General features: G+C 39.2%; 1 protein-coding gene across 3 annotated transcripts; it reads left to right on the top strand.

Annotated features, from left to right (window-relative positions):
* Positions 1 to 26,771: 26,771 nt before the first annotated feature.
* Positions 26,772 to 32,873, top strand: LOC109052675 (sterile alpha motif domain-containing protein 3-like). 3 transcript variants are annotated; one of them, XM_042733921.1, is made up of 7 exons: positions 26,772 to 27,038; positions 27,775 to 27,814; positions 29,209 to 29,318; positions 30,813 to 31,771; positions 32,112 to 32,271; positions 32,407 to 32,499; positions 32,851 to 32,873. In XM_042733921.1, the coding sequence occupies exons 4-5, from the start codon at positions 30,827 to 30,829 to the stop codon at positions 32,253 to 32,255; spliced, it is 1,089 nt and encodes a 362-aa protein (XP_042589855.1). In that variant the 5' UTR covers positions 26,772 to 27,038; positions 27,775 to 27,814; positions 29,209 to 29,318; positions 30,813 to 30,826; the 3' UTR covers positions 32,256 to 32,271; positions 32,407 to 32,499; positions 32,851 to 32,873. The 3 variants fall into 3 exon arrangements, with proteins under 3 accessions (XP_042589855.1, XP_042589854.1, XP_042589853.1); XM_042733920.1 differs by having other exon boundaries at positions 29,209 to 29,332; XM_042733919.1 differs by lacking the exon at positions 29,209 to 29,318.
* The last annotated feature ends 39,216 nt before the right edge of the window (positions 32,874 to 72,089 follow it).

The raw sequence follows: 72,089 nt of genomic DNA, 5'->3' as shown, positions 1-72,089 counted from the left end.
ATCCATTACATGAGTTGGGCTGCAGATGGCTAGCTGCGCTCAGTAAATAATTCTTGTTAATTAAACAGAGAGCATCAATCTTGGCCGAGGCTTTGTGAGCTGCAAGAAAGACATATTCCATTAGCGGAACTGGATATAACCAGAGCAAAGCTTATTCTCGATCTTGTTCATCAGTCTGTACATTTCCTACCAGACTGACAGAAGAATGTAAATCATACAGTGGGGGAAATAGCATTGTTCTAAATTCATTTCAGTTTTGAGTTGATTTTCCAATATCACAGTAAGATGATGTAAATGACTATAAGTTTAAAGTTTACAATTATAATAGCACAGGGCTGTTTATACTTTAGATAATTTGTGCCACCACATTTTAAATGAAGAGTAACAATGCTGAAAATTACATGCCAAAGCAGTTTTTGAAGTAGGGTGAGACAGTCTGAATGCAGTGAGGGGTTTAGTCTTCTCGGGACCAGTTAGAGGACGTTTTCAGATGAAGAGTGACCTATAACAAGGCGGTGAGCTGATTTACAGTGGAATTATGGGTGGCCAATGACGTCATTATGTCCATTATGGCATAAAATGTTTGCAGGAGCATGAGCTAAAAACGGTATAAAAAAAACAAAACAAACAAACAAAAAAAAAAAAAAAAAAAAAAACCGTAAAGTTTAAGAAGACTGTGTAATAAAACAAAAAAAAAATACAATAAAATAAAAATACAATAAAATGTCTTCACATTTGATAATATTATGAGAGAAAACCGCAAGTTATCACATCCAACTGATCCAAAACCATAAAATTAGTCCATATGGATTTCATTTTTGGGTAAACTATCCCTTCAAGAATCATATAAACCTTATAATGATTTATTTTTATTTATTTATTATTTTTATTTTTTTATTCAATGAACTGCAAGCTCAAAACTCAGGCTTTTCATCCCCTGGTTTGTTCCTCCAAAACACTAGCTTAACTGACTATGTCAGAGGACATTTGTAAGTCTGTTTAGGCAGTAAATGGGGTAAATAAATATTGCAAAATACTATTTTGTAAATATTTCAGTAAGTTTAGTCTCCAGCATGCTTCCAATCTCTTATGCCAAAAATAGTGTGCACAATAGTTTTTTTGATGCACTGCAATTGAAAGCCACTGCAGAGATGGAGGGGGAATGCTTTTACAGGTTACGAGTGCTAATTAATGGCTCCATAGTTATAAAATTACCAGAATGCACTGCCTTGAAAATGCACTAGTGTGCTTTGGCCTTTAGGCTCTAAATTAAAACAAAAACTCTTAAATATAACAGAAATTTAGCTGTAGATGTAAATGTGCCTTGAGAATTAATAGTTACATAGTTATAAAATTACCAGAGTGCACTGCCTTGAAAATGTACCAGTGTGCTTTGGTCTTTAGACTCTTAATTGTATAAAAAAAAATATATAATAATATTTTAAATATAAAATAAATTTAGCTGTAAATGTGCCTTGAGAAGAGTTCTCTTTTCCACGGCTTTCCGGAAGTCTCCAGTCAGACAGTAAGACGTTTTTACTAGGGCTGGGATGATAAATCGATGCATCGCGATTCGTGGATCGATTCTGAGATTTTCGGAATGCATCGTGATTCTCTTTCAAATCAGTTCTGAGATTAGTTTTTAACAGCAGATCATGCTCTAGGCTAGTTTTTACCCGCACACTCAAATGCTAACTAAGAAGAGTGGTTGTGCCTTTGGCTGAGTAATGTAAGTGTTTAAATGTACTTGCACATCGGTTTTTATACTTTTATGATGCAAGATTAATGTAAACACAGCCCACTGTGAACATCCTTGTAATTCGCTTCAACCTTTTCGAACTTGAATGATTATTTTAAGTTCAAGTGGTGCTTGTGTAATGAACTAAAAGCAAACACATTACAGCTATTTCTAAAGCACACAGTGCCATCTGCTGTTAAAAACTATGCTCAGAATCGATTCAAGAGAGAATCGTGATGCCTTCGGAAAATATCAGAATCAATGCAGAATCATTTCTTGATTTGCGATGCATCGATTTATTGTCCCAGCCCAAGTTTTTACCATCCGTAAATTAGAGGCATAGTCGCTGTGAGATAAAGTCTAGAAACTGGAGTCTCTCTTTGATATGAAACAATGAGGTCAGGTTAGACGCGTCAGCATGTGTCTAAAAACAAAGTATGGCACATCTGAAACAGATGTCGTAAATCTTAAAGAAACACATGAGCACATTTAGGAGAAAATTGCATTTCTTTTATTCAAGTGGATTTCTACCTCACTACGTTGCTCTCATTTGTTGCCTACTGTTGTCACTCTATTGGGGGTTTCCGCATCGTCTGCCAGTAAATATCCTTTCCATTGTGATTCCATTGTGTTATTCAGAACAATTCAATAGTAATTCATTCAGACTGATTCACAAGTCTGGCTCAACTCGCAGCTGATTTTGATACAAGCACAATTTCAGTATATAATTTATACACTATTGTTCAAAGTTTGGAGTTGGTAAGATTTTAACAATTACTGTAAAAATAGCAATTTTGTTAAATTTGTCTTAATAACTTACTTCTATTTAAATATATTTCAAAGTGTAATGTATTCCTGTGATGGCAAATCTTCAGCAGTCTTCAGTATCACATGATCCTTCAGAAATCTTCTAACATGCTGATTTGCTTGTCAAGAAACATTTTATATTATGTTCAAAGCTGCTGCTTAATATTTCTTTTTTTAATTTTTTCTTTCTTTTTTTAAATTATGAAGTATTTGTGAATCAGTCAATCAATCAATCAGTCATACTGGCACCAAACTGTATATTTTAATTGATATGTTTCAGAATTTAATGAATAAGTATACTCTTAATCCACATTTCTTCATCAGCCATCTTGCATTTTCTTTTTATAATCACAATGCATTCCATGGAGGATTCATGCGATGCTGGTTTTGAATTTCGTCAGTATAAGTATATAAGGAGACAGTAAAATTAGATGCCTAGCTGTAGAAAGAGACTTTACAGCACACTCCTATGAAGCATTAAAATGTTGCCTCTGTAGGTATATCTCAGTAGGTTTTGAAACAAAGCATATGTGTGTTCATTTGTGATTCTTCAGTAGTTTCAGTCATTGACCTTGCTGATGTATCTTTACTGCAAGACACTCTAAGAAGACATGAGTGCAGCGGAGATAAATCAGAGAAGAACCCTTACTCTTGAACTGCATACTGAATAATGCAATCTAAAGAATCACCTTACTATACATACATTTACAAAGCCTACACAGTGCATCAAGGATGAATGGGATTAAATGACAGGAGGTTAAATATATCACTCTCATTGTCTTTTACATGTCAGTGAACAATAAACCTTTGTTAAACAAACAGCAAATCTGAAGTCTGATTTTGCATCTATTTTTTTTTCTTTGCTCTTGGATTTATTCCAAAAGTAGAGTTTGATAGTTGTAATGTTGGTGCTTAAGATACACAACATCTCAAAGAGGGTTTTAGCACACTAAAGCACACTGATTAGCACACTAAGGCATGCTAAAATCCTCAAAAAGAAGATGCATCTCTTAATTCATCCACTTTGAAGTGGATAAATTAGTACCGCTGAAGATAAAATTCTAGACAAACTAGTCAACTTCAAAAACAGCACCAAACTCTGAGCTGAAAAGTGTAGGGGCATCCAAAATATCGTTGATTAAAACTATATTATCCACTTCAGACCTGTTAGAGAAACACTTGAACTATCTCCTTCAGCAAGCTTTTGACATAACTTCATAGCAAGCGCATGATAATGCTATGGGCCTCTAGTTTTTAACCTCCTTTAGATGGGCTTTCTTTAGACGGCCCTTCTGCAGCTCACCTCTGGCCAAACTATCATTCAGAACTGCCAGAAAGCTCTCCCCCAGACTCTCCCGAAAGACCTCATAGAAATCAATGGAAAGCCCATCAATTCCTGGTGCCCTGCCATTTCTCTAGCTTTGTTGTATTGCGAGTGGCTCTTTTGAAGACAAAGAGCTTCAACAGGCTCTTCAAGCACCTGGGTTAGCCCATTATAAACTTGTTGTGTCAATAATGAGACCTCAATATACTCACAAGCATATAGTTCCTCACTGAAACTAACAATTCATACAAGAGAACCTGAACCAGACCTCAATCTCCTGTAGTTTCCACTCAAAACCTGAATTGCTGCAATATTAGTCTCTAAACCTCTGACAAGTTTCGGTGACAAAGAAAAAACATGTATTATAAAACTGTTGCTATTGCAGTTTATCTAAACCCCACTGCTGCTGCGCCAAATATATTCTTTTGAAACAACTTGGGCATGTCTGGATAACTCTAGAGTCTCATTCCTCAAGCATTTAGAAAGTTTTTATTGACTACTAAAACAAACTACTGTTTAACAATGTTCTTTTCTGTACACTTACTCAACGTTATCTCTGATCCAGAACTTATAAATTATTATGCTAAATCTTATGAATACTCTTGACACTTTGATACCTCATTTCTCTAAACCATCCTTGACAACTAGTTTAAAACTGGCTTACATCAAAAATCTCTCTCCTAACATTTACTATAGCATTTTGTGACTATTACATACATGACACAGGAAATATGACAAGCCACTATACGATACGAAAAACAACAGCTTAGCATTTACTTGGTGACATTCGCATACGCACGCAAAAAAGAGACGGTGTTTAATAAGCATTTTGAAAACGAGACTGAATAAGCTGTTATTTGTTTATATATTTATTCAAATTTTTTACAAATTCTTTTTAGGATGTTTTCTGTCTCTACAGGGGTGAGAAAACAGGTGTTGTCTACTTGTTACTGTTTAATATCACCTGGGGAGGAGAGAGGAGATGTCTCATCTCCCACAAGAACACACTTGCATGTGTATGAACGCGTGTGCGGGCATCAATCTAATAGCCTGCTGAGACAAATACACTTTTCTAAATATAAAGCCATGCTATCATAGCAACATTAGTGACAGAGAGGGGGAACCTGCTGTGTGCTTCATTTAATGGCTCAGAGAACCAGCTCTTAATTAGCTTTGTGCAACTGATAGAAATAGACCGGTCAGAGCGGGAAAGCGTTATACTTGATGATAGTAATACTTGTCTGAATACCAAAATAACTCGAGCTTAGGTTTTGATGGCATGTGATGAAACGTCTTGTCTTGCTTCTTCAAATCCACGGCTGAACAAAAGCCTTTACGAGGAATAAAGTTCTGAGACATATTTGCAACATTCCTTTCTTGAAAAATTGAACAAGACATCTGTGAGTGTTCTATTAATATTCTGGCCAATTGTACCTGCCAACTAAAGCATATCGAATAATCAAACAGAAATGGGCCCTTATCGCACCTGTGGCATTGTGGGTAATGAAACAGTGCAAGCCAACTGTGCATGCATGTTTATGAGCATGCATGTCTCACCAGATGTTGTCTCAATTATCGCATCCATATAGAGAACTAAGCTAATTGAGCAAAGAAGAAATGAAAAACAGACAAAGATACAAAGTGTAAGAGTCTTATGACTAATTGCTTCTGACGAGAAGATAGTTTAATATCACCAAAAAGTAATAACTTGCTTAATTTGCATCTAAATTAGGGGGTAATTGTTGGCGAGATTCCATTTTCAAACACACGTACATGAACGGTGTCATCCTCCACACACACGCATTGATAAAGCACATACTCACACGAGGTTAGGCTGTACATCTACAATGTAACAGGAAAGTGTACTGAATAATGTGAAACGGGAATTATTTTATTTTCACCCCACGTGCTTTCATGTAATTACCTTAAAGAGATTAATTAATACCATCCAAGTCACTCACACATGTAATCTTGATCAAAACACAATCATTGTAATCTACTACAACCATCAAGGGACTATCCAAACAAATTGCCAGAGGAAGCATGTTTGAGAGAATATATCTGATGGATATAATTCGATTCAAATAATTACACTGCGCACTAACTAGATTTGCATTGCGAATCAAATACAAATGAAAAAAATTTTAATGTACTGGTCTTATTTTATCATCAACACTTTATTTTACGGACCAATTCTCACTATTAACTAGTTGCTTTTTAGCATGCATGTTACGAGCATATTGGCTGTTTATTAGTAGTTATAATCCACATATTAATGTCTTACTGTGCATGGCCATATTTTAGATCCCTAAATCCTACCCCATACCTAAACTGAACAACTACCTTACTAACTATTAATAAGCAGCAAATTAGAAGTTTATTGAGGGAAAACTCTTAGTTAATAGTGAATGTGTGTTTCCTATTCTAAAGTGTTACCATTTAATATTGTGACTATTTATACTAGTACATTCTTCATTAAAGGTGAAGTGTGTCATTTCTGTACTATCAAATGAAACTGCAATCTGTTTGTCTGTGCAACCTGACTAGCCAATTATTCATCAAGTTTGGTGTGTAACTGTCTGTTTGACCAACCATTGGATGGGAGGAACATCTGAAACTTGTATTCATACAATTGTATTTTTTATTTAGCTAGGATGCATTAAATTGATCAAGATACAGTAAATACATGTATAATATATATATATATATATATATATATATATATATATATATATATATATATATATATATATATATATATATATATATATATATTTAAATTAATGCCATAACACTCCATTGATAAAAAAAAAAATAAAAAAAAATAAGGGTAAATAAGGAATGGAATAATTTACAAATCTCATAAACTTATATTTTGTTCACAATAGAATATAGATAACATATCAAATGTTGAAAGTGAGACATTTTGAAATGTCATGCCAAATATTGGCTAATTTTGGATTTCATGAGAGCTACACATTCCAAAAAAGTTGAGACAGGTAGCAATAAGAGGCCGGAAAAGTTACCCAAAGATTCAGAGAATCTGGAACAATCTCTGTGCGAAAGGGTCAAGGCCGGAAAACCATACTGGACGCCCGTGATCTTCGGGCCCTTAAACAGCACTGCATCACATACAGGAATGCTACTGTAATGGAAATCACAACATGGGCTCAGGAATACTTCCAGAAAACATTGTCGGTGAACACAATACACCATACCGTTCGCCGTTGCCAGCTAAAACTCTATAGGTCAAAAAAGAAGCCATATCTAAATATGATCCAGAAGCACAGGTGTTTTCTCTGGGCCAAGGCTCAATTAAAAATGGACTGTGGCAAAGTGGAAAACTGTTCTGTGGTCGGACGAATAAAAATTTGAAGTTCCTTTTGGAAAACTGGGACGCCATGTCATCCGGACTAAAGAGGACGAGGACAACCCAAGTTGTTATCAGCGCTCAGTTCAGAAGCCTGCATCTCTGATGGTAAGGGTTGCATGAGTGCGTGTGGCATGGGCAGCTTACACATCCTGGAAAGGCACCATCAATACTGAAAGGTATATCCAAGTTCTAGAACAACATATGCTCCCATCCAGACGTCGTCTCTTTCAGGGAAGACCTTGCATTTTCCAAAATGACAATGCCAGACCACATACTGCATCAATTTCAACATCATGACTGCATAGAAGAAAGATCCGGGTACTGAAATGGCCAGCCTGCAGTCCAGATCTTTCACCCATAGAAAACATTTGGCGCATCATAAAGAGGAAGATACGACAAAGAAGACCTAAGACAGTTGAGCAACTAGAAGCCTGTATTAGACAAAAGTGGGACAACATTCCTATTCCTAAACTTGAGCAACTTTTCTCCTCAGTCCCCAGACGTTTGCAGACTGTTATAAAAAGAAGAGGGGATGCCACACAGTGGTAAACATGGCCTTGTCCCAACTTTTTTGAGATGTGTTGATGCCATGAAATTTACAATCAACTTATTTTTCCCTTAAAATGATACATTTTCTCAGTTTAAACATTTGATATGTCATCTATGTTGTATTCTGAATAAAATATTGAAATCTGAAACTTTCACATCATTGCATTCTATTTTTATTCAGAATTTGTACAGTGTCAAAATTTTTTTGGAATCGGGTTTGTATTAAGCAGAACAACCATTTTCAGTGTTGATAATAAGAAAAGCTTCTTGAGCAGCAAATCTGAAGGATTTCTGAAGGATCATGTGACACCGAAGACTAAAAATTTATCTTTGCATCACATGAATGTATTACATTTTAAAATATATTCAAATAGAAGACACTTATTTTAAATTATAATGATATTGCATAATATTGCTGTTTTTACTATATTTGTAATCAAACAGTTGCAGGATTGGTGAGGATAGAAGACGTCTGTCAAAATATATTTTAAACAGTCTTACCAACACCACACTTTCATCTTTCATCTTATTCTTTTTGAAGAAAAAAAATATATATGGAGTTAAAAAAAGTAATGTAAAACAATTCCTTAATTGATGGTAATATTAATAAAGAAAAGCAATACATATCTAACTGTGGTGTATTGTTGTACAGAAGCAGCAGGGCTTTGGTCCAGGTGAGTCCATTAGGAAGTCAACAAGCTTGTTACTGCCACCTGACTGCCAACAGCAACATTAGCCTACATATGGTCCCGTCAGTAGCTCCACACTATCACCTCTTACAAAAACAACACCATCACAACTAAAAAATAAAAAATAAAATCACAATAAATGCAAAAATGATATCCTCTGACGAGCAGCACGACGGGGCTCATGGGTTTGTTTAAGGGGGACAAGAACAGAGGATGCTGTGTCAGTTCCCCAGTGGAACGAGAGATCAGCGACAGCAGCAGATGGTGTGATTGTATGGGAGGTGGAGGATATTTTCCACTTGTCTTCTTTTCCGAAGAAGCAGTCTGGGATGTGAGCCAAGTTTAGGCAAAATGCGCCCTGCCGCCAAGGTTAGGGGTGTCAGTGTACGTTTGACGTGTTACACATCCAGCGCTAGTTAACAAAGTTTTAAATCAATGAACTGACAGATGTCAGTCACAAATATTTTAAAGCCACAGTGTTTTCTGGCCAGAAATGACCCTTGTCCTCAAAATGTAGAAAATCCAAAAGAAAAGTTAGCTAACCTTTCAATTATCATCTCACAAAAATGATCTGTCCATAGTCTAGGTGTTTTGCTGTTTTTTTTTTTTTTTTTTTTAAGAAATTATTACTTCTATTCAGCAAGAATGCTGATTTATGTTACAAAAGATTTTATTTTTATATTTAAAAAAATGTTTCATATGACTGAATATATACATATATTAGGGCTGTCAATAGATTAAAATATTTAGTTGTGATTAACTCGTGATTAATCGCAATTTAATCGAACATTTTTATCTGTTCTAAATGTACCTTTAATACTTTAATAAGTTTTTAATACTCTAATCAACATGGGCATGGACAAAAATGGATGCTTTATGCAAATGCATGTTTATTATTAGTGAAACCATACTCAACATAGAGCATGAAGACTAGACATGTTTCAAAAGTCATTGATGCTTTTCAAAGAACTTGTTCATGTCTATTAGACAAATTAAAAAAAAAGAACAATACTGTAGAAATACCAGGTTCCCATTATTTCTCTTTATTTGCACTGCAATTTACTTACACAAGCCTGTCTACATTATTTGCAGGACAGGGCAGCTCAGTTCTTCTGAACTTGCAAAATGTACATTTATTATTTATTACAACATTTGTTTGCCACTCTGTGCCCACATACTGTTGCGGTAGTCACATTTTGATGCAGCTTAATTCTCAATAAAACTGTCATTGATATATTTTACTGTTTCTGTTGTCAGACAACAGAATGAATAAGAAATAGTGACTGAAACATGACCCATTAAGACTTCATAAGCAGCTTTGCCTTCCAATAAATTAATCTGCATAAAAATCCTGATAATCGAGCCGTCGTCTGATGAAATCATATACACATAAGATAAAGACAATAGCTGTGCTGTGATTTCGGCTATACTTACATGTAAAATTAGAGAAGCAACATATCTGTTTTAACAGAAAGCGCGCTACTTCTCTCAGCTGCTCGTTTAACAATACAGACACACACAGAGAGAAAGAGGTGTGTGCGCACGCTGGGAAAGCAAGACTTTGCGCTCGGGGGCAGTACCAAGTCTCTGAAACTAAATAGGCCTAAGGTATGGGCAAACCCTAAAAATGTTAAACAATGCTAGGCGCGTTTTTTTTTTTTTTTTTTTTTTTTTGAAGAAGAAGAAAAAAATAAAAAATCGCTAAAGTTGGCAACACTGTGCATCTCAATTTCTCCAACTACGGGCTAGGCCACGGGTCAAACAGAAAATGAGTGCAGTGCTGCATTAATTGCGCGTTAATATAATTAGTGCTGTTAAAATGAACTTCTGTTAATTTTGACAGCCCTTTTATATATGTATATATATATATATATATATATATATATATATATATATATATATATATATATATATATATATATATATATATATATATATATATATATATATATATATATAGGAGGGTATTCGCATAGTCCTCTTCCCAGAATCCCTCAGGGCTTGCCAGGTTCCTGACTCAGCCAATGTCAGCGGCAAGCCTGCAACAAAACAGTCCCAACTTGCCAGTAGCAGCTGGACTGGGTTCGCATATAGCAACATCGTGACAACATTTTAGCCTATCCTGACAATGTTACCCCACCACAGCAAGGCTGGTTGTCATTGCAGTCGTCTACTGTCTCCTGGCAGCTGGATCCTGCTGGTCTAAAAATGTGAAATGTGATAGACAGCTGCTGTGTATGATTTCACTCTGCTAAACCTGCTTCAACAGATCGTCAAATCATATTTACTCCGTTTTCGAGACAACAAGTCAGCAGTGCAGCAGTCGCTATTGATTCTTTATACAATGGGTTATCGAAAGCTGATGAAAAAACCGGAAAAAAACACAGCAATATTAGAGATGCACCCATCGACCAGGACTGGAATCAGACGTTTTTTCACATGATCGGCCCGGACCAGTGACCAGCTGGCAGTGCTGCCAGATTGGATTGAAGATCTCCAGCACAACTACAGCGTAAAACCCACCGATTAAAAAAAAAAAAAACAGCCCAAAATGTGGAGTAATATATGTATACTGATATATATATATATATATATCTAAATATATATATATATATATATATGTGCATCTCAATAAATTAGAATGTTGTGGAAAAGCCTTCAAAATGGTCTCTCAGTTTGGTCAACTAGGCTACACAATCATGGGGATTACTGCTGACCTGACAGCTGTCCAGAAGACAATCATTGACACCCTTCACAAGGAGGGTAAGCCACAAACATTCATTGCCAAAGAAGCTGGCTGTTCACAGAGTGCTGTATCCAAGCATGTTAACAGAAAGTTGAGTGGGAGGATTGTCAAGCAAAATTGATTCAATAATTTGAGTTGAACTTCACAAGGAATGGACTGAGGCTGGGGTCAAGGCATCAAGAGCCACCACACACAGACGTGTCAAGGAATTTGGCTACAGTTGTCGTATTCCTCTTGTTAAGCCACTCCTAAACCACAGACAACGTCAGATGCGTCTTACCTGGGCTAAGGAGAAGAAGAACTGGACTGTTGCCCAATGGTCCAAAGACCTCTTTTCAGATGAGAGCAAGTTTTGTGTTTCATTTGGAAACCAAAGTCCAAGAGTCTGGAGGAAGGGTGGAGAAAGCTCATAGCCCAAGTTGCTTGTAGTCCAGTGTTGATGATTTGGGGTGCAATGTCATCTGCTGGTGTCGGTCCATTGTGTTTTTTGAAAACCAAAGTCATTGCACACGTTTACCAAGAAATGTTGGCACACTTCATGATTCCTTCTGCTGACCAGCTTTTTGAAGATGCTGATTTCATTTTCCAGCAGGATTTGGCACCTGCCCACACTGCCAAAAGCACCAAAAGTTGGTTAAATGACCATGGTATGCTTGGTATGCTTGACTGGCCAGCAAACTCACCACACCTGAACCAAATAGAGAATCTATGTCTATCTAATTGTCAAGAGGAAAATGAGAAACAAGAGACCAAAAAAAAAATGCAGATGAGCTGAAGGCCACTGTCAAAGAAACCTGGGCTTCCATACAACCTCAGCAGTGCCACAAACTGATCACCTCCATGCCATTCCGAATTGAGGCAGTAATTAAAGCAAAAGGAGCCCCTACCAAGTATTGAGTACATGTACAGTAAATGAACATACTTTCCAGAAGGCCAACAAATCACTTAAAATGTTTTTTTTTTTTTTTTTTTTTTTTTTTTTTATGGGGGGGGGGGTCTTATGAAGTATTCTAATTTGTTGAGATTTGGTGTTTTTTTGTTAAATGTGAGCCAGAATCATCACAATTAAAAGAACCAAAGACTTAAACTGCTTCAGTCTGTGTGCATTGCATTTATTTAATACACAAGTTTCACAATTTGAGTTGAATTACTGAAATTAACTTTTCCATCACATTGTAATTTATTGAGATGGACCTATATATATATATATATAGGGCCTTATTTTTATTTTTATTTTATTATTTTTTTTGGGGGGGGGGTCCCCCTTTAGATGGCTGTTATGGGGGGAGTTAGGGTATTTTTTTAGACATATTTTTTAACTATTATCATCCAACCTAAATGTTTAGTCACCCAGTGTACTTGTATTTTTCAATTTATAATGTTGTTGATTCATATTTATATTGTGAGGAACATACTTAAAAAGAACTTTGATTTCAAACTCTGAATTGAATTAATTTTAACTAAAAAAGACAAGTAAACAGTCATTAATAAAATAATAAAAAATTTACAACAAGCAGCAAAAAAAAACAAAATAAAAAGAAACAAACAACTAAAATGAACTGTTCTTTAAGTTTTTCAGGTAGGTATAACAGTAATATTCAGGTACAGAAATACCACAGAAACTCAATAATCTATTAAATTTCAAAATGACACTGGTTAGTCTTAAATGTATAAATAAACATTAGTGACAGACAGCAGCAGGTTTATTTATGTTCCTGTCTCTTTAAGACCTAATGCACAGATCTAACTGTTACACATAAGTTTTGTTTCTCAACTGTTTACATTCACTTAATAGCCTATAACCGACAATGTTTAGTACGTATGTTTACTTAAATACATAATTTAGTATGTATTTGGCCATTTACGCGCAATAAGGCGCAACACAACTTAATTATTTAGTCACGCACTCAAAGATGCGGCACTTTGGGTGTGAGTTCTCAGAAAGCAGCCTCACAGTTTAAAATTATAAGACTCAAAAGCATGTGCAAATGATACATTTCTTCATCTGTCCCGAGCAATTTCCAATATCCCGTGCTACAAGTGTGCTGAAAAAACCGCCAGTTGTATTAAAAAGCAGCCCAAATTTTATCAACCCACCCAATGCGTTTTTTCCGGTCTGATTTTACCAAAAGAAACCCAATTGGGTGGGAATCTGCCCAATCTGGCAACACTGCCAGCCAGTCAGTCTGCCGAATACAAGCCAGTCTGTTTTGACATCACACTTATGGTGACTGATATTGTATTTAAAAAAAAAATATCAGTAAAAAAAAAAAATAATAAAAAAACGAATAAATTACAAAATATTATAATATATTATTTAGGTACGCAACATTGCATGACCAAAATGTTTCAACATTATACAACAGTAGTTCAATAGACGAGAAGTTAAAATTAATTGATGTAGCCTACATTTTAGACGCAATATTGACTGTTTTTGCTCAATTTTGCTATTAAAAAAAATTCCAATCAAATCCACAGGAACTGTTTTGTGTCTCCGAGCAACACAGCAGTTTCATTACTGAATGAATCTACGTTTTTGAACAAATTAAGAGTCAATGATTCAGTAAACCATTCATAAAAACAGTAGTCTGAAATAGAAATCTCTGTTTTTAGAAAATATAAATTTTGCAGTGTAAATGCATTCATGGCACCTCAGCTTCATCAAATAGTCTGTGTAAATACATCTAATTCCTCTTCAGATGCAGCTTCTGTGTTTCCTGCAGTGAAAAGATGGAGTTTGTTTTTACTGATTTCATTTGAATGGTAACAGCTCTACAGTTTCTTATTATTCTAATTATTAGAATTAATTGAAACAATGTACGAATTTGATGTGAAAGATGACACATTTAATAAGGTTAGTGAAAAAATTTAAATTTAAGAAACAGTGGGAAATGACATCTGTTTTGTTAAATAGTACAGTAACTCCTTTTCAGTTCATTATTTCTACCTCTTTTCTAGTCACAAAGCACTTTATTTCGAGAGTTGTTTAAATGAGAGAACATCTGTAACTTTGTCCAGATTGGGGGAATTGTAATGTTTAATAATTCATTTATTTATTTATTTTTATTTTTATTCTTAAAAAATATAGATTTTTTGTTTGTATATGCTGTCAATTAGAGTTTTTAGAAAGCAAATCGGAATCTGCAAAATTTGGCATCGGCAGGTCACAAAAAAAAAAAAAATCTGAAATCTGAATCGGCCAAGAAAATTGCAATCGGTGCATCTTTAAGAAGTATTATATTATGTCAATGTCAGTGGGTATGGGTGAAAATATTCAGATGTAACCCCTTTGTAATCGTTAACAATTTCATAAGTAACTGTAATTTAATTACACATTTTTCTCAGTAACTGTAACTGATAACAGTTACATTTATTTTGTAATTAAATTACGTAATTCCGTTACATGAAACTAGTTATTCCCCAACACTGCATCTACAACATATATGCTAACTGTTGAAGTTAACTAGGCAGACTATGACTCCTTGTTACTCTACGCTAAAATTAAACATTATTTATTACGAGTTGTTTTGGATGCATACTGACACCCAGCATTGTAAATGCAGCTTAATGCAAAAGCAACAGTGTTTAGTTACTAATATCACTCAAAAAATGTGCTGCTCATACTATTCATGTTGATGGAAGTATCCATAATAGGTCTGTTATGAAGAAAGTGAGTCATGTGATCTCAACATGTCAGCCACCACGTGAAGACCAGCTCTGTGTAAAATTAAAAATCTCATGAAAGTATACCTAACTTCAAACATAATTCTCAAAAGTGTTATTCATTTATTAAGGGATAAAGCTTTTTTAATAAGGGAAAAATTACCGAGTGCACCTCGTAGACCTGAAACATGACATTACAATCTAGACAGATGTAAAGTACCCAGAATGCTTGAAATTCTCCACTAGTCTGGTCGTCGAAGCAGTTAAGCTTCGCTTCTTGCCTGGTCATGACTGACAGCACCAATAACACAGAAAGTCAAGGCTCTGCCACAGACCATTACGCCAAGGTTAGCCATCCCTCGGTCTTGTATCTTAGCCATCATTCATCACGTTTTCCCTTCAAATGGAAAAATCATTTGAATTTTGCCTCAGAAAGTTCATTTTTTCCATCTTTTCTGTTGCGATGTAATGAGACATAACACATTTCTTTGGTTCCACTTCTTTAATTCATTAGCCTGACCATTATTTGACGATTATCACAAAGTTAACATCAGAAACCAACCCTTCTTGATGACTTTTTAATGTTTTCCCTCTTATTTCGTCTTATCAGTGATCAGTAGGTTTTAAGCGATGAATTAAGGCGTCACGCGGCGCGGGCCATCAGCAATTAGGGACGACGTTGCACTCAAAGCTATTTCTGACATCTTTTCCTTTCTCCTTTTATTTTCCGAGGAACACAGCAGAGCAGTGACAGATATGACCTGTGTTTACTGCGTTAAAATTTTTAATGAATTACCAGGCTCAAGGAAACTGTGGAAAGTCTCAACTTCAAATGAATCTGATCCAATTAAGGTGCTTAGCCATCTGTCAAAACAGTCACTTCCCTGAGTGACACTCATATTTTAATGAGTCGCATTATCCGTTAGGTATCATTACCGTGGATCGGGTACACACCGACAACAACCACCCCTCCCTGTTTTTCCTCCAATGCTAATTCGTGTACATAGTGATTCTCTGATGCAACACCCTGGTAACTTGCATCTATCAGAGGCGAACGGAGTTATGCAGGCATTGTCATTGCCATTACTTTATGTATGCTTCCTGTAAGGGCAGTGAAGGCGGTGGAGACAGTTACATGGCCGTAAATCCATACGAAGGACAGACGCAAATCAATCCCTCACGGGCGGACAGACTGGGTGGTCCATCTGGCAAAAACATCAAGCTCAAGTACAATCAGAGGGGACACTGGCTCATCAGTTCCTTCAGGCTCTGGAACACTGATTGTGTGTTTCATGGATTGATGAGGAGGTTTAATTAAAGTGATGGACGCCTGGCATGATGACACATGTGGAAAACACTTGTGTTTTCTCTCCACTAAACAAATGCCTTCTACAAAATGTGCAATCTTTGCATCGAAATGTATGCCTTTTTGCCCTTAATGGTTGATGCTTAGGCCAAAAGATATTCACCAGTCTCATACACTTTATGCTTTAAACCGACGTCTCAATGCATGATGATAAAACCGTAAATGTGTTCAAATACACTAGAAGGGGTCTTATTTAGTCTATCATGGTGGGCATAGATCCCATCATTTCCTCCTGACAGGAACATACATATCATTTGATGGGTGGAAGTCATTAGGAACACTTAAAGCACTCTTACAAATACTGAAGATATAATGCAGCACATTTATAAACATAAGGACCTATAAGGGCTTTCAAGAACTTAAATCTAATGTTCCATGTTTTCACTTTAAACAATGTGAGACAAATTATCAAAAGCATTTGGAGTATTTGCATTACCTAAAATATTACTAGAAAATATGAAAAGAAAGTGTTAGCTAAATGTTTCATCTCTTTATCAGTTCCTTCAGATTTTGCCCAATTACCGCAAGCCAAATATATCTGCTGTTAATTATGCTGGGAGATTTTTTAATTTTTATTTTGTGCAATATAAGTAATAGCATGTATAATTTCTTTGACAGTCCCGTTTAAAAATACTTTGACCATACATCTAATACAATTTTAGACATTATGACTTTAAAAACAATAGTTAAAAAAATCTAAGCAAACCAAAAATATGCTTCAAATTAAAGGATTTAAAGGGTTTAAATTAAATAAGTTTTTCCTTTAAATTAAAGGATTCCATCAAAATGATATATATATATATATATATATATATATATATATATATATACATACACACACACACACACACACCACACACACACACACACATCTGGATATTTATATACAACTTGAAATAATATAGCGCAGCTGCTAGAAAATATTTACATCATATGAAATTTTTCTTTAAATTATTTTTCATCAAAAGTGTATTAAAATTTGTATGAAAATGTGCAAATAATAATAATAATAATAATAATAATAAATGACAAATATATTTCTTTGAGGAAAAAAAAACGGTGCTAGAAATATATATTTTTTTGTGGTGGATCAACTGAAAGAAATATAAAATGTAGGGTATCGTCGGATGCTTGTTGGGTTGAACGAGAAATATATTCTCTGTCTTTTTGTACATCTGTGTCTGAGTACCGCTGATTAATTAGGTGAGTCTTTGGGTGTATTTGAGAATATAAATCTCTCTCTCGCTCTACCTGTGTACCTTTCTTTTTCTCCCACCATTTCTCCCCCTTCTCCCGCTCTCCTCTCCAGGGCTGGTGATGAACCTTCTCTACAGCGGTGCTTTATTCACAATGACACACCTGGATTTTCAGACACATCTGAAAATCAAACAACACAGTCTGCACTCAGTATCCAGGGCATTCAATTACCAGCGTTGCTGTTGTTAAAAAACAACAGCTCTCATATCGCTACTCTATAAACAACACTACAACACAAAAACACAAACAAATCCCAAAATGCAAGCATGTGCACCTGCCCTTTGTGACACACCACTCCAAAATGCAATACACCGCTCTCTCTCCTTATATCTACCACTCTCCTAGCCGTGAGACTCGGGCAGAGGGGTGTTATTGCATTAATATTGGTAAGGTAAAGACATGGGTGATGTGACGCACCACGTGTGACAGGCTCGAGCGAGCGGGGAACGCAGGAACGTGTGCAGAGTGCAAAGCTTGTTTACCGGTACGCAATCCAACCAGTTTGCGCAACAAACAACACTGGGGCTGTATGAGAAACAAGACTGACCTGTCAGGGTCTAATGTGCAAGGGGAATATATCTTTAGTGTAAAGACAGAGAAAGAGAGCAAGAGAGAGAAAGCAGGAGAAAAGTGGTTTGAAATGTATGCTCAGACAAAATGGAAGAAAAAGCACTGAACTGTGAGGTGATTATCTGACAGAACAATAGACCTGTATCATAAAGGGTGGTTGATTGCGATTTCACTTTTTTAACTTTAGTTAGTGTGTATTGTTGCTGTTTGAGCATAAACAATATCTGCAAAGTTACGACGCTTGAAAGTTCAATGCAAATCGTCTTTTATAATTCTGGCAGCTTAATGCCTACAAAAATGGCTCATAGGGACTACAACAAGTTACTTCCCGGGTTTGTGACATCACAAACCCTGAAATATAAACCTCGCCCCCAGGAACATGTAACAAAGTGGGCGAGGCCATGCTGTGCTGCTTTATTGCAACAATAAATTAATAACTTCACGATAAATGTAAAATATATAAATACACACTAATGTTGTGTCTTAAAATGCCTCTACCATGGGTTATGAAACATTCACATTTCGGTTTTGGGAGTCCCCAACAACAGGCTGACATGCATGCAAGGTCAAAAAACACTTTCATTTTCTTATAATATGCTCCCAAACCCCTCCTTTGCGTGTTGCTAATCTGCGGTGATTGGTCCGATTGGTTGATTTCATTTTCATTTCATCATGCCTGTAATGCCTGATAAACCAGCATTTGTGAGCGCAGTGCTGCTTTGTGTACATTATTACCAGGGAAACAGCTGTTTTACCGCTCCAAATGCGGCACCTAGTGCCAAAGAATGAATTTGAATTTTCATTCAGATCAGCACGAAAATCAAGTTTTCCCAGGTCTGCGTGGGCAATATGCTAATGTTTCATGTTGACGTTGACTTGGGATTTGTTTTAAAAATGACTTGTTTAAATGATTCGACTTTGAGTTGACTTTCTTTTGAGAGGCAATAACTTTATACACTGTCTACTTTCAGATTTAAAGCATTGCATGATGTTTTCATTCACTTAAAGCTGTGTTACATGAAAGGTCATTTTTAAAAAACCCATAATATGGGCACTTTAAAATTTAGACAGCATTTTTGGAATCATATTTGACATGTATAGGAGATATTGTTACACAATATATATGTATATTGTGTAACATGTGTATATATAGAATACTATTTATATATAATAGTATTCTATATATACACATTACACAATATGGTCCCAAAAATGCTGTGTGTGTACAGTATACAGAGCATCCAGAAAGTATTCACAGCGCTACACTTTTTCCACATTTTTTTGTTTCTCGTGATCTTGATCTGAATGCTGAAACAATTGAGATTAGGTTTGCAGACAATACTAATTGAATTCTGAAATTCTTAATTAATTTACTGTAGATTTTTTTATTTTTTTTTAATGGATAAGTTGGACCAGATGGGAAATAAAAACCAGACAACAAGTGTTTAGTGTGAACTCCTTCAATACTTTTATAAGATGTACATTTTTGGTCCATTCCACTAGTGCCTTTAGACAGTTTTGATGCCTTTATCAATATAACAAAATTTGGAAAATAATGGATAATGACTGGGTGCGTCAAAGTTTTGACTGGTACTATATGCATGCAGATCTTAAAGTGAAAGAAAACATCAATAAAATGCATCAGAACACAATAAAATTGACTAAACAACTCAACTCACCCTACATTTGAAACGAACACAAACAAATTTAGAAGTGCAGGGCAAAGCAGAAAAAGGAGAGCATTTGGAGAGCAGCTGTCAGCAGACCAATGATGCAAACATCATGCCCCAGAAAACCATCTGAGAACAACTCAGTAGCTACCGTTTTCCTTTTAAAGTCAACATGTGCTCAAAACTGACACTATTTATTGTTTTATTGTGCACCGCCTGGCACCATAATGGACACTTTTCACGATCCAATCCATTTTCAATGGATTAAACCAAGCCCCACCTACATATTTAGCCGTTTCGCTCATAAATGTGTGACATTAAGGGAGTAAAATGCATTGTAAATGGTGTGTTGTGCTGACTTTCATAATTTTGTCCTTGTCCTCCTGCCTTAGGAAGCCTTCTTGTACGCATTACACCATCAGCCAGCATGCAGGGCGAGAAAAAGGATGAACACTTGTTTTTTATACATGACCACATCCCTCTCCTTATTAGGCATTAGTGTCTGTTTCTTCTGCCATGTATAGAACCTTGATGAGCTATGTTTATTCATAGACTAACCTTTTTAAATGATTCTGAGAGCTCTCCGACAAAGACCTCCACAGCATACTTAATACCTCATCTAGGTTTCATTATTCAGTGCTTATACTCTCTCCGCCGCCCCACTTGAGATGCAGAGCATGAATTATGCGGGGCCTCTCTCCTCCTCTCAGCTTCCTCCCCTCCTTCACTTCCCACTACAAGCGTCTCATCTCGCTCTCCTTTCCTCTCATTCCCTCTCTCAGCAGTCTTATCCCACAGGACAGAGAGGCTTACTGATTACTGCAGTAATATCACTACTCGCTACACTTCACCCCCCCCCCCCCCCCCCCCAGTTTCACTCTGCTTTATTGGAATGACAAATAACACTACATTTGTATACCCAAAGCAGCCGCAGGTAGGCTAAGATGCTCACAGCAATATTAAAGAACACTGGAAAATAAACACGGAAACTAGCATGAAATATACATGTAATAATAAAATATTTAAAAAAACAACTTTTTTACACTGTCAAAAAACCTATTAGATTTTAACGTGTCACAAAATTATACTTTATCCACCATACAGGATTTTTTTTATGACAAACACAAAATGTGAGTTTATCGACATAAAGCACCCTACACATACACACACACACACAAAGTGTATTTTAAGACAATTTAGAGTCACAAATCCCATGTTTTCCTGATTTGATCTTTTAAACTACAATGCAACACAAAATTAGTCTAGCATAAATAAGAAGCTAAGAGTTGCAAAGAGGTGGAACAATTCTGGTAACCCACCCCAAAAAATCCAGACGTTTTGGAAACTTTCCAGAATTGTTTGGTGAAAATTTCAGAAGATTTTTGGAAATTTTCCAGAATTTTTTCACCTGTTTGCAACCCTAGTTTTAAATGCAATAACATTTCTGCAGGTCTTGAACTTCTTGAATATAGAAGAATTATAATTAAATTAACACATTTTTATTAGAATGACTTACTCATTTATCACTAATTTATTCTCATCTTTGCATGCAATATTTTTGTGTTGACTCAGCTCATCTAACTGAAACATTTAACCCAAAGTTATTCTACAAAAGGACATGATCAAACAAATATATCTATATATATATATATATATATATATATATATATATATATATATATATATATATATATATATATATATATATATATATGTTTAATAAACCTTTATCAGTGGCTACAAACCAACATGTTGTCCTAAACTAGTAAGCACTTGCTGAGGAATAAATTTGCAATTCTATTTAATCCACCCAGAACACCACTGAAATCTCCAAGTAATACTCTAGCATCCACATAACATGGCTAAAAACCATTTGGGAAACCTTTAACAAACCTCCAACAACAGCATGATGTAAGAAAATGTATGATGTAACAGAAAATGCTAAAATATAGTTTACTTTTGTTACTGAAGGACTGTAGAAACTATAAGACTTTGTTTGAATACCCTTCAATTAAAGTACTATTTTTAGGTTCATTACTGCATTAATATAATGCACAACTGTAAAATGAACTGCATCAAAACCAGACAAATGCCTGGGTTAGAAATGATTGACAAACAAGCTTGAAATTAATTATTCCCATGGACATTAATATTGATGCCAGGCTCCCAGAGAAAAACACAAATATGTGCAATATTATGTTCAGCTTATTTATCCATTAGAGGATTTTCAGGTATTAGAAAATGTGATAATTGACCATTTACGGGTCCTTGAAATGTCTCTCATTAGCATATTAAATGACGCCTGATTTCTCTGAATGGCAATGACAATCCCTTCAAGAATAAAAGATGATTGTGATAAACACTTTTTTTTGCCATGCAGCACAATATTTGAAATGCACGATTTGATGTTTCAGTTGGTATTGGAGTGAATTAATAAATTAGAAAAATAATTTGCTTCTGTGTTTGGATGCACTTATCTTAAAACACATTCAACAAATTTGAGAGATATCACGAGGCTGGCAACAGATGAAAAATAAGTAAATAAATGCATAAAAAATGGACAACCTGTGTTAGAATGACTCACTAATTAAAAACCCCCTTAACCGTTTTGCTGCTGTCAGTATGCATGAAAATCTTCCCATAAAAAAAAATAAAAAAAATAAATAAATAAAAATAAAACAGAGGTCACTTGCAGTTTCTCGCTGTCCGTGTACATGACTCTGGTTATTCGTTTCTTTTCCCTCTCATTCTTCCCAAAGATGAGACTGTCACTTCCTTTCTGCTCAATATCAATCCCCTCCTTATACAATTTCTTTTGTAACTCCAGGGGGTTGATGTTGCAACGCCTCTGCTCCATGCACATTTTCCAGCCAAAAGCGCTTGAAAACACTTACGTCAAATCGCGTTTGAATGTGTGTACACCCACACTATTTTTGCTCATTTGTCATCAGCTGTGGCACTGGCCCTCCTTCTCCCAATAACTGGGCTAACAAAAAAGCTAATTTCTAATGAAAAGAGATATTCACATTTCAACTCAGGCTAATGGCTAATAGGCTAAGTAAAGGATTGCTAAATGAGGCGATTAAAGCATCTTAAAGCATAAATCTTCACTAGTGCTGGCTACTTTCAAATTTGCCTGCTAAGCAACAAGCTATTCATAAATTAGGGTTAGGTTAGCAGTTGAAGTCAGCATGAAATGGAAATGCATGTAACTGATTTTATTGTGAACAATTCATCCTTGTGTGTGGTTTTATTATTTTTATTAATAATAAAAAAAAATACAAAAATCTCTCTGGTGATGTATATGGGATGTCTCTAATCATTTAGTCTTTTTCTTACAATTGATTGCACTCACATTCTGAATGAGTGAATTAATCCAAATCTGGAAACTAGTATATAAAACGACAGTCAAAAACAGTGATTAAAGTATTAGTTCACTTCCAGAATAAAAATTCTTGATAATTTACTCACCCCCATGTCATCCAAGATGTTCATCTCTTCTTTCAGTCGAAAATAAAAAAATTAAAAATAAAAATAAATTATATATATATATATATATATATATATATATATATATATATATATATATATATATATATATATATATAGTTTTTAACCACATTGCTCATCTTGCATTAGCTCAACCTCTTGCATTATGTAATCACACCTGCATAAAACATACAGTAAATTCCTTTTTTTTTTTTTTCTTTTTGAAAATGACCAGTATTTTCACAAGATAAGACCCTTATCCCTTGGCTGGGATTGTGTAGAGCCCTTTGAAACTGCATTGCAACTACTATTTTGACCTTTAACCTGTTGACTCCCATTGAAGTCCACAGTATGGAGAATAATCCTGGAATGTTTTCCTCAAAACCTTGTTTTCTTTTCAACTGGAGAAAGACATGAACATCTTGGATGTCGTGGGGGTGAGTAAATTATCAGGAAATTTTGTTTCTGGAAATTAACAAACCTTTAACCGTGATTTTTAAATGAGATATTTTGTTTAATAAAATAAATAAATTAATTAATAGCAAAATGCCCAGAGAGACTTAAATCAATGAATGGTTTGTTTTTCAATTGGTTCATTTACTGAATACAATCCTTCTGAACCTTCTTTTCAATAAACAAGTCATACTTTTTAGCGCCACATATGAAATTCTAGAAAGGTGTGTTTGATTAATGGCCTCAGTTCAGGTAGCTTTAGAACTGCAAAGCACAACATAACAAAAAAATTGTATTATAGCATTTAGTCACAATACTTCTGCCAGTTAGTAGAAAACTACACAGTTTTAAAGTTAAAAGGACTACCTTTGTTCATCTTCAGAACACTAATTAATATATTTTTGATTAAATCCGAGAGCTTTCTGACCATGCAATGCAACTGACACATTCAAGGCCCAGTAAGGTAGTAAGGACATTGTTAAAATAGTCCATGTGACATTAGTGGTTCAACCTTAATTTTATGAAGCTACGAGAATACTTTTTATGTGCAATGTAAACAAAAATAATGACTTTATTCAACAATTTATTCTGTGTCAGTCTTCGATGCATGTTCACGAGAGAACCATAGCACATGCTAACTAACAGTAGTTAGTAACGTTGCTACTTTATTTAGATCCGTCACAATGCTGCTCTTTCCAATTCAAACAGATCCGGCAGCTAAACAATATTATCCAGGTTTCTAGATATTGACCACGGGTCTTTGCAAAGTCAGAAAACAGCAGAGGCACATCTCCGTTGATGCCGTAATTTGTCAGAATAATTTATTGAGTTTCTGCAGCTCTGCAAGGCATTTTGATAAATGTTACAAGTCAAACAGAACTGTTATCAAAAGAGAGGGAGAGCGAGCAATGGGTAGGACGAGTGGGAGAGAGACAGATAAGAGAGAAAGAGAGACAGGGAGTGGTACGGCAAAGGGAAATTGCGGCAAACATTTCCATGCCATCATCCAATCTGTTCTGGGAGATGGGGAGATGACAGCTCTGAATCCGAGCAGGTGTCTCTTCTACCTTCCATTACCTCCACTATGTATGAATTAGATTTATACAAAATCTCATAAAAAACCAGCCTCCGCGATTTTACCGTCAAAATCTCTCCCCATATCCTATTTTTTCCACATTATTTGCTATGCTGCAGAGATTGGACGGCTACTGAACAGGACGGTAAATAGCAGAAGCGCTCTGGAGGGGCCTAGCGCGGGCAGCTGGAGAAATAAAGGATGATTTACAGAGCCAGGGCTTGAAGCACCGCAGACTATTGAGTGAATAAACCACCATTGGTGAATAAACCCAATACATTCCTAATCATATGACAGGAGCAGAAGCTCACATTCCTGTCGCCCAACACAAGCTCTGTCGTTCTTGCTCTTGGAGATGTTTAGTTCATAAATCCCCTAACTCTCCTGTTCTCAAAGCACACATGGACAGGTTTTAATTCCATCATATTTTCTGCTGAGTTCGAAAGAGATTACACTGTCTGCTCTCAATGGAATGACACGTTCTTTCTGCTTGGATAAATACACCTCTCTGGCCACGTCTTTTCATCTCTAATTTTAGCTTAGTTCCAGAACCTAGTGAGCTGCCTCACTGCTAAATAGGCACGTGACTACTAATAACAGTATTAGTTTCTTTAAATCATTTAATCAATCAATCTTACTGCCCCTAAACAGCAGTGCACAGTAAAGCAGGGTACTACCAAGTTTGCCAAATGCATAAAATATGCAAAAAATATATATTTATAATTGAAACTCATTGCTCACCATGTCCATCATCTTGCATTTATTTATTTTTCCCCACTGCATGTTTCCATGCATTCTGTTTTCTACAATGAAACAAGCATTACTGTCTTAGTATTTGGATGAAACAAGGTATCTAAGGAGGCATAATTAGATTGCCTACCTGTTGGAACCTACCTTGCCTACAGGCAGCTCACTAGTTTTTGAAAGAGAGCGTTTTTCTGTTTTGTTCACTTTATCCTGCCATTCAGTGTGATCAACCTTTGTTTGTGAATTGGGTCTGGGGAATGTGATTGTTTACAGGACTGAGGACTGAGTGAGGGAAACATTAGAAACAATCCAGAGCTGCTTCAGGGTTGCAGACAGGCTAACTTTACCCTGCCTCAAGGCTTCAAATCTGGACTTTCAAAAAGTTGTCCTGCTTAAATTGATTTCATGCTCCCTGTAGACAAGGGCTATCTACAAAACACCTGTTGCAATGCTCCTAAATCACATTCCTATGAGGGATTAAATAAATAGACTTATTTTTCAATAGGCTATCTGAGATACATTCTCCACAAATAATCCTCTCCAAAATAACAACAACATGGCATTTAACATTTGAATTTGAATTCAATGAACATTTGAATTAAATTAATAGATTGAATAAGCAAAATTAAACATTTACTAAAGTGAAACAGTTCTCTACAACAACAGTCCTTAAATCAGAAAGTGTTTACATCTTACCTCAACAGTTTGCTCAAATAGCTGGGGAGTCATTGAACGGTGATAAGTGGAGCAGATTTGATTCATATAGTGATTTGAATCAAAAAGAAAGATTCATTTGTTGATTAATTCAATGAAAGAATCACTCGTCCAACTCTTGGTTACGTGTTACGCCAGTAGTTAGCTACAAGTGAATGTCGTGGTGGAATTGTAAACTTCATTGAATGGTTCACCACTGAAATGAATATTACTGAATCCTTAATGAAAATTTGCGGCGTGCATATTATATGCTGTTTAAGTGTCCCATTTTTTTCTGAAGAAATTACAGCAAAGTAGATCAATACTTTTCCTATATTTTGGCAAGCTATTGGACATAACTTTTATCAAGCAATAAAAACAACAGTAACAGTGAGTAAAATATTGAGCATAAAATGTCCTTTCACTCCACATTGTGAATGGCTGGCTCCCAATGCAAAATGAATGGCGGTGTTTACATTCTCTAGGCCTAGTTCATGTCAGAGGACATTCCATGATAGCCTAAATGATAAATGAGTAGCTATGCCACATCAAAGTCCTACACTGTAAAATGTAACTGATGATCTTACTAATAAAATTAAGTGAATCTAACTTATTTTGAATAAGTTTATTGACCTTACTAAGTTTAATAAAGTAAGGTCAACTTTTTAGCACGGAAAGTTAATAAACTCAAAATATTCAATTACCCTCTACTTAAAATAATCAGTATTTTGAAAATATTCGAGTTGTCATGCGCGGTGCTTCCAGTAGGTGGAGCCGATTTGAAACGGAAACGGAATAACATTATTTCTGGTGAAGAGCACATGGAAAGGTGAGTCAGTGCTTGATTGACTTATTTTTAATGTCTGAATTGCTTTGTATACATAATTAATCGTGTAATAATCATATTAAATTAACTAGTGTTACACATGAACATTGGATGTGTTTTTATTTTAATCAAATTATTGGATTGTGTTGGATTGTGTTAATCGAAATGAGGAGTCTAGCATTGCAAGTCTCTAATTGTTAGGTCCATGCTTTCAATCAAGGAACATTTTTTTTTTTTTTTTTTTTTTTTTGTGAGTAGGTTCTCAGTGAAGAACTTATAATAGAGTAACTTTAATAAGAATAAAGTTATAATGCATACACTCAAGCCTATGTAGTATTTTATTGAATTAGCATATTATGTAATGTGTATCTTTGTTCCTATTTATTTATTAACAATGATAAAATAATGGTTACGTTTTTTTTTTTTTTTTTAATATTCATCCATTTTGGTCTAAAATGTCTGCTATTCTATTATAATTGCTTATATAGTATAGATGATATTTCTATTTTATATGCTGTTACTTTGTTAGTATTTTTTATTTTCTTTTTTAAATGGGGAAATTTGTTTGGCTATAATGCATAATAATAAAACCAACATGAAGTAGAATTGTGATTTCATATTTTGCCATATCGCCCTACCGTATTTCATATGTTTGAACACTACATATTGATTCGTAAATGTAAATGCAAAACTTTACATTTAGAAGTGTGTATGTTAATATTATTTTCTTCATTTGCAGTGCTTGTTTTGTGAGATGACTTGAGACATGCAATGGAAATGTAAGTACTGTTTTTTTTTTCCTGTGAAAAGAGAGCTCTCCTATTGAAGCATTATCACATTAAACATGGAAGCTACGCCAGAACTACACCATTTCCATGCCTTCATGCAGACTGTTTGTGTTCTTTCAAGTCATTTAATGCAGTTGAAGGTGCACTTAACAAGAAGTCATTCCCAACACGATGGAGAACAAACAAGTGTATCAAAAGAATCTCAATTAATATTTCACTGTCCACTCTGCGAATTTAAGGAACCTTGTACAGAATCTGAGTTTTTCACCCACTTGCGTCAGCATTTAAAAAGGAATGAAAAGGTTCAGTGCCCATTCAATGACTGCAATTTTGAGAGCAGGATTTATTCTACATTTAATGCTCACAAATGTAAGGAACACCAATTAAGCAGTCAGAGGAACCCAGCATTGCAGTTGAAATTCAAAATTTAGCTGCAGAATTACCACAAGATGTTGCTCAAAATACGTCTTACCATGAGTCAATGGATTCTACTGAATTTGGCGAAAATGAAAAAAGACGACCAGACTCAAAATCTGGATCATTTGCAGAATCAACTAGAACGTAATTTAGGCTTGCTCTTTCTTAAGATGCAAACCATTCTGCATATCTCCGATTCAGCAGTACAGGAAGTAATTCAACAAATCAACCAGATCTTTCTTCTGTCAAAGCCCCTTTTGTGTAATGCCATACAGCAGATTCTAGAGTCAACATGGAGTCAGTGATAATTCTTCTGTTTTGAGAGACATTGTGAAAGCTGTCACAGAAAATAATTTGATCTTGAAAATGACTGATTCTGGTGAGCCTCTCTCTACAGTCGGTAAAAGAGCATCATATTTTCAGAAAGAGTTTCCAATTGTTGTACCAACAGAATATAAACTTGGGAAAGACTCCCAATCATTTGCTTATGTGCCAATTCTAAATATGCTACAGGTGCTTTTAAACAGAACTGATGTTTTTGAGAAAGTTCTTGCTCCTTTTGAAAATGCAAATGGGATCAACTCTTACAAAGACAGCACTAACTATCGTGAGAATGATTTTTTGGTGGCAGGGACATTTAGGATTTTGCTTACCATGTACACTGATGAATTTGAGATTGCTAAACCTCTTGGCACTTCAAAAAAGAAACACAAGATGTTCGGCGTCTATTGGGTTCTTGCTAATCTTCCATCTAAACACCGGTCATCTCTTCAGGCAATTCAGCTGGCACTTTTATGCAAGGCTAGTGAAGTAAAACAATATGGATATGAGAAAGTCCTTCACCCTCTTGTACAAGACCTCAAAACTCTGGAGACACATGGTGTCTTTTTTGGAGCAATTAGGGGAATGTGTTAAGGGAACTGTTCTCAATGTATCTGCTGACAATCTTGGTGCTCATTCCTTGGCAGGATTTCAAGAGAGCTTCATCGTGGAACACCCTTGCCGCTTTTGCATGGTGAAAAAGAGTGAAATTCAACAGAAAGACGTACTGTCAGGAAGATTTGAACCCAGGACAAAGGTGAATCATGACAGGCAAGTTGAGGAAGTTTTAAAAGACCAAAATTTGGTAAAACAGTATGGTGTAAACAGGCAGGTGTGTTTTAAATGAGCTTGATCATTTTCACTCTGTCAGTGGCTTTCCACCTGACATCATGCATGATCTCTTGGAGGGTGTAATACCAGTTGAAATGGCACTGTGCCTCAATGATTTAATCAACAAAAAGTACATCACCCTTGAGTATGTGAACAGAACAATCAAACAATTTCCATACAAATTCATAGACAAGACCGATCAACCTCAGGTCATTCCAACTACATTTGCCTCAAGAGGCACGATTGGGGGCAACGGCCATGAAAATTGGGCACTTTTAAGACTTCTCCCACTAATGATTGGCTTCGATATCCCAGAAAATGATGCAACATGGGAGATTTTAATGCTTTTGAAAGACATTCTAGAACTGGCGACATCCTTCAGATTTACTGATGATACTATTGATTTTCTTGGGGCTAAAATTTCAGAGCACAGAGGTTTGCTTTTAAAAGTATTTCCTCATTTTGTGTTGCGTCCCAAACACCACTACATCGAACATTATCCACAACTAATAAGGACATATGGGCCACTTAGAGATGTCTGGACCATGCGTTTTGAAGGCAAGCATAAGTTCTTCAAACAAATTATTTGTGAGACAAAAAATTTCAAAAATGTCACACAAACTCTGGCACTCAGACATCAGAGAATGATAGCATACCACATGGACTCGTCATACTTTTTTAAACCTTCTGTCCAGATGGACAAAGTCACATGTACACTGACTTCATCTTTTCCTGAGAGTGTACAGAATGTGCTTCAGCAGAATTTTGTTACCCAAAGCACTGTCCTTGGTCACATCTAAAGTGTGCATTGATGGGATCAACTACAGTCCTGATATGGTTCTGTCTGCTGGTGCAACTTCATGTCTGCCTGATTTTAGGCAAATTGTAAAAATTGTCATCATCAACACTGAAATTTTGTTTGTATGCAAACAACAGACAGCGTGGTACATTGAGCATCTACGTTCCTATGAACTGTGCAGCCATGTATCAGAAATTACAGTCACAAAGCTGTTTGAATTGAATGACCCTTTTCCACTATCACCCTACAAAATTCAGGGCAGAACATTTGTTACAGCAAAACATTATATATTTTGCTAAATTGAACATTTAAAGGGACAGTCCACCTAAAAAAGTAAATTCCGTTATTTACTCACCCTCATATTATTTCAAACCTACATGACTTTCTTTTGGTGTATAAAATATATTTTAAATAGTGTTTATTAACAAACAGTTTCAGTTCCCCAATGACTTCCATGGCAACCTGAACGTGTTTGGTTTCCAAATTCCTTAAGTGTACAGCAAAAGAAAGTCATACAGGGTTAAAACAACATGAGGGTGAGTAAATAAAATAATTTCCAGTTTTTATCCCTTTATTATTGTGAACTCGAGTGTAAATTTAATTGATTTTTCTCATTGTTAGGTTCACAGAACGCAATGGAGACAAGAACTATACTTAGAGTGATAGTGAATGAAAATGACATACGGAAAATCACACTGCATAGTAAACCACAAACTTTGGAGACATTGATGGAGCATCTTGAAGAGAAGTTGGGTCTTCCATACAAGTTTTCTCTTCAGTACGAAGATGCTGATTTTAACAATGCACTAATTAACCTCACAGACATTGCAGATTTACCTGAGAGGCCCACCTTAAAGGTGATCTCTCTTGTTCCATCTCCTACAGCAAGTACAGCTGACACAGACATTGTATCTTTGTCTTCTGAAGAAGGGTCATCTCATGTACGCCAGGCTCAGTGGCCAGAGACATTTGAAGTCCCCAATTTTCCTGTAGATATTGAGTTCCGATTGCGCCAAGGAAACCTTCTGTATATGAGAGACCAGACATATATGCAAGTTCCCAGGGACATGAAGCACGAAATTCTTGAAAAACTTGCTGAGTGTATGTACAGCTTCAAAGCATATCCCTCTGACGACGATTTCAATGATGTTGCATCTTCACTAGTCAAAAAACATCCATGCCTCACTGAACCAGGTTCCTCCACTGGATGGAATGGCTGGAAGAACAGCCTCAAGTTTAAAATGGGAAATTACAGAACGAAGCTACGACGAGCTGGATGCACAGATGTTCTTATAAATGTAGGGAAAAGGGGAGGCCAAGATCCTTTGAGAAGTGTTAAAAGGCCTAAACATTTTGAAATCAATTTTCTTCCCAATTATCCTGCTGGTGAGGATGAGTGCAGCATGGAATCTAAACGCTTACAACTTGTGGAGGAAATGAAAAAATGTCATCCAAGTTCCACCCTGATATCACAGAACATGGATTCCACTTTTTCCTTGAGGAGAAAGGAGATTGTTGAGATTGAGTCTCCAGTAAAAGAGACTCTTCAAAGATGGCCATCACTCTTCACAGAACGACAAGTAAGTAACAAATAAATCACACAACCTATAACAACATTTACTTACCCTCATGCCATTCCAGATTTATATGAATTTCTTCAGATACAAATTCTTAAAGTCGTCCATCTCTGAGTGTGAAGAATGTGAAAGCTCTTAAAAGCATATATACATTGATCGTGACATCATTCCATATGACCTTATATTAACTCTCTTTTTCTAAAATATACACATTTGCGTTTATCTGAAGAATATCTGTTACATTTGGGACACCATGAGAGTAATTGTGGCAATTTTCAAATATCCCTTTAACACAGTAACCAAAAGCCTAATAGATAAAGCATTGTTCTTTTTCCTTTTACAGATCAATGCAGAGTTTGTTCGCATAACAAGCAAAAACCTCAAGCAAGATTTTTTCACAGCACTTGATCAACATACAGCTCGATTTCTGAAAATTTTTGAAACCAAAAAAGGGGGCAGTTGGAAAAAGGCTTTCAGAGTTTCTTGATCAAATTAAGTTGAAGGTAAGCTTGTCATTGCTTCTTTCTTAAACTAAATTCTGTAAAACTTCATTCTATGTAAGTTTTTTTTTCAGGGCAATGTCATCACTTAATTTTAAAATGGGTTTCTTGCTGACTAATTTTAACTTCTTTTTCCAGGGCACTGACATCACTGCTAATCGCACAGCAGTTCTTCGTGGACTTCCTCTCCTTCTTGGAGAAGAAACCTCTGACTTTTTCAAAGCAACATTGGCAAGTACCATTCTTTATATATTTTATTCTAAACTCTAATCCCCCACACATACATCACAAATAGGCATTCAGTCCCAGAAACAGACCAGACACAAAACAATTACAAAATATTTTTAAATGTAATTGTACATTTTCTTGTGTATGTTCTGCCGTCATCGTACTGTTCATTGTGTTTTACAATGTCTAATTTTCACACAACATTTTAAGCATTGTTTATCTCTGTTAGTTGTATGTTGAACAGAAAGTGATGGTCCTGATTCTTTAAGATACATGTACATTTGTGAGATTTAATTTTTCTAATGTAACCAGAATTTTAATAGTGCTGTTCTTTTTTTTCTTTTTTTTTATTAGGACTGTGATTGTGACATACCCCAAGATTTCCATCGGGATTCTGACTGTGATAACAGAAGGCAGCCAGGATTCTTCACAAGCACTGCATTTAGAGAATTCACACACCGCAATTATCCTTGAAGGAGCCATTGTGATGGACAATATTGAAAACCTCCCGGATGCCATGTGGCTACTTTTTGGGCTGATATATGCGCTCAATTTGGAGTACCCTCCACAGCTCAAGAACACCTTTGATTTTATTCAAAGAGTGTTTCTTTCTCTGGGACACAAATCCCTGAAACCAAAACTACAGTCCCTTAAAAACATGCTGCTCATGTAAGTGAAGGCTTTTTCAGACTGTTTTAAAGTGATAGTCCGCCCAAAACTGAACGTTCTGTCATTATTTACACTCCCTCATCTCTTTCCAAAACTGTAAGTGAAAGGGTCTAGTCTTAAAACAAGTCACAAAGACATCTTGATAATCTTTTTGGATCTTTTTTAGTTTTGGTTACCTGGACTTTTAATAGAGGGACATAAACCGCTCAGGGTTAATTTAAAATATTTGTGTTTCAAAGACTATCCAAACTTACAGGTTTGGTATGAGATGTGGGAGAGTAAATTATGACAAAATTGTCAGTTTTGGGCTATCCCTTTACTGTATCTTTAAGCTTGTTGCACAGATTTTCTAAAATACACAAAAAGGTTTTGAATCGTATAATGGTTTTATTGTTGAATATTTTTGTTTAACATATTTTTTTACACTGCAAAGTTTAAAAAATTGCATTAAGCTAACGTTGATGCTTTTAAAAGGTCAACTGTTCCTCAGTTCATTTCAGGTCAAAGATTGTCAAATTCGAAATTCATTCATCAGTCATATATATATATATATATATATATATATATATTTATATATTTTTTTTTTTTTTGTTGCACTTGCGCTGCTCATTTGTTAACAGGAGATGTGCTTTTTGTGATTAAAGTAAAAATTGTTTTTATATTTAGGAGTGTCTAAAGATTGCTTGGTACACTGTATTTTACAATTGATAATAAAATAATGTTTTACCTGAGGTCAGGTGTTGCTTTTTGTCATAACTTAATTTTTTTAGTTCAGCTTACTTCAATTTTTTAAGGCAATCAGTTTCCACATTTTTTCCTAGTAATGTGAACTCTAATAAGAAGTTAACACAACTAATGATTTTGAGTCAGCTTTACTCAAGTATACTTGATTAAAAAGTTTGCCATACAAATGTTATTAAGTTGTGCCAAAAAAAAAAAAAAAAAAAAAAATAAATGAAAACTATAAATCATTTGATCTGTTAAATTCATAAATAAAAAGTCAATGTCTACTGTAAACTGGTTGATTTCTAACATTCTTCTTTTGTGTTCAGCAGAAGAAAGAAACTTTAACTTCAGAACAACTAAAACAAATATTCAACAGAAATATATTCAAAGAAGTCATGTTACTTTTTCAAGCCGTCTGATCACTTGTTTGCACATGACAATGTTCAACACAGAAAGCTCAAAATGCCTATGTTTTGCGTAGTTTATGGTTGCTTAAATCAATCAAACCAAGAAACCACAAAGAGCTTTTATAATGTACCAAAAGTTGTTGCTCATAAGGGGTAAAAATGAAAGAAATTGACTGCAAAAAAACAGGGAAAAGTTTCTGCGGTTGGGAGGAGCCAAGTTGGATAATGCTTGTATGTGCAGTTATCACTTCGTCAAAGGTAAGTTAATAAAACTTACATAGTGTACCGGTTCGCTACTGATGAGGCATTTTCAGTCACTCCATAACAGAAACACACAAATGATATAATGCTCGCTGCCCTGTGCACTCAATCCCAACTAACTCTGATCTCTCTCACTAGCCCTATCATACACCCGCCACAATGCGGCACCATGCAAGACGGAGTTGTTTTTTGCTAGTTTCAGGCAGACGCAGTTATCATTTTCACGTACTGCGCCACATTGTTTAAATAGCAAATGCATTTGCGCTTATGGGCGTGCTGGTATGAAAACGAGGTGGGTACAGGCTAGGGTTCTAACAATATACCTGTATGACAGTTAATGTACCGTAAACATTTGCATATCTATGTTAAAAAAAAAATCTCACCCATGTATATGCAATTTATTTCCACTCGGCTGCTTCACTCTGCATTCACTTGGCTGCTTACACGCATGTACAGCAGAGAAATTGACAGGGACAGAGATTATATCTAATCTCCATTCTGGCAAAAAAAATAAAATAAAAAAAATAATCTGCAGTAACCTATGGGAATACTTTGGATATTGAGAAAAAAAAAAAAAAAAAAAAAAACGCGGGGTTGTCCTTGAGGACGGATCCAATTTGCTAAAAATGTGGATGCAAAGTGGCTGCAAAAGCAGGCAATTCATCCAACATGTTTGATCGTAAGTTATTAATATAACTATGGATCTGTGAGACTTAAGGATAATCATCACTATGGTCTTAATAAAATGACCTTTGTTCCGCCTTCTTTCAAGACCTTCGAGTCATGCCCATGACCATGGAGGCAGAGCTTCCCGCACTATGCTTCCAGCTCATTTTCTTACCTTGAACACCTGAAGAATGGTGTTCTGAGCGACAAGGATAGTGACGGTCATCCTTCGATCTCAGAGATCCATAGTTATATTCATAACTTACGATCTGTTTTGACCTCACTCTGACCATCACTATGGTCTTAATAGGATGACCTATACAGAAAGGAACAGAAGAATTAGATTTTCCTAAATCTCGCTGGGCAACAGACATCAGAACTGCAGTGCTCACAGGTGCTGCATGGTTACATCAATTCTATAAATCTCAGTAGTGTACATGATGTAGTAGACCATGATGTTGCCACACAAATATCTCCAACAGAACTCCTTTTAGTGCAGTGGGATTGTGGCTCATCGTGGGAGTGGGCTTGTATTCCCATAGGAACCAAAACCCCCTTTCAGCAAAGGTGTAAGTAGAAACATTGACTACCCAATGTGACAAATGCTGTTTAGACAGCGTCAACCCCTGCCTGGCCTTACTGTAGTAGAAAACATGCTGAAGATTAGCTTTCCTCAAAGACTGAGTAAAATTACATAGTATGCAATGCACTCACTGAACACAGGTTAAGTAACTGCACGTGTTCTGCATGTGAGGAAATGGTTAACACTGAACCACCTCCAGTACCTAAATTGTAACTGGGATTTAAATACTTTGGCAAAAATGCAGGGTTAGGCTAAGTGACACTCCCGTGCCATCTACCTTCCACCGCTAACAAGAGGCAAGAGGCAAGTCCGAACTCTGTGCCCGCAGAGTACGGTCTGGACACAGGTCAACTCCCTTTGGAAATTTACTTAAAGGAAGTCGGCCTAATAGCTGGTCATTGGCCCTTCATGAAATGCTGAAATAACCAAGGCATAACCCTTGTTTGTACTGGCAGCCTTGCCTTAATCCAGTTGAAACTGTAAAAAAGAAGGACTAGTGGCAGAGAACTGGGTCCACCTTAGTGTTCACACACCAGTTTGAAAACTTTTGTCCATCTTAGAGAGTTATTGGCCTGAATAGATGGGACTCTAACATTTCTCAGTGTCTCATGTGTCATCTAACTGTTTAGAGACAGACTCCACAGAGACCATACCCACAAGTGCAGAGCAGTCAGGTTTTGATGCCAAATCTGTCCATCTGTCTGTAACAGAAGACCTGGTCAAGTTGGCAGTTGCCATCGGCAGCCCTGTATCAGTCAAATCAGGTCTGGAGCCATGGCCTTCCTGTCCAGAATGGAGCCACCATCAGCAAAGAGTAATGACCCTCCTTGATCCCCCTTGGCCATTCTAGAGATTTTGAGAACACAGAGGCCAGAGCAGTCCTCCTGTATCTATAAGGGAGTATCATTCCTGACAATGAGTTGTTTCCCTGGATGCATAAAAATTGATCTGGGATTCCCCATATCGGGTTTAAAATTTGACCCACTACTTTGGATGTAAGCACCACTCTCCTGGGAGAGGCTCTGTCTTGTACAGGATATCGGCTGCCACAACTGGGATGTGAATTGTTCTCAGAGATGCTAGACAGGGCCATGCCCAAGTCAGTAGCTACTTAGTCACCTGGAGACTGCACAGCGTAGCGATTTCATCCCACCTTGGTGAATTATATGATACACCACAGAGGTGCTGCCTGTTCTCACTAACACATGCTTGTGATGAATGAACTATAGCAACCCCTTGAGGCAAGAAACTGCCTTTAATTTGAGCATATTTGTGTGTTCCGAAGACAAAGGGAGCTTCAACGTGCCACTAAATGACCAGCCTTGCCAGACAGCTCTTCAGCCTGTCAGTGATGCATCTGTTGTGATCACTGCTCTTCTGTGAGGAAGAACTCCTAATGGAACTCCTCTGAGAAGAAAGTCTCTTTTCCTCCAGGGGAGCAGAGCCTTCATGCAAAACTGTGTTACCAACAGCTTTACTCCTTTGTCTTTATGGGATGGAGATGAAATTAATTAAACCAACACTCTATGCCACGCGCTCTCAACAAGCCCATAAGGATCACCACTAATGTTGTTGCTATCAGCCAAAACAACTTCTGTAATTTGTGCACATTCACCAGTTTTCAAATGAGTAACCCCATTTTGCTGTGCGCTGGGAGGCACCTCTGAAATTACTTTTTTTTTTTTCTTAACACACTTTGAACTTCCTCCACCAATCCAACAGTCATTTGGACTTCTGAAAAGGGAGGTAAAATTGCAGATGATACACATGAATTACCATGGACAACCCTTGGGTGGGAGGTGGGAATCTGACTGTTGACATGAAAGCTATGTTCTTGGACACCAGCAGGGCCATCACATCATATTGCAGCCTTTGAGGTGTTTTAAACCTTTGTTTAAAGGCAGGGGAATTGCTGCAAGCCCTTTGAACAGTCTCCTTCAATGTATGAATGCTCAGGTCTGTCCAACATTTCTTGAGAATCTGGATGAAAGACATGAGCAGACATTACTGGTAAGTTCATCAGTTTGCTCCTTATGGCAAAGAAGTCTGAGCCAGCCATATTTGCTTGTGGCACAAGACAGCTGATGACATAACCTCACTTACATCACGTGTTTGTTGTGAATGAGCTACCAAAGCCAAATCAATTAACATTTTGGAATCTTGATCTTCCACACACACTGTTTTCTATAAGGCCGCCAGAAGAATAGGCAAAGCATAACCCATATGAGCCACAAAATACCCATTTATGAATTTGTATGTTTTTATATTCATTGCACAAGCAATGTACTTTTCGGAATATCAGCACATAAATATTCTAATAACTTTATACAACAGTGTAGAGCAACGCAGTGTTTCATTCCTTGAATTAATCTGTTTTTGAACGAATCATGTGATTCAACAGTCCATTCATTTCATTACCTTTAATTTCTAATTGAATCAGCCATTTTGAATCATTTGATTTGAATGATTCAATAAATTGTTGGTACATCGCTATTTTGAGGCAAGTGAAATAGACTGCATCATTGACCAACTAAAACCTGGTCTAAAGTCAATGGAGCAGTATTTTTTTGTTTTTCAAGAGCGCGATAGTAATATGCGTCTATAGGCAAATCCATAACACACATACTCTGCTTATTATACACATAGGGATGCACAGCAGCACACAAATATGCCAAATATTACAAATTAAAGGATTACAATGTAAAAAATTATTATTCCGTAGACTACATAAATATAAAAATGCCTACATGTCATAATGGATAGTCATTTCATGTATCAGAATTAGGCTACCTATTTGCTTGTGCATGAGCATCTCCGTTTCCTCTCTGGAGATGCGTGCAGTCTTTGCTCTTGCAAATTCCGCCATTTCCCCTATGGCACTAGCACAGCTTGCTCTTAAAGGGAATGGGAGATGAGACACTGATTGGTTTATCATTAAGAGAATAGGGACAACCCTTTTAGACCATGCGCCGCGGGTGCGCTGACCATTTTTCCAGTCGTTTAACTAGCAAAAGTGGATTCGGACTTGCCCTAAGTGCACATGTGCCTTGCGCTTTAGACCATGCACTTAAATCATTAAAATAGGGCCCATTGAGTTATCAGATATGTAAATATAGTTGCTCAGGAAAAATATACTTACACATTTACATACCTCGTGTCTCTTATCAGAAAAAAGGCATTCTTTTATTTTTTCTTCTTGTTATATTGTTTATAATGAATAGACTGAAGAATACTAAGAAAGTTGTCTAACTTTAAAAAATGAAGGAGGGAGAGGGTAGTAAATGATGTCCCGGGTCGCTAAGACTAGAACCGTCAGAGTTCGCTGTATACTAAAATGTCTTGTCATCAACTAAAAGAGCCAGCGGGGAAATTTTACCCACGCACATGACAACTGTATTTATATGGCTAATGAACATAATTTTTCACTGTATTATGCCACTGTCTTCACAAAGAAGTGTCTAGAGTCATGGAATGATTATAGTCATCGGCTATTTTTATCCTGTTGTTTTATGTTCAAGACTTTTTTAATGCAGGCTACACTAATCCATATCAATCAGTAGCCTAAGCTAAAAGAAAAAGTAGTAGCCTAAATATTTTAGCGATGTAATATTATAATACAATGTCATTAATCAATAAATTAAGATAACCCATGCTTTTTAAATTACTAAAATAGCCTATAGACAATAATGAGCAATAATAATTCACCACACTGCATATGATGATGCAATGACAAATTCAACCGAACAGCTTCAACTAAATATTTATTAATTTGTAAGAAATATGAAAGAATAAGAAACACACACCATTAAACTTTGGTGTTAATATATAACATCATATATATATATATATATATATATATATATATATATATATATATATATATATATATATATAGATAGATAGATAGATAGATATAGTAGATAGATAGATCGATAGATAGATCATATATATATTTTTTTTTTCAGGGGAACAGTGTAGCATCTGCTTAAAATCATGGATGATCATTGTGTCTTAGAGACCCCTTTTAGCCTTTTGACATTTGCATATAAACTTATATTCTACAGTTATGTGAGTGCTAAATTGCCATTAGGGTTTTCCTCCATTATCAAGAAGATCCTAAACAGATCAACAGGTCTCCCCATCGACTTCAAACACATTCCAGTGTCCTAGGAGACAGTCATGGTGGTACCTGGCACCAGATGTCCGATGGCTAGCGAACTACCCCCCATGCTCACCATACACATAACACACACACATAAAGACATTTTCTTTATTTAGACTATAATTAATCAGTTACAATTGTATCTGGTATATGCATGTGTTGTTTGTATGTTTCCCTATTATAGTAGCCTAGTTAAATAACCACTCGTTATTTGTATTTGTTAAGCTCTAAATGCTGATATTCAGGTGTATGAATATATCTCTGGTTTAATATCTTCTAGATGTTTCTTCTTGGTATCAAAATTGTCTGTTCTTTATTCCTCAAACAATGATGTACCACAATGTGTTTGTGAAATGCATAATACTATTTGTACATTATTTTTAGGTAAAACTGCACCAATCCTCCAGAACCGGCCATAAACATGCAATGGATCATAAAGGGAGACAAGAAAACTTCAAACCACTCAAAAATGCACGCCTGGTATTGGCTATTCCACCCAAGAGGTGGGTGTGGAGCTTATACTATCAAAAGTCATTAACTCAGACTAATCTTGGCTCAATTTTTTTTTTCTTCTTGAGATGAGATGTTAAACAGTTACACCACTCTCATCTACCCATCGTAACCAGCAAACTACAGGGTGCTAAATTGCCAATGGTTTCCCCCACTATCAAGGAGATGTTAAACAGTTTCACCACTCTCATCTACCCATCGTAACCAGCAAACTACACCATCCTCACAATACACGTAACACACACCTAAGGACATTTCTTTATTTAGACTATAATCAATCAGTTACAAATGTATCTGGTATATGCATGTGTTGTCTGTATGTTATATTAGTCTAGTTACCATTGTTTATTTGTCTTAGGTAAGCTCTAAATGCTAATATTCAGGTGTATGAATGTATCTCTGGTTTAATATCTTCTAAATATTTCTTTCTTGGTATCAAAATTATCTGCTCTTTATCCCTCAAACAATGATGTATGGTATGTGATTGTGAAATGCATCATACTATTTGTACTATATTTTGGGTAAAAATCCTCCAGACCGGCCATAAAAATGCAAATGGGCCAAAAAAGGGAGACAAAGAAAACTTCTCCCACTCAAAAATTCATGCCTGGTATTGGCTATTCCACCCAAAAGGTGGGTGTGGATAGGAACTTTCAAAACAAGCTCCAAGACTCTTCAAAACTCTGCTCGAGTTTGATTTTCTGGCCGTTTTTATCTTCATAACTTTGTCGATTTGCTGTGGACTTTCCTATCTTCAGAAGAACCAGAGGAAAACCTCCAGCTCTCTCCTAAAGAACTCATCAAGAACCTCTGTGTCTACCGCATCAGGACTCTTGTTCAGCAACAAAGCCAATGCAAGTAACTGTTTACAACTGTTTAGATGCGTGTTTTAGTTTGAGCCCCCTTTTTAAGGTGTTTTTTTTATTCTTTGATGATTCTCATTAGGTTGTAGTTAATTGATGTGAAATACTGCCATTCTTTTGCTCTTCTCTCTCTCTTCCTTACTTTCGTTCATTCTGTATATATGTGTGCTGCTTAATTTAGTTGTATGTTAGCTATAATTTCATTTATTAAATCCCTTATATACACAACTGATTGTCTCTGTGTGCTCTTTACAATTCAGAGTCACTGAATTTTGATCTTTGCTACATGCTAAACTACTGCTAGTACTGCATAAAGTAGGAAAGCTATTGTTCCTTGGCCAGGAAAATAATCTTTCCTTGAAGTGATAAATGATTATATTGTCTGCTCTGTGGATGGACAGATCAAATAATTGTAATATTGATTCTGCTACAGTTAATTCTAAGATCTAATCTAAATAATAACCAGTATAGATGATTTAGAATGTGTTGAAAGTGTATTCCATGCAAAAAAAAAAAAAAAAAAAAACCTCTCATATTATTACCAGCGTGTTGTGCAGCTATAGTATAACAATCATGCAATGAGGCTGATTGTAATGGTTCCCTGTTCAATGAAAATAGCTTTAAGAATGTGAATCTCTGGGATACAAATGGATTATATAAAGTCTGTCTGAAGGGAAATGCACGCATCCACTAAGAGCATACACAACACATAATGAATTATATAAGCAAAAAACCCAACTAATGGATATTAATGGGCAATTAAACCATGCACAAATGGCCACCAACGAATATAATTTGCATAGAACTGCCTCATTTGAGATTATTAAGCATTAGGAGATGTCATCCATTATTAGTGTGGAGTATTGTGGCTCAGTCTTGTAAGAAATGTTCCTGCATTTAAAGTAGTAAGAGTGGTTAAAGACTTAAACTCAGACAGTAAAGCCAGCAAAAATGTGCACGAGGGTCGGTCAGTAAAGAAGCTGCATTAGCCTCAGCTAGCCTTTTAAAATCGATGTAAACTTTCTGAAATGACCAGCAATTCATATACCTTCGTTTTAAAACATGGAGCACAAAATTAAACCTATACTTCATAGTATAAAATTCAGCTCTTCAAGGGTATTACTGCTGCAGTATCTAGCTTGTTTATATTGTTAACACCAGTGATCTTGTTTTATTTATGACATCTGGGTAGCTTTCATTCACTGTGGTATTCCAATAATGGATATCTTTAATAACAGACAATAAAGTTAATATCAAACATTGACAAACAAAAATTTTAATCTATCAGTCCATCTCTTTCTGCCTGTCTCTATGACCTCCAAACTGTTGTAATTCCAGGCAAGTCTTGTCAAGCCAGCATTCAAAGTTTCAGTGGATGAATTTTATTTAATTGTAGTGAAAATAAATAAATAAATGCAGTAATCTACAATCAAATGGATACACACATATAATTGTCACAGTTGTGTGTTTTATTGTCTTCATGTTTAATCAGTTTCAAGCGTTTCTATATGCTTCTTTTTTTCAGTCATAGCAATAGCTGGATGCCTTTGGGTTGTAGCTAGAAGGGAGACAACTACGGCCCGAGTGATGCAAAAGCTTGCCATAAATAACAATCAATAAAATTTGCTACTTATTCAGATTATGTTTTATTAACATCTACACCTACCCCACCCCTAAAGCTACTCTTACAATAATGCAATACAGTATTTTAATTGTTGTTTATCGTAACAAAAATGACCCCAATATTGATGTGCACGTGCCCAGTAAGCCATACAATTGGGCCATAGTTTTTATCCCCTTCTTTGCCCCAACCATAGCCTTTTGTATTATATTAGGGATTTCCTAGAATGTAGTGAGTTACAATGTAGTATTACAATCTAGTTATTACAATGCAGCGTTTTAACAACATACAACAATTGCAGAGAAATCTAGACCTATCCAAAATAAAGTCCGATGAAAGGTGCTGTTTTTGTTGACTCCAGATTCCAGACAATCCCATAAACCAGACATAAGTTTTTTTTTTTTTTTTTTTTTTACACGAGACTGAACCAAACTCAGCAAATTCTGGTTTGTGCATACAAGTAAAAAAAACTCATCAAATTCTTTTTTTTTAATACAAGTATAGATTACATAATATAAACTGCTTAATCGGCCATTTTCAGTAAGAGTTACTAAATAGCCTATGAAGTGTTTGTATGAATGCTGTTGATGCATTGAACTTGAATCATATCCAACAGATATCTGTTTTAAAGCAGGTGGTGAGAATTCACGCCTTGATTTTGTTTAATAAAGGCTTGCCTTGATATTCTGTTGACAAAACATGTTTATAGTTGTTTATAGTGTAAACATGTTTATTTGCTAGCGCAGCATGAATAGACTGACTAAATAAATAATAAAAAATAACGACGGAGTGTAAATTTGTAAGTTTACTATGGTTTGGGTGCTCAGCTTCCTCTGTGCCTCTTGTGTGCTGTGGCATTGTGTGGGTCCGTTGTGCTCTCCCGTGTGTGTCGGTGGGGCTTGGCGGTCACACACTGCTCTCTGTAAGCAAGACAGACCTTGTTCCCCATTAGCTGGCTCTGCTGGAGACATGCTCACCTCTGTGTTCGTTTGCTGTGCTTAAGTAGAGGCAGTTCTTGATGATCCACAGGTGTGGCCGCTCAGCCCGTGACGAGCAGGAGCAGGTGTGACTGCTCGGTTTCAAGGGCGACGCTGATGAGAGCTCGGGACACGTGTCACACCCCCCTCCCCCCCCCCCAAGCATCGTCCTAGTCCTGTGGAGAAGCGGGGAGACTGGGGGAGGGCGGGGAGTGGACCCTGACAGACCTGCGAAAGCTGCCCAAACCCGAGAGAGTCCGTCGGCGTTGGCGTTGGCTGTCCTCGCTCGATGTTGCACGGTTAAGTTGAAGTCCTGGAGCGCCAGGAACCACCACGTCACTCTCGCGTTCGTCTCTTTGGCCCGGGCCATCCACTGCAAGGGGGCGTGATCTGTAATGAGAGTGAAGGGGCGGCCGAGGAGGTAATACCTGAGCTCCAGGACTGCCCACTTGACAGCCAGCACCTCCCTCTCCACCGTAGCGTACCGTCGTTCCGTGGGGGTCAGCTTTCGGCTTATGTAGATCACCGGGTGTTCCTCGCCGTCGTGGACCTGGGAGAGGACGGCTCCCAACCCAGTGTCGGATGCGTCCGTCTGCACCAGGAAGGGACAGTTAAAGTCGGGCGCTCGGAGTACCGGCTCCGTCGTGAGGGCTGCCTTTATCCGGTTGAACGCCTCCTCCGACTCGGGAGTCCATTGGACCTTCTCCGGTTGCCCCTTCCTGGTCAGATCTGTCAGGGGATAGGCTAAGGAGGAGAAGTTAGGGATAAAGCAGCGGTAATACCCTGCCAACCCCAGAAAGGCCCGCACCTGCGTCTTGGAGGTGGGGCCGTGGCGCGGAGAGGATTGCTGCCACCTTCTTCTCCTGAGGTCGGATCAGGCCACGACCCACCTGGTACCCTAGATACTTGGCTTCCGAGAGGGCCAGGTGACATTTTTGGGGGTTGGCAGTCAGTCCAGCCCGGCGTAGTTCCAATAGCACCCTCCGCAGCTGCTCTAGGTGGTCCTCCCAAGTCCGAGTGTATTACCACGTCGTCGATGTAGGCCGCCGCGTAGGCCTGATGCGGCCGGAGGAGGACGTCCATCAGCCTCTGGAAGGTGGCCGGTGCTCCATGGAGGCCGAAGGGAAGGACCCGGTATTGCCAGTGTCCATTTGGAGTCGAGAAGGCCGTCTTCGGCTTGGCCTGTTCCGAGAGGAGAACTTGCAAGTATCCCTTCGTGAGGTCGAGGGTTGATATAAACCAGGCCCTTCCCAGACGATCCAACAGCTCATCGACGCGGGGCATCGGGTAGCAGTCAAACTCTGAGACTTCGTTGAGGCGGCGGAAGTCATTACAGAAGCGGAGGGTGCCGTCGGGCTTAGGAACCATGACGATGGGGCTGGACCATGGGCTGTGAGATGGTTCAATTACCCCTAACCTCAACATCTCCTGTACTTCCTCTTCGATGACGTGTCTCCGAGCCTCCGGGACACGGTAGGGCCGCTGCTGGACAATGGTTCCGGGTGGCGTGCGGATGTCGTGTTCCAAGTGGTGGGTCCGCCCAGGTTGGGGGGAGAACACATCCAGAAACTGACTGACCAGGTGCTGCAGCTCGGTCTTCTGGGCGGCGGAGAGTTGAGGGTCCATGTCCACAACCACGGGAGCCGCTTTGGTGTAGGCCGAGAGCTGAGGCCCAGTTCCAACCCAGCGCTTAAGGAGGTTAATGTGATAAAGCTGGTCCCTCCTCTGTCTTCCGGGCTGCCGCACTTGGTATGTGACAGGGCCGACCCTTTCGGTGACGGTGTAAACGGCCCCTGCCAGGTGGCCAAGAATTTTCAGGCGTCCGTCGGGACCAGAACCAGGACATGGTCTCCTCGCTGGAACTCCCGTGGTTGGGCCGCCCGATTATAATGTCGCTGCTGGGCCTGTTGCGCCTTGACGAGGTGCTCCCGGACGATGGGCATCACTCGGTCGATCCGCTCCCGCATCTCCCGCACGTGTCCACGGTGGAACGGTGTACGGCCGGTTGTTGTTCCCAGGCCTCTCAGGCAACGTCGAGCAGACCACGGGGCTGGCGGCCGAAGAGCAACTCAAACGGTGTGAAGCCAGTGGAGGCCTGAGGGACTTCCCGAACCCCGAAGAGGACGTATGGCAGCATCTTGTCCCAGTCCCTTTTATCTTCGGCCGTCACCCGGCGCAGCATCTGTTTCAGGGTCTGGTTAAACCGCTCGACGAGCCCGTCGGTCTGGGGGTGGTACACCGTAGTGCGGAGCTGCTGGACCTTCAGGGGTTTGCAGAGGTCCGCCATCATCCGGGACATGAATGGGGTGCCCTGGTCAGTCAGTATTTGGGATGGGATGCCGACCCGACTACACAGCAGGAAGATCTCCTGGGCGATGGCTTTGGTAGTGGCCTTGCGGAGGGGAATGGCCTCAGGGTAGCGGGTGGCATAATCCACGATGACCAGGATGTGTTCGTGCCCCCGTGCGGACTTCGGCAGCGGCCCCACTAAGTCCATCACGATCCGCTCGAAGGGCACCTCAATGATGGGCAGTGGTATCAGCGGGCTGGGGGGAGGGGTCCGTGGTGAGGTCCGCTGGCAGGTTGGGCAGGCTTGGCAGAACCGCCGGACTTCGGTCTCTAGGCCCGGCCAGTGGAACCGGTCACGGAGGCGCTGGACGGTGTTCTGTACTCCTAGGTGTCCTGCCATGGGATGTGCGTGGGCTATCTCCATCACCGTTCCGCTCTTGCTGCGCGGGACAACCAGCAGCAGCGTCTTTTCCTCCCCCCTCCGCTGTGCGACACAGTACAGCAGGCCATTTTTCACTATAAAGTGAGGGGTGGGGTGAGGTGCCGGTTGGATTTCTTTTCCGTCCACCACTCTCACTTGACCCCAGCAGTGTTTTAACCGGTCGTCCGTGTGCTGCTCTTTGGAGAATCCTCCAGCCCCCGTCACCTGTTGGTACAGGTCATAATAAAGGTTAGGAGTTGGAGGGGGTGACTCACCATCTCCGGGGCTGTCGAGGCCAGCAGCTGGGACGTCGATCCTCTTGCTGGGCTTCCGGGACGGGCGGTTCCCGCCGGGCCGGCAGGCTGAGTGACGGAGGCAAGTAACTGGTCGAACCCTGGCCAGTCTCGCCCGAGGAGGACTGGTACCGGCAGATCCTTGACCAGTCCGACATCTATGGGCCAGGCGCCGGGCGGCGCAGCGATGGTAACCCGTCATGCCGGCACGTCCCTGGTGTCGCCGTGCACACAGGTGATGGAGAGCTTCGTTTTCGCTTTAGGCCGCGGGGGCAACACCGCCGTCTTCACGAGGCTGACCGCGCTGCTGGAGTCTAGAAGAGCGTGGAAGGGGCGGCCGTTTAGGTGAACCTCCGCCTGCGGCGCATTCTCCGTGTGCACGGCGCAGCCTGCCAGTCAAGGTCGTGGCGGAGAACGGGGTGCCTCGGTGGGCATGGGCTCATCTCGAGGGCCGGGAACCGCCGGCCTGCTCACCGGTCGCTGGGTGCCCTCCGGCGTGCGACGCTCCTGGACCACCCTTCGGGGAAACGGCAGCGCTCTCTCCCCAACCTCCCGGTGTTGGGTGGCCTCCGCCAGCTCGATGGCCTCCACCAGTTCGTCCACGTTCGCTGGGTTCCGCATGCCAGCTGCCTGACGTAGCAGGCGAGGAAGGGCCCGCAGGAGGCGATCCACGACGACACGCTCCGCTACCTGGTGTGCGTTGGGACCCCCGGCCAGTAACCAGTGCTGCACGAGACGGGAGAGATTGGCCACCTGAGCTCGGGCCGGCTGTCGGGGGTCGAAAACCCATTCAGTAAAGAGCTGAGCGGCGCTGATCGGTGAGAGTCCCATCCGGCCCAGGATTTCCTTTTTCAACTCCTCGTAAGACTCGTTAAGCTCTGGGGGAAGCGTGAAATAAGCCCGCTGGGCCTCTCCCGTCAGCAACGGGGCGATGATCCGGGCCCAAACATCTGAAGGTACGTGGTAACGTCATTGTGGGATGTCATCCTCGGCAGCAGCTGGGTGGCCTGGACACAGGGGTCAGGCAGCGGAGTGCTTGCGCCGGCAGTCATGCGGAGAGCGTTGAGCTCCCGTTCAGTTTCCCCTTGCCGAGAGGCCATATGCTCCATAATTTGTTGCTGGCGGATGCTCACCTCGGTGAGGTGCTTCAAGAGTTCTTCCATTGCCGAGGGAGGAGCGCCACCTGAGGAAACCAGAGAAGACACGTGAGCCAACAGGGCGTGTGGGGAAGGAAAAACCAAAAAAAAAAAAAAACAATCAAACCAGTCCGGCTGGGGAAACACCGCGTGGGTAGGGGTCGTCGGTGTCTTCTTCACTGTCCTGCCCGCATTCTCCACCACTGTGGCGGGATGAAGAAGGACACGACGAGTAGGTACAGGTGAGTTCCCCGAAGGGTGGATTTTATTAATAAATAAGGTGGTAGAAGGCGGTGAGATGAGGTGGTCCGGTGCGGGGTGCTCAACTTCCTCTGTGCTCTTGTGTGCTGTGGCAGTGTGGGTCCGTTGTGCTCTCCCGTGTGCGGTGGGGCTGGCGGTCACACACTGCTCTCTGTAAGCAAGACAGACGGTTAGGGTTAGCTGGCTCTGCTGGAGACATCGCTCACCTCCGTGTTCCTTTGCTATGCTTAAGTAGGCAGTTCTTGATGATCCGCAGGTGTGGCCGCTCAGCCCGTGACGAGCAGGAGCAGGTGTGACTGCTCGGTTTCCAGGGCGTTCTAACCATGTGGGATATTTTAATGACGTGGCACTCAAAGACATTTTCATCATGGATTAAACCAACCCATTTGTTCCCGGCTACCTGGAGGAAAAATAAACTGGTCCCTGGAACAATACATTGATCTGGCTGTTGTGCGGCTCAATGTACACGGTGGGTTTTGTGGATAATGAGCCCCGCAATCCTACAGTGCCCACCACACCAGAGCCTCTTCGCACCCCGACCGTCATGTCTGGAGTTGTTCACGTCATGCCTGGTACTCAACCTGGGTCTGCTCACTCATGCCTGCTCATGCCACGTCTGCTACACCAAAGCTTGTTAACGTCTTGTCTGCCAAGCCAAAGCCTGCTAACGTCGAGCCTGCTACTCCAGGACCTGCTCACATGCAGGGTTTGCTCACTTCATGCCTGCCAAGCCAGCGCCTGTTCCACGTCAAGCCTGATATGCAAAGTCCTCTTCAAGTCACGTCTGCCAAGCCAGAGCCTGCACACATCATGCCAGTCACTCAAGAGATTCTTCTAAACATGGCCGCTATTGAGGAGCTTTGTTGCAAGATGGCCGCCACACAAAAGTCTCTTCACAAAATGGTTGCCCTTCTAGAGTCTCGTCAGGACATGGCCACCATTCCGTGTCCCTGGGCCAAGATGGCCGCCATGCCTGAGGTCGCGCCATGTCATGGCTGTCACAGAGACTGTTTCCCGTGACCTCAGTGCTTCCAGTAATGGCAGTCGCCATTTTGAGTGTGTGTGCTGCACACTGCGCTCCAGAGATGTCTGCTCCTGAGGCCTCTCCCTGACCGTGAATCCAGAGGTGGTGGCTTCCACTGCAGAATCTCCCGAGGTGGTGGCACATACATTTGAAATCTCCTTAGCCTGTCCTGTCACGGCCAAGGAGGCCATCCACGAACTCTCTGCCTGTCCTGCCATGGCCAAGGAGGCCACTCATGAACTCCCTGTCTGTCCTGTCACAACCAAGTGGTCTGTCCATGGCTCTGCTCCACCATGGCAGCCTGCTCCGCCATGGCTCCACACTGCTCTGGATCTTGCCTGCTCCGCCATGGCTCCCCACTCAGCCTGCTCCGCCATGGCTCCACACTGCTCTGGATCTGCTCCACAGCCCGGGTCCCCCTCTGCTCCACTGTCTGTCTCTGCTCCACAATCTTGAGTTCATCTAAGCTTGCCTTCTGTGGACTGATCATACACTTTACCTTGAAACTGACCTTTCAATTTACTTTAATAAAAAGACCATAACAGAAGATTGATTTTGGTGCATCTTAATTATACGCGTCTAACTTATGATTCAGAACTGTGGACCTCTTTATATTTCCAAAGCTCTAAACCACTCACTTTTCATATGTTGCAATTTCACAAAATGTCCTTCTTCTGAAAGTAGGTTTTCAGGTTAGGGATGATATGGATGATAAACATGAAGACGTGAATTTTAATTTTATGGGAGCTGTTCCTTCAAAAGGTAGTTCTCAGTAACTAATCAATATGTAAAAGCAGGATAATAATCTAATTTAATATACACAAATAAGCAAATAACCGATAGCAAATTGTCGATACTGGACATGTTTATTTTTAAGATCCTCAGGAACTCGTTGGAAGTAGCATTGCGGTGTTGTGCCAATATAATTTAGAGCGCGCGATCTCAGAAAGTAATTGTTAGCTTTGTAAACAGTTTTGGATGAGCGGGTAGCTGAGGAACAGAACGGCTGATTGTGTATTGATCAGGAGAAGGTGTGTGCTGCAGTTGCAGTTGGGATGGAGGTAACGGGGTGGAGGGGGCTCCCTCTCACAAGGTGAAGGAGGTCAGAGACTCGGTCTGCATCCCAGTGTGAGTTCAAGCGAGGGTGGCGAACAAAAAGCATACCTGAGATGATGAAGAGACTGTGTGTTTGCAGAGGGTTTTACTCCATCCCTGTGAGTGTGAATCAATGAAGGGTCTCTGTAAATAAACAAACGCTTTTGCCTTCCTGACCTGCCCATGAGGAATAGTTAATAGTTATGTGATATTTTATGCTTGGTAACAAGTACGGTATCGAATACAGGAAAAAGCAAAAAAAAAAAAAAAAAATGTGACAATGTCAATACTAATTTGACCTTTTGAGAGCAGGAGTTAATGTTTTAATTGAACGGAGAATAAGAGTGCCACACCACCTGTGAGAAACACAAAAACAAAATTAATATTGTAATGCAATGCTGTTCTGACCTACGCATCGATTAGTGTTGTGTTTGAATACTTTATTCAAAAATCATGACATATAATGACAAATAACAAATACTTCCAAATGGTACAAAAATATTTGTTGGACTGATGATCTAACAATGTCAAGGTTTTCCTTAATGCAAAATGCATGTCGTGTGCTATTTGTTGTATTTGCTATATACTGTTATACATTATAATACATTATAATTCCAGCAGGAATCTGAAATCCTCCAACAGATCCTACTATGGTAGTTGTTCCTTGCTCCAGATTAAAGACAAAGGGTGACTGTGCCTTTGAGGTAATTGCTCCCCAAGTTGTTGAATGCTCTTCCCTTGAATCTTAGATCTGAGGACCATGTAGACATTTTTAAAAAAAGCAGTTAAAATATTATTGTTTAAACTTACCTTCTAAGTTGTTCACTAATGTAGTGTTTTTTTTTTTTTTTTTTTTTTTTTGTGTGTGTGTGTGTGTGTGTGTTTTCTCTATATTGTTCTGTTAATTGTTGGCATGTTTTTTGTACTGTTTCTCCATCATGGATATAAAGCACTTTGTGACACTTGCTCTAGAAAGGTGCTATAGAAATATAGTACTTACTTACACAGAACTTATCAAAAGTTTAGAAACATTGTTTATTAAACGTTTTTAATGAAGTCTCTTATGCTCACCAAGGCTGCATTTGTTTGATCAAAAATACAGCCAAAAAATAAATATTGTGAAATATTATAACAATTTGAAATAACTATTTTCTTTTGGAGTGCATTTAATTATTATTATTATCCTTTTTTTTTTCTTGACGGCAAAGCTGAATTTTGAGCATCATAACACATGTCATTATGTCACATGATCTTTCAGAAATCATTCTAATATGCTGAATTGCTGCTCAATTATTAGTGTTGCTTATTTATTAATAATGGTTATTATTATGATCATAGTCAAAAACAATAAATGCTTTATATTATGTGGAAACAACTTTTTAGGATTATTTGATGAATATAAAGTTTGAAAGAATAGAATCTATTTGAAATAGAATCTATTGTAACATTATAAATGTTTTTTTTCGCTGTCGCTTTTGGTCAATTTAATGCATATTTTGCTGAATCAAAGCATTCATTTTCTATTAAAACACACAATACACAAATACTAAGCAGCACAACAGTTTTCAACATTGATAATCTGAAATGTTTCTTGCAAATCAGCATAGCAGTAGTAAATTTTACGTTTTTATGTTAGAAAATGTGCAAAATGTACCATCAAAATGCTATGCTGTTGCTGTGTGTGGTTGCTAAAGATGTTTTAGAGTGTATTTAACACAATGCTATTGGTTGCTAGAGTGTTCTTAAACAACAGTTTCTGGTACCATGCATTGCTTAGACTATACACTTTAAACTATACACAAAAAATGCTGGGTAATTTTTTTTTATCCCAAATACTGGGTTCAGCTTGTTAGGTACTTTTATTGGGTTATTTTAATATTTTTTATCCAAGTGTTGGATAGTGTTTCTGTAACTAAGTTGCTGGGTCATTTTTAATGCTGGGTTATCTTTTTTTTCCTTCCCAGGTGCTGGGTTGAGCCAGTCTCCGATGAAACAACCCAACTGCTGAGTTACAGTCAGAGCATGGGCTTTTTGAGTCCACAGGAGAGAGCAGTTCTCAGCGCCGCCGATTAGGTGCACTTTTTCAGTGCAATTAAGGTTTGTATACATTTTATTTAATTTATAAAATATTTAATGTGATGTAAATTATATTATTTTACACAATGTAACATAAGGACGAGATGTCAGCAGCAGTAGTTTCGCACGATGGAAACATCTTTTTTCTTGCATAACATAAATGGATTTTATTCATTATAATTCTGAGTTTAATTTAAATTTAACGTTAAAATGTGTTCTCTAATCTCAGTACCGTTTGTTTTTTGGGCAGGTTTTGGAGTCAGCCACAGTCTGAAGTTTGGCAGTTCCCCCAGCGAACAGCAGCACATCACTGGCTCAGATTTCGGCGACACACACCGGCACGAGAATTAGCACTGTTTCGGTAAAAAGTGATTACAGAGAACTGTTGAATACACTTCAGTGCTACTTTTAAAATGTGCCTTTTTTATTTCTAAAATGCTCATTAAACGAGTTTAAATGTGTGCAATATTGTAATGCTGTATTCACCCAAATTAATTCAGTTTGTTTCGTATTTTGTCCATGGGTGTTCTTGCTTAATAATAAATGTTAATCTTTTGATTATTGCTGTTGCCTTTAGTAATTCTGTGTGTGGTTTTTAAATTTCCAGCCCATTTAAAGCCAGCAAATATAATATTTTTTAAACAATAGATAACTTAAATAAAACAACCCAGCATGGTGCATTTAAGCTTAACCAGCTGGGTCAAAATAACCCAGCATGAGTTCTGTCCAATATTTACCCAGCGCTGGGTTGCCAAATAACCCAAGTTTTTTTAGAGTGTAGTCTTGTAAGATATTCATCTGTGTCTCTTCTTCTTCTTCTTTAAGACTGCTGATAACTTTTTCTGAGTTACGTAAAAACACAGATTGGTCAAATTTTAATCTGGAAAAAAAAAAAAAAACTGATATTTTTTCTTGGTTAACTACTAGTTAGTCAGACTAGTTTTTAATAGTCTTAACATAGAGGCTATGAAACTGGCCCTATAGGTCTTACTTGGCCAACCTGCTTCATCAGAAAGGTCTTGCTGCTTGAGTGCAGTGTTTTGTTCATGAACACCACAGATAAACTGGTGTTTTCAACATATCAAGTATACAACAATACCAACAATGCAGACTTAAGCTTAAATAATAACTCTACAGTAACAACCAGATTTACAGACATCATCATGATGATTTTGCCCTGCAGTTTGGTGGTTTTATATGTACAAACACAGTCGAAACACAATGCCGTGGACCTTGTGATATGAGTCTGGATTTTATAGAGGCATAACCAAACTCATACCTTTAATTTAATTATCAGGTTTTACGAATGCATGCTGGCCCACCAACCAGAGACTAATAAAACACTCCGACTCCGACTGAATGCGTTAACTATTACCCTGATTACCCTGGGAGCTTGTTATTGATAGAGGAAAAGGAGGGGTGAAAGATGAAGCGAGGGCCTGTGCGTGAGAGAGAAAAAGAGAGATGGAGAGAATGAGCAGCCTTGGCGGGTTTCGCCACTCACTGCTGAGCTGACAGTGGAAGAGCAGGGTGTAATGACAAATGAGTGAAGAGGCCACAGCATGAGGTCCAAACGAGCAAACGGAGAGAGAGAAAGAGACAGAGAGGCAGAGAGAGAGAGGTTCTTCCTCATGCTCTGTAAATAGATAAGATTTGGCTGCTGTCAGTGTTCCTGTGTATTCATCACTATAATGTTCTACCTTGGGGTTGGTTAAATGTTCCAAGGAAACATCAAGGTCAGTCTCTCGGCTAAATAATGTAATAAACTTTAGCAAATGCCTGATTTGTGTGTTTCTTAATGTGCTGGAAATGACAGAGACACCAAGCTGAGCTCATTGTGGTGAGCGATCTAATAAGCTTCTCTATCTAGTAAATAAGGTTAATGTATTTTGTTGGATCATTTACTTCCTGTGCTTAAAATGCCCTCTGATAAATCTCCCGGTGCAACACAGGATGCTATGTTCTTGTTCTGTTTCCTCGTTTCTGCACACGGCTCATTAGTCATAGAGGAATGTATGAGGTTAGATGAAGTATCTGAGGAAAAAACAGCCCTAGTTTGGACTGTGAATGAATTGAATTACCAGGTCCGACAGCAAACTCTGCAAATCTAAGCGCTTCATTTAAGATGCGTCACATGGACTTAATAACTGAACTCCCTGACCTTCGCAATCCGAATGAAGCGAGCCATCATAATGGAATGTAGAAGCGGCACCTTCCTGCGAGAATGACAGGTGCAGGAAATTACATCATCAAACGCTGCCACCTGTCAGTTGATTGCCTGTCCTGTTCTGATGACTCAGAAACTCAATTGACCTGATTGTGTAGGTCTGCCCCGATAATCTAGCAGAATTTTTGCATCACATTCTGTTAGCCACATCAATTAGCAGGAACGGTGATGAGAATGACATTTAAAAAAGGTAAAAGTCAAACTAACTAATTACAAAACACATGAAAGTATAATAATTAAACTGAAAATGTAGTTAAACAACACATACCACTAAAAAATATATAAATAAATAAAATTATGTATAAAAATAATTGCATTATACATATCGGATTGAAAAACAAACTTGCAACTTTTTTTTTTTTTTTTTTTCTTAATGAAACTGATTCGCAATGCAGATACTGAAATCTAAAAAGTGGTTGCATTATTATCTGGATGGTTAATTGGAATGGGAGAACCCAAAAGAGCCCTATCACTCTCCTCTACATTGAATTTCACAAGATACAAGTCTAATTGTGACCATGAGACTGCTCTCAAAACACAGTGCTGAGATTTTCTCCAATTAAACCATTTTGTGTTCATTTTTTAATTTCTCCTCTACTTGCGTCAGCCCGACAGGGTCTCAAAATGGATTCGGAGATATTTGCTGAAGATTTATCACTGTATCTCCACCCTTTAGACTGCATAAAACGGATGCTTGGAAAATAAATGTTAAACAGTCAAGGCCTGAATGTTGCAGGGGAATCACATTAACATCCTGCAAGGCCCTGAAAGCATCAGTTCAACCTTGACTATCACACCTGCACTTCCTTAATGGTGGAACATTAAGATTCACATGATTTTGCCCATCAGCACTCTTATTTATAACATAAATATGTAGTCAAGACCAAGGCAACGTTTCAAATGAATGATACACTTGTTTATAGGGAAGACCGGGGCTAGCTGTTACACTTTTTTTACTCCAGTGAATATTTTTCAGGATGGGTTTATCTTTAAAAGTCCAATTCAATATAGATTTAAAATTAGACATTGGTCTTGACTACAAAAATTACAATATAATTTAAAAGTTGTGGGTCTTTTTTTTTTTTTTTTTTTTTTTGAAATAAATAAATACTTTTTATTCACCAAGGATGTTAAATTGATTTAAAAAAAAAGTGATAGAAAAGACTAACATTGTTAGAAAACATTACTATTTTGAATAAATACGGTCCTCTTTAACTTTTTACTCATCAAAGAATCCTGAAAGGAAAAAAAATAAATAAAATATATATTAAAAAAAAATTATAATTTAATTTTTTTTTTTTTTTTTTTTTTTAAATCACAGGTTCCAAATATATAGGGGTGTAAGGGTACACGTATTCATACCAAACCGTTTCGGTACAGGTTTTTCAGTTCGGTACGCATGTATACCTAACGAATACAGTTTTTTTTTTTTTTTTTGTCAGGAAATTCAAATAATAAATGGCGTTTTGACAGTCTTTGATGTGGTATGACAGATCGCTATATAAACACCTTGGAAAGCCGCTTCTGGGACAGTTCAGAAACCTGCTGGTATAATCCCAACACTAACACTGACTAGAGCAGCCGCGATCAGCTCCGGTTCCTGTGTCTAAGCCATGACGACCCACAGATTTGTGCAGAGCGGAACGCGATCATTCCTTCCTCTGTATTATTAGATCCCTTTCGAACGTTCACTCTCGTTATGTATGGGAAAACTACTTTTTTCCTTTCTGCTGAAGCCTGATTTGTTCATGTTTGTGTAGCTGCACAAACCAATGGCGCTTCAGCCCGCCAAAAGGGGCGGGGCCAACCACTATATAAGTCGGTCCGTAGCACCATTCATCAGATTATTCTCCTCCAGCAACGAGGATCATCTCTTCGCTTCGCTGACTCTTCTGCAAGAAGAAGCCATAGAAGAAGCTCCTGCTCTGCTCACTGCCGTAGAAGAAGCCAAAAGCAGCTTCTTCCACGGCAGCCAAAAGCAGCAGATGCATCCGGCATCTGGGTAAGAGCAAATTTCCTAGAGCAAATTTCAGCGCCTGTTGCTTCAAATGTTGTGCCGCGAGTGTGGTTCTTGCAAGTGTTGGACTCTTGCACGATGAAGATGGGCACAGCAAGTGCGCCACCTGCCTCGGCCGCACCCACACAGAGGCTGTGCTCGCTGATGTCTCGTGCTCTTTTTGCGAGAGCATAAGCCTTTCCCATCTACGCTCGTGGGTTGCCTTGTTCTGTCAAGGCGATCTCCCCACCAGGCCCTCCCATCTTTTTCGTCCCCTAAGAGGAAAAAACAGCGGGGCAGCGGATCCTTTCCAGCAAGCCTGGGCAGTGTCACGTCAGCTCAGCGCCTGCGTGCCCCGCCCTCCCCGTGTCCACTCACCCCAGTATGCTTTGCACATGAGGACCAGCGCCCCTCTTCAGCTGCGAGCGGGCTGGTCTCATTCAGCGCATCCAAGGAGGACATCGTCATCAAGTACCGAGGCCAAAGCCAGACGCCAAGCTAATCTGCATCCTCGCAAAGACCGTGGAGTATCTGGGCCTCGAGTGGTCGGCTCCGGACGAGCCCACCCATGGCTTATTGGGTGAATGGTTCCTGCCAGAGATCTGCCAGCAATTCTCCCGGTAGCGCCCAGCCCCGTTCCCGCCAGCACCCAGCAGCCATCCATGACGAGCTCACCAAGATGTGGCAAACACCCTACTCGGCACGGTTGAACCCCTCTACTCCAGCAGCTCTCACCACAGTTGACGGCGCTGACGAAAGGGGATACACCAAACTTTCCCCCCTGGAGGAAGCGATCGCCGCACATCTGTGCCCACCATCCTTCAAGTGTTTCAAGCCAAACTCCTCCGTAGTATGGACAAGTCTGGCCAAGAGCACTAGGAGGCCTATAAAGAGGTGCCCATCGCAACAGATCTCGCTCTGCGCGCTACAAAGGCCACAGCGCAAGCGATCGGCAAGACCATGGCCAGCCTGGTGGTGCTGGAGCGCCACCTCTGGCTTATGCTGACAGAGATCAGGGATGATGAGAAAATGGCCTTCCTCGACTCGCCAGTCTTGCAGAAAGGGCTATTCGGCTCCGGTGTTCACGGATTTACTGAACGGTTTTCAGAGGCTCAAAACGTCGCAGGTGCTGCTTCACTTCCTCCCTAAACATCCTGGCACCACGGCTGCGGGCCGCCAGAAGAGCCTCGCTGCTCAGCCTGCAAAGCCAGCCCAGCATCAGTGGAAGAGGGAGCCTGGGCTGAAACAGCAATCCAGGCTGGCGAAACGCTTCCCCTTCCCGAAGCGTCAAGGTCCCCGCCCACGAGTTGTGCTGGACCCTGAGCAGACGAAGCCATCCTGAGGCGCTAGAGAGTAAAAGGAGGGGCCCCGTTCTCGCCTCGGCCGGAACGCACCCCCCCCCCAAAACAGCTCACCTTCACTCCTCACCTCTTCGAACACCTCTGAGAGATGGAGTTTCATTTCCTGCGGGTCACGTCCTGCAGGTGCAGCACGTACCCGAATATTTTACTGCTGTGATAGCGGACCCACATGCTTTAAAGAGCAAAATTCCTCATCCTCTCTCAATCACTTATACGAACTGTGGCGAGTCAGCTGCCTCCTCCCTGATAATCACCGGCACCCCGTCCTAAATCGCCGCCCTTCACCAGGCTCCCGATAGGAGTGGGTGTGGGAGAGAGGAGGGGCGCTGGACGAGTCAGGGCTGGCGGCGTGTGATGGGGCACACCTGAAGGAAATGGAGCCTCATCACCGCCGCTGTTTAAAAGCCCAACGCGCCTCTCCTCGGGAAGACCGGTCTCTTCCCCGTGCATGCACACTGGTGTCCTCGTGGGTCCAGGAAGGGTGCGTTGAGGGACTCCCGCGCCACCAGAAACGTGAGCTGCCGGACCCGCGGTCCGGTCGAGAACCGCACCCGTCTACACGGCCGTCGGGCCAGGATGCCGGGCCGTCCATCCCCTGCAAGCGCCGCGGCCAGCGAGGAGGATGCAGCCGCTGGAAGAAGCCGCCGCCCCTCACGCCCCGGACCGAAGAGGGGGCGCGTACGGCCGCCGGACTCCGCCCCTTACCTGGACCCTTCCTCCATGAACACTGCCAGACCCCCACCAACCCCGCAGCACGACGAGGACACCAGATTCCCTGTTGTTTTGGACACTGTTCCCCTTTTGGACACTTTATTCCCCCTTGTTTTGTTTTTTTCTGTTAAATAAAAACCTCTCCGAGGCCTGACGCCACGCCCACTGTGTCTGTCGTTGGCTCGTCCCGTCACAGAACGTAGACTCCCTGCTTTCTCAAGGCGAGCTCTCGTTTGAGAAAATAAAACCTCTCGCCTCCCATTAGACAGCTTGGGCAGCCATTCCGGGAATCTCAAGATGGGTTTTAGAAACAATTTGACAAAGCTACTAGCTGTAGTTCGCTCGCAGACCGCCCCGCTTCAGAAGCATTGTTCAAACTTCTGTCCCGGACAATGAAGCTATTGTTCTCCGGCAGGAGGTGCAAGCAGTGCTTGCAAAAGGCGCTGTGGAAATAGTGCCCCCAGCGAACATCGAGTCAAGCTTTTTCAGCCGCTATTTCCTCTTCCCAAAGAGAGACGGTGGGCTCAGACCCATTCTAGATCTCAGACATCTGAACAGCTCGGTATGCGCCGGTCGTTCAAGAAAATTCTTGCGCATATTTGCCCCAAGGATTGGTTTTTGACCATGGATTTGAAAGATGCTTACTTTCACATCCACATAGCCCCCCGTCACAGACTGTTCTTGAGATTGATGGCTTCCCTCAAACCGGGGACGACACGCCCCCTGAGGGTTTTTCAGAGGCTTCTCAGCCTCATGGCCGCTGCCGCCACTGTAACTCCGCTGGGCCTGCTCCATATGCAGCCCCTCCAATTTTGGCTAAAAGCCCGAGTCCCACCCCATGCTTGGTGGTTGAAGAGATTTCCGGTCAGGGTGGACCGCCACTGTATCGAAGCTGCGGCCCCCTGGAGGACCACTTGCCTGTTTCAGACAGGAGTGAGGATGGGCGTCCTTCCTTCCGGCCATAAAAGGCCACCACGTTCTGGTCTGTTCAGACAGTGGTGTCTTATATCAATCACCAAGGCAGTCTCAGGTCTCACGCCTCATACAGATTGGTTCGTCGCCTCCTTCTCTGAGCACAGAAAGAACTCCTCTCGCTAAGGGCGGTTCATGTGCCGGGCAAGATGAACCTGGGAGCGGACATGCTGTCCAGAGGCAAGGTATCCCCGGGCGATTGGGCGCTGCATCCTTAGACGGTACAGCCCAGGGCTCGCCTGTATGCATTTCCTCCTATCACCCTGATTCTCCAGATCATCAGGCAAGTCAAGGAAACTAAATGCTCCCTCCTCCTAGTAGCTCCGCTCTGGAAGAACCAGGCTTGGTTTCCAGAGCTGATGCAGCTGGTAACGGTGGCCCCGCGGCCCATCCCATTGAAGAGGGACCTTCTCTCGCAGGCGAAAGGCATGATTTGGCATCCCCACCCAGAGTTGTGGAGCCTTCATGTCTGGTGCCTCGATGGGAGTCTGATAGGCTCCCAGCGAGAGTAAGCAACACCATTCTTGAGGCAAGGGTGCTGTCCACGAGACGGCTCTATGGCCAAAAATGGTCAGTATTTCTCAATTGGTGCTCTGCATGGCAAGTGGACTCGTTTTTATGTGACGTGTCCTGCATGCTCACTTTTCTATAACTTAGACATCCCTGCCCTCCAGGTGCAGATCTGTTTAAACCTCCCATGTGGGTAGTGATTTCTCATGCCCTCATGTAAGCTTGGGGCGGGATAATGCCTAAGTCCCTTAGGGCCCTTATTAGTGCTCTAACACTGGACTCGCAGAGCAGCATGTAATTGTTGCTCATAGTGCGGCGTGAATGGATTTATTCCCATACATAATGAGAGTGAACGTTTGAAATGGAACGCTTCGGTTACTTAACGTAACCTCGGTTCTCTGAGATAAGGAAACGAGCGTTATGTCACTTGCCACACTAAAAGCTGCATGAATTGATGATTGTCGCTTCAGTCGTATGATCTGATGAATGGCGCTACGGACCGACTTATATAGCGCTCGGCCCCGCCCTTCAGTCTTCAGCAGAAAGGGAAAAAAAGAGTTTTCCCATACATAACGCTCGTTACCTTATCTCAGGGAACCGAGGTTACGTCAAGTAACCGAAGCGTTTTAACATGAATAAACATGACTGAACATCTCATGCCTCATTTGCTCAATCGCAGAAAGAAATCAACAAAATAGCATGGAAATAAAATGTCACGTTGCATTTAATTTACCTCAGCAAGTCATCAGTCTCTACAGCTCGTTAGTTCACTAGAGAAATTAAGTCTAGAGAGGCGCATTTTGCGAAATATTACTTCATATACTCATTATATTTTACTAAACCTGTTAGTCTTAATTAATGTACAGTATGTTTAATTTAATCTGTTATGAAATAGTTTAGTTTTTTTTTTTCTCCACTGCTGTTCCCGAAATCATACCGAACCGTGACGTGAAATCTGAGGTACGTACCGAACCGTCATATTTGTGTACCCTTACACCCCTAATATATATGTATATATAAGTATTCAACTTATTTTTGGAATTTCCTGAAAACATCCCAGCGCGACATCCGATGGGTTTTCCGATGAGAGAGAGAGAGAGAGAGAGAGAGAGAGAGATTCACTTTGACAGTTGTGTTTCAGAGATCATCTGGGTAGTTTATTCACAGCAGGTCTGCAGCAAACTCCTCTCAGTTAGCATGGCAAGCAAGGTTAGCTTTTGTTGTTATAACTCCGTGGTTCATTTAAGTTCACGTCACCCTTTTTCAAAAAGATGAAAGGGAAAGATCTTTTTGGGAACTTTTTAATATTTACACCACATAATGTCTAGGTTTCAAAATACAGTTTTTTAATATTGGCATAAATGATAGAAAAATTGCACCGTTTTTATGTGTAGCCTTTCATCGTCAAGGTTACAGTGTCCCAGCATGTCTTGCCTGTCCCCATGAGAGTTCATTCTAGATTTACAGCTTTCATTCTCCGACAAGGCATTCACCTGAGAGACGAATGACCAAGTTAACCAGATATGGAAATGATTGCTCAACAAACCCTAACCAGAGACAGCTGGCCCTCTAATTCAGCTAGCCTGACCTTTTCATTAGACCCTCTGTGCAGGGTATTTAAAAGATCTGAAGGGGACAAAGCTATTGAAGCTTAAAAGGCAGGTGAAGCTGAGCTGAATGTAAATTAAACATCCTACCTTACAAACGACAAAAGGCAGTTTAAACCTACTGCGTAAATTTATGTTTAAAATAACTGACCTTGAGATAGAACTAATGAATGTTTGAAATAAAAATGCTCACTTAATATAATATATTTGTTTTAACTTTTTTTATCAAATAAATGCAGTCTTGGTGAGCATAAGTGACTTCTTTCAAAAACCTCCAAAAAAATAAAAAAATAAAAAAATCAACCCTACAGACCCAAATGTTTGAACAGTAGTGTACAAATGATTTTATATTTTAGGTAAAATAATTAAGAAAACCAAATAAAATGATCCCATAAATGTTGCAGCACAGTTTGGACTTGTCTACATAGTAGAAATGCATACTGACAATGTTGCTAAATGTTTAATTTTGATCAGAAATATTTTTCATTAGATAAGGTTGCTAGAACTTTTTTTTTTACCTATGTATGTTACCTAACTAAGAACCAAACCACAATTTTGTAAAATATATATATATATATATACGATTTGCAGATACGATTTCACTTCCATGCAGCACACAGTTTCTCTACAAGCCACTGCATTTCCTCTCCTTGTTTTGTGTTTATGAGCCTGTAAATAACCCCGAACAGACAATTCTCCGGCAGAAGTAATGTCTGCTTATCATAAAATAAATAAATAAAAATTTGCTGGATCCCAGCCAGACCACTGAGGTCATACAGGAGGAGAAAGTAGGTTTGACGCCCTGCCTGCCGGGACCCTAGAGAAGAACGTAGCTCGGTGATAATGCATAAAAATGTGGAAGAAATGTCAAGTCCACAAAGCTGTAGGAAACGAGATGAAAAAACAGTATTAATATTCCATTGCAGTGCTGAATGAGGAAAGGTAAGGAGAAGAGAAGTGTAGGAACGAGCCGGTGTGAGACAAGCACTAGAGAATGACAGAGACAAATAAGAGAAAGCCAATATGAGAGTGAATGGGGAATGAAGGCAAAACTAAATATAGAGTACGTGTGTGCGAGGGAGAGAGAAAGAGATTAGGAGAGGAGAGAGAAGGTGTCATGTTCACAGCCGCAGCGGGGTGTGACATCCACGCCGCTGTTCTATGATAATGGCGTCGACGGCCGAATCGAGGAGCCGACTATTTTGCTTTCTTCTTCCATTCAGCCCTCCTGCCTTGCCTCCGGTTTCCCCACCTTTATCTTATGAAACCCCTTTTTTTTTTTTTTTTTTTTTTTACTTCAGTGTATTATTTTTTCCCTGTGTTTGTTTTTGTTGTTCTCATTTATTGAAATCTCTGTTGCTTTGAGGCCTCTGCAGTGTTGAGCCATAGACGATTTGGCAAATGAATAAAACATGTCGCATAGCGTCTGCCTGTTTCTCTGTTATTTATGAGTCTGTGTATGTGTGTGTGCGTTCGCAATATTTACAGTTTGTGCTATAGGTTTGATTTTATGTGAACATGAGCCTGAGGGTGAAGACATTGAGCTGTAACATTGTCTATTCAGTCAGGAATCCACCCCGGTCTGTATTAATTCATAGGAACAAAACTGAGCAATTGCTTCAATATCTCACTCGCCTCGATGAGAGCAATCTGACATCTGAAACGCAATGAAAACTGGCCAACCGCTGCCAAGACTGTAACATAACACTGCTGATTAAACATTCATTTCTATCTTTGTGGAATGCCCTAATCAAACAGGTCACTGAAAAAGTGTGTTGTTTACCTAACAAATGTGCAACAAGACTTCTGTTTCCGAGACTATTTTTTTTTTTTTTTTTTTTTTTACCAGTAATGCTTTGACTTTAGCATACTATTGATGCTTGCGTTAAAAAGTGACATTTAGACATTTATAATGCTATAGCTATAATTTTCCTATAGGTGTTTGGATGGATTGGTGATGTCTGCAAATAAAGTCGTTTTAGAAGTGGATCATTGCAGCATTTCAGTAAAATAGACCAAATTTCTTTCATTGTAGGCCAAAATCTTCAGTCTTTGATCACTTGCATGCTCATTAGTGGCTGATTAATTGCCTTAAATGCAATTATTCTCCAACAATGTTCTGACAGTATGGGAAAATTAAGATTGCAGTCCTGAGAAAAAGAGAGAAAGAAGTACAGTTTTAAATGTCCATACAAGGTTGATATAGTGCTCAATAATTAGTGTTGGCATCACATTATGATTGCGCAATCAAAATATCCTCAAGTTCGCTCTGAAGAATGAAGTGTACAAATGGCTTCTTTCATAGAAGACACGACAGAAGGGTTTGCTTGGATTAGCTTGGTACCATTTAAATTTAGCTTGACTGACTGATGATGCAAAACACACAGACAAATGCTGTCAAATTGTCATTGATAAATGTACAGTCTGACAAGCAACAGTCAAAATGGACAGAACAATTCATTGTATGGAGAAAAAAAAGTCTCATAACAAGACGATTCTCAAAATGTTTCTGTTCCACAGAAAAACAAAAAATGTTTGGGCTGACATAAGAGTGAGTAAATGATGACAACGGTCATTTTTGGGTGAACTGTCCCTTTAAGAAAGTCAGCGGGGTCAATTTTAAAGCATGATGGGAGTAACGAGAGCAGGACTTTGATGTTAGCCATCCTCTGGAAAGCAGTTGATTGCTGCTGCTCTGTCAGAAACCACGGTGACAGGAAGTTCAAGATCAGACATTAGCCCTCAAAACTTTCAAAACCAATTAGGAGTGTGAGGCTTCAGACAAATCCGCTCAAAAGCTCACCTGGATCTACTGAGAGCTCAGGGGGATATGTGTTTAGCTGGCTATAAGAAGCCAAATCACTTTCACTGTCTTTCTGTTTTAATAAACAAACCGGTTGTCTTGCATAATCTGTGAAAGAATTAGCAGAGTGAAGGACAAATCCAATTACCTTATCCATTTATTGCTAATGCCCACGTGGTGCTAAGTGGTGCCCTGTCAGTATGTCAGTACCAGCTATTTGAGAGAAGTTTGAATGTTTATTAAAACAGAGAGAGAACAAACTTTCCTTCATGCCTGTTTAGAGATAAATGTCAATCTAAAATTTTCTTAATGGATTAACTTGGCCTTAATTTCTATCATTGCCTTGTGGCTTTTATTTTTGGTCTGGATCTGGGTCTCGGCTTACATTGTACCTGAAGAGAGTAAAAAATGTCCTTGACCAACTACAGACAGACATTTTGTCAATTGTTTTGTTTCCGCCCACACTGAAATCTCATTGGTCAGCAGTACCTGTGATTTAACTGTGATAAATATATGGCTCTCACTATGTCATGTCGCACAGCAGTTTTTTGGTCAGTGCGGACAGGCAAATTGCTCGTTACTGGAAACTTTTCTCATCCTGTCTGGTTAGCAAAGGTGTAAAGCTTCAGTCATTCTAATATAAACAAAATATTTTGTTTGAAAATGCCATTGTAGCAAACACTGGAACAGGGCTGAAGCTTCTGGCACAGATATTCTCAGGAGAACTAATCAAAAGAAGGTAAATGCACAATGCATTCCCACAAACCCCGTCTCCATAGCAGAGATGGTGAAAATAAAAAAATTGTTTTATCATTTATATGCTTTTTATATATCCTCTCTCGCCTTATTTCTTTTTCTCTCTCTCTCTCATAATCTGTCTTGTCACCTCTCCCCTGCTCACGGATCTTCCCGGATGAGGAGGTGTGGACTATTGCACTGCCATTAAAAATGATCACTCCACTGTGTTCTCAGCGAAACACACACGAGCACACACTGGGCCTGACAAGACCATCATCAGACCGACACTGGCAATATTCCCATTTTAGGCCCATAAAAGAGCCCTGTAATGGGGACAGTTTCATTACAGCTGTTCCTGAGGAGAGAGAGGAGGTAAAAAAATAATAATAATATGACCTTGGGCTGTCAGGACAATTTCAGCATATGCAGTGAGTCCCTTAGCAACCAAACCATGAGCAGTGGGTACCGCAGGACTGAAATTTTGCCTCATTTCTGAGAAGGGAAGGGACAAAATGTGAAAGAAAGAAAGAAACTGTACAGACATACAGTATGAAAATTTATTCAGAGATGCTGTATAAAATAAAAATGAATATAAAATGAATATAAAATGAAAGACTGAGAACTTCATTAAAATTTAAATATAATTAATAACATTTAAATGTATTCATTTAAATTATTTAAATAAATTTATTTAAATGTATTTACAAAATAAGTGTTAGAAAGAGAAAGAACAGTGTGCAGAATACAGATGAAAATGTAGACATTATATTATATTATATTATATTATATTATATTATATTATATTATATTATATTTAAAATCAAAAAGACTGAGAACTTCATTAAAATGTAAATTTAACTAATGAAAATTAAATGTTCTCGTTTAAATTATTTACATTAATTTATTTAAATATTTATAAAAAGAAAAATCAGTGGGCAGAGTACAGAATAAATGTGCAGAATAAAATTACTATTATTATTAATTATTAAAATAAGTGTATTTAAACACAATAATAATGAATTAAATTTTAAATACACATATGATGAAAATTGTTATTAAATATTATAAAATATAATTCTGAAAAAAGTGAAGTCACTCTGGAACCAATTTGCAAACAATTTTAGATCTATAACATGACACATTTCTTGGTCTATTCAACTAAGACCCGGATTACCTGAGCCGTAAATGTCATGTGACGAATTACATCATGATTGTTCTGATTGCTTGATGGCACCATACGAATCTGCACAGCCCAAAGTCTGCAGACATGTAAAACTAAAATATCATGTAGTTACAACATCAACCAACAAAACTGAACACTAACTTTCTAAAACAGACCAACTCAATTAAAAGTTTGGGATTGTCTCACTTTTCTTGCTTTCTGGTAAAATCTGGTTTGGTTGGAGAGCTGAGTGGCATTTGGACTGAAGTCTGATCACTTGTGCTCTATAATGTGGGATTATCTCTACATATGTACCATGGTGGCCATATGGTGAACATCTGGAAGCTCGTACCATAGCACAGCACTATGGTCTGACAGAAAACCAATCAGAAATGGCAGACAGATGTTTTTCATTTCATCAATGAGAACTCATCCAAGCATACATACAGCTGTTGTATCCAAAGAACAAACTTTTATACAAACATATGTTTACTTGGGTGAGGAAGACAAACTACTTTTAATACTACTTATTGGAGTTTGTGTATGTATCATTATCGTTTAATAGAACAGGTCAAATAAAAATGAAAACGTGGTCATCATCTGCTCACCCTCATGTCGTTCCAGACTGGAAAGACTATATTTCTATTATGAAAACAAAAGTAAGGACAACTATAGCACGAGTCATAGGGATTATGTTTGTGATACTTTAATCATGTTTTTATGCTCTATTTTAAGTTTGAAAGTGTCAGAAAAAAAAGCAGCCAATGCATTATTCACAAAAGAAACACTGTCATACACTGTCTTGGAACGACATGAGGGCGAGTAAATGATGTCAGAATTTTTCATTTTCAGTTGTAATGTTTATTAAGTTAAAACTGACTGAAATCATTAAGAGTGCAATTTAAATGTGCTCATTGTGCTCATTATTAAAATAGAGTGCAAAAAAGACAAAAAATCCAGAAGATACTCCACAAAGTGAAGTCGTGTCCATCTGAAGGCTATAGTTAAAGTGAGAGAGAAGCTCAGTTTCTGTGTAAAACACAGGGGAAATGTCTCGAACACATGTTAATGGATCCTGGCATATCTTTGAACTTGTGATCTCTCTCCCACATGCTGAGAATGAAAAAATAAAAGGAAACTATCTATCTAAGATCCCCTGACCCTACAGTGGGGCAAGTTGTAACAATGGATCCTGTCATTAAATTTCATTAAACCACAACAGTGAAAAAGTGATATTTGATAATGCAACCATGCTATTTTTACTTCCTTATGCAGATTTGAGCTGTTTTGTCGAACCATAGTTTCACAGAGTTCATACATGAACTCTTCATCTCTGTGCAACGCCTTATCATGTGAGCTACCGAGCAAACCTACTAAATTAGAAAACCTATGCATATGAAGCTGTATATGTGACAACAACTATCAAAAGTATCATTTTTCAAACCACGCAGGATGTTAAAATGGTTTTGAAGTCATAACATCATATTACGCAAGCAATTGTGTGAAATTAGCCTTTATAAATCAAAACTCTGTACCTGTAAATCAAGGAATAAACGTTGTCAGAGTTTTACTGCCTATAGTGTTTGATTCAACTGGAAACTGCAGTGATTCATACATATAGGTACCGTTTTTTTCTTCTTTTTTTTTCAGTTTTGCATAAATGTATATAGAGGCACGTATTTCCAATGAGCCTACAGTGTGTTGCTTGATCAGTCTGTCCATATCCAAAACTACTTTAGCAACTGCCTAGCAATTCCCTCGCAAACCCTCCAGAACATCTTAGAAACCATCCAATGGCGATCTACTGTCTTTATCTGTAGTCTTGTATACATTGTTTGATTTAATTCAGGTTTACAACACACGCACAGAAGACACTCATCATCCAGACTGGATGGCCTTGACCTCTTCTCTTGTGTGTGGGACATGCGTATGCGTCGAAACGAGTAGGGTTATCAATCTTCATACACATGGTCATCTGTCCATCCATCTATCCTTCCTTTCAATTACCTCTTCCTGGGATTGGATGGCTGAAATCTCCAGACTTATTACTGATTCTAGCTGCATGTCCATCCTGTCTTTTTCTCTGACAGTTGACCTCCACCATCTACCCCAGACTCCTGATTTGTCTCATTACAATGAGGAAAAGTCCATGCTATAGGTATGTAAAAAGGTTATTTCTATTTTCTAAGCAATCCCTTTAAAAAGCACTGTGAAAACAAGCCATCCGCTCTGAATGTTTATGCTGTTGTTTTGTTCTGACCCTCACACCGGATTTGAATTTCTCATCATGTGGTGCGATACAACTGTTGACAGCTTCTCACTCTTTTCGGCACGGTGCATATTTCATTCCGAGTGTCATTTCTTGCACTTTCTCTGGTTTCAAAGAACCTCTCATTTATAGGAAGCTGTAGGTTTTGGCAGGTGTATTGCTTCAACACGGGTTCTTTGGAAGAGAGGAGTGAAGGCGATCAAGAGATCACTCTAAGCCTCTCCTGTAGATGTGAAAGGAACAAAGTGTGTACCTCTCAGGAAAAGTAAAGAACAGGATCATAAGTCAGCTAGATTCTACCATTGTGATATCCGCTCTGTTACCACCAACTTGCCTCAATGGAAAATCCTTGTACTGCACTTCCAAACTCTGAAGAATCCAGAGGACAGCATCACAGTTGTGTCAGAGATTTGTTTCTTTTCAAATATAGTTTTCTAAGTTTGGTGGGAGTTCATAGGCATAAAAGTTCATATTCACACAATTTTTATAAACAAGATTGCTATTCTTGGCAAAATCGCTGCTGTCTGCATATGCAGCATGGGGCTGCTCGAATGGGACATATTCTTGTGTTTAACAAAATTTAGACAGAGTGCAATGAAATGGAACAAAATGGAGTTATCTTGAGATGTGTTTTGAGTCAAATTCTTTTTAACTTGATTTAGCATCTTTAAAAATGCAGTGCCTGTGGTGCTACACACACTACAGCATATAAAACATATGTAACAACTTGCCTTTTTTATTTTGAAAAATAACATTATTCCAACCTGTCTTGGTGACCATGAATGTTTGTCATTTGTCAGTTATTTGTATTTCATTATATAATCAGTATTCTGATTTAATTTGAAAAGCAGTCAAAAATAACAAACAATAGATGCAACACAACACAGGATATTAAGAAGTTTTAATAGTCTGTAACTTTAACATAAATGTATTTTGTCTTACTGGAATGGCAGATTTTTTCCCACTTGTTTTTAACTCATTTTGACTTGATCAAGTGAAAAAAACATCTGTCACAGCAAGATAAAATAAACTTGTATTAAAAACATTTTCTTAAAAAAATAAATAAATAAAAAATAAAAAGTCTTAAGCATAAGCAGCGTTGCTTCTCATATAAATATATCGTGTTTCAAGTAATTTTAAGAACTGCAAAAGCAGAACAAAAACACTTTTGTTTATTTATTTATTTATTTATTTATTGCTGTCTAAGACATACACAATGAGACAACTCGCTACGTTTGCGAACAGAGCTTAAGAATGAGGTCTGTAAAAGGATTTAACAGTTCACTTGGATGTTTTTGAACTCATCAATGTGTATTCATATCTAAAATCATACATCAATGTGTGTGTGTGTGTGTGTGTGTGTGTGAGTGCACTGTTGTAATTGATTGCTTTGTATCTCCCTTTGTACCTCTTGTCCAAATTGTTTGGTAAAGTTCACTGAAACGAGACCAAATATGATAATATAATAATGATTAAATAATGATTGACTGATGTGGTTTGACAGTCTGTGATCCAATTTGTTGTCAGTTTGTTTTGCACGTGGATCAGAAAGACCAAGAGTAAAAGCAGAACCAGTCTGTCTTCCACACAAATCTGATTCCTCTACATCTGTTCATCAGAATGACCCCCTGCGGATGCCATTTCAAATCTTCCTCTGACAAAAATCAATCAGAATCTTTGGCAGAGTCGTATGTATGTAACAAGTTTCACAAATATGTGCTATTAGAGAAATGCATTGCATCTACATCACTATTCCATTCATCTTTCTTCCGAGCATGCAATACCATGACCCGGTTTTGACCGAATGTACCGTGTAACACCGATTCTTTCGACTGACTCACTCAAACATCACCTCCTCTCAGCCTTCACAATACATATTATTCTCCGCCGTACTATAGCTCTTTCTCTCGCAGTCAGTTTGCTGTCAGTCCAGATTCAGTGGACGGGCGTACCAGCTGCTCACCAGGCTGTTGCTCAGATCGGTGGGGAGGAGAGAGACGGACGTCAGTTCTCTGTGTTTCACCAGTTTGCTAATTGTTCCGAATGCTTTCTGTCACCTAATTATGCTTCTATCAAAGTAATGAATTCTCTCTTTATTCTTTTTAATGCCTTGCCGTGAATAGAAAAGTCAGGAAATGAACAAAGACTCCTATCCGAGAGAGCAAAACTTCTCAAACTGGAAGAGATGTCGCGTGTAGAGATGAAACGCATCGTTGAGTGATCTTGAGGATCAGATGAATGAAAAAGGATATGGACTGCAGGTTTAGCACTTAGTAAGAATCAAATTAGACATTCTTAAAAATTTGAAGAAAAAAAAATCCATACAGATTGCGTTCTGCATTCCCCTCTGTAAATCGTGTTGGGGGGGGGGTCCCCCGTCGTAGAAATAGCGATCTCATTTCCCCCCCTCCACCGTCTGGCCCTTAGAATCATCCTGATCTCTCCCCCTAACCCTCCCCCACCCCTTACAGCACCCCTGGACTCTATTATATCATTCACAACGCTTCACTAGGTGTTGTTGCGCACTAAATTGTTCTGTTTGTATAATTTATATTTCCCAGTTCTTTGATTGGTGGAGATTTCTTTGCAGAATAATGGATAATAGTTTTTCACTAGAAATTCTTCCATTCATTGTAATCATTAAAAAAAAAAAAAAGAAAACTGAAATAATGCAGGCTTATGGCTTCTACAAAAGTGTACACCAATGATTAACAATGCTGTAGCTCACAGTAGATCCTTCTTCAAAAGTTTATAAGTTATCATTAAAAATCAATTCCCCTGTGGAGAAAATTAATGGGATTTTTATTTCCGGAACCCACCTGTTGCAATACAGAGAATGTGATTCTTGATAAGATAAAACCTATATCTAAGATCCTCTGAAGAACATGTGTATGGCTGGATTTTCATTCTTATTGCTGTGTAAAAATGAGCAAAAGACTGATGATTGTTTTATAATATTTTTTTTTTCTTTTTGAGCAATGAATGTGCAGTTAATCAACTTTCTTTCTTTCTTTCTTTCTTTCTTTCTTTCTTTCTTGCTTTCTTTTTGCTTTCTTTCTTTCCTTCCTTCACCCATCTCCTCCATGTGTTGACACTCGACTTGTATTCATTTGCTCTACACAGTGTTTTGATAGACACAGTGGGTGTTTCTTGTAATGAATAATAATCACTTCAGAACAAGATCTCACCTCCACATG

The sequence above is a fragment of the Cyprinus carpio genome, chromosome B11, assembly GCF_018340385.1.
Source record: "Cyprinus carpio isolate SPL01 chromosome B11, ASM1834038v1, whole genome shotgun sequence".
In the NCBI taxonomy this organism is placed as follows: Eukaryota; Metazoa; Chordata; class Actinopteri; order Cypriniformes; family Cyprinidae; genus Cyprinus; species Cyprinus carpio.
Note: the sequence above shows the minus strand (reverse complement) of the source record. Positions and strands in the feature narration are given on the sequence as shown.

Bases quoted from the DNA above. Each gene is read 5' to 3' on its own strand.
- LOC109052675 (XM_042733919.1), top strand. The intron at 31,772-32,111 runs GTAAGTAACAAA...TTCCTTTTACAG, and splicing joins CACTCTTCACAGAACGACAA to ATCAATGCAGAGTTTGTTCG.